General features: G+C 39.1%; 1 protein-coding gene and 2 pseudogenes across 3 annotated transcripts; 1 reads left to right on the plus strand and 2 right to left on the minus strand.

Annotated features, from left to right (window-relative positions):
* Positions 1–12,822: 12,822 nt before the first annotated feature.
* Positions 12,823–31,268, minus strand: LOC149847297 (photosystem II 22 kDa protein 1, chloroplastic-like; annotated as a pseudogene).
* Positions 31,269–41,598: 10,330 nt separating this feature from the next.
* On the plus strand, positions 41,599–44,633 carry LOC149847298 (G-type lectin S-receptor-like serine/threonine-protein kinase At1g34300 pseudogene; annotated as a pseudogene). The gene has a single exon (XR_016430370.1). The product of XR_016430370.1 is annotated as a G-type lectin S-receptor-like serine/threonine-protein kinase At1g34300 pseudogene (transcript).
* A 9,814-nt stretch (positions 44,634–54,447) lies between these two features.
* LOC149847299 (subtilisin-like protease SBT3.6) lies at positions 54,448–68,467 on the minus strand. 2 transcript variants are annotated; one of them, XM_089996916.1, is made up of 4 exons: positions 68,203–68,467; positions 67,913–68,010; positions 56,116–56,421; positions 54,448–54,672 (listed from the first exon to the last, which is right to left on the minus strand). In XM_089996916.1, exons 1-3 carry the CDS (start codon positions 68,409–68,411, stop codon positions 56,348–56,350), a joined length of 381 nt encoding a protein of 126 aa, XP_089853042.1. In that variant the 5' UTR covers positions 68,412–68,467; the 3' UTR covers positions 54,448–54,672; positions 56,116–56,347. The 2 variants fall into 2 exon arrangements, with proteins under 2 accessions (XP_089853042.1, XP_089853044.1); XM_089996918.1 differs by lacking the exon at positions 56,116–56,421 and having other exon boundaries at positions 68,203–68,449.
* Positions 68,468–72,089: the final 3,622 nt, after the last annotated feature.

A 72,089-nucleotide genomic window follows, 5' to 3' on the forward strand; every position in this document is an offset into this window, starting at 1 on the left:
TTTCAAAATAAGAACTCATGAGAAAGTGAATCTAAATCTCACTTTTGAGTTCTTTTGAGGTTGTGTGCCAAAAAAAGTTTTATGTTTGATTGCTTTTGTAGTACTATTCAAATAAAATTCACTTAATAAAATGTATTAAGAAGTAAATCTCATGTGATCGAACCAAACATACCCTAAGTATGCGGGTACACCAGATCGCTCATCATTTTCCGTTGAGCCCTACAACTAGGGGTGTCAATAGGTTGGGTTTACCCAAACCTGACTTGAACCAAACCCTATAGGATTCGGGTATGGTGATAAATAAGAAGACCTGATTAAGATAAAGGTCTGGACCCGAATGTCCGATTAATACATGGACATGGGTATAGTTTGTGAAATTTTATACAAACCTGGACTCAACCCGAGTTTCGATTAAGACTTGTAAATTTTCAATGTAAAAATGATAAAAAATATGGTTTTGCATCGAGCTCATTGGCATAAAACAGCTTTGCATCACGAAAAAGAATGTGCATCCATAGGTTTTGAACTCATGATATCTTGTTAACTTTGTCATGGTTGGCCAACTCGCCTAGTCGGACCACTTGACTCGGCTCAAGTTGGCACTCAACGGTTTGGGATTAACTTGTTTTTTACTTAAACATGGCCCCAACTCGTTGTAAACGGGTCAATAAAATGTGAATCGGCCGAGTTAGTACAGACCGGCCGAGTCGGTCACCTGTATTTAAAAGGGAAACTGTAAAAGAGGTGACTGTTGAGCTTCCTCATGCCTCTCTTTCTCTCCTCTTTGTTTCCTAAAAGAGGTGACCGTACTTTTAAAAAAATATTATTTTGGATATGATTAATATAGGTATTAACTATCAAATATGCTTCTTATATTTATTTTTCTTTTTTATTATAACTATTCATCATGTTAAATACATTTCTCATTCTTTTTTTTATATTTTTTTGCTTTTGTGGATATTTTAAATAACCATCAAAATTTACATAATATTTTATTTTTAAAATATAATTTTTTTTTTTACCCAACTATCCAAGTTGACTCACAGAGTCAAACCCTAAACTGCTTTTGTCGGAGTCACCTATATATGGGGCCAACTTTGAACTTGGTAAAGTTCATGAGCTGTCCATACTAGATGAGGGAACCCTGGTGGGCCAATGTGGTAAGCGTGGTTTTGTGTCAAGCTGAAGGCCCAGGATCCAATCCTTCTATCACATGGGGTGGCTGTTGTTTTGGTAGGGGTCCGCCTAACCCCGAGCTAGATTTTCAGTGATCGGTCAAATCACTTTTAGGAAAGAGATTTGGCATCCTCACCGTACTTACAGTCGTTGTCCTGTCGGCGTAAAACTCTGAGGGCTTACCCCTCGACCCCATGGAGTCGCCAAGATTCGGCTTATGCACAAGGGGTGACACCCATGGGATTTGAACCTAGACTGTCAGTCAAACCGTCTAAGCCCCCCATCCCACTATGCCAAACCCCTTGAGTATTACCTCACCATTCTCCTCAAAGACTTGGGCACCATTTTGTCTGGCAGAAACATTTTTTAGGGTAAAATGGTTTATTGTAACCTTGACAGACGAAAATTCGACATTTTTTAACCAACCATGAAAATATTTAGGCACAATTGTACTAAAATCTAAGTGTGTTTTTATTATTGGTGAAAATTTAGGTGCATTTTTTTTTATAATTTTTCTAAAAGTTAATTAACCAAAACTGCTAAAGTCTATCCAACTGAAATCCTAGATTATCCAAAAACTTGGGTTAACCCTTATGTCATTATAATGCCCCTTACTAGCTCCATACTTTTATCAGAACTAAGTTTATAAACAAGAACTCCCTAACTTTAATCTTAAGAATTTTATGGCATAATTAAAAAACACTTGGTTAGGTGATAAGTCTTTGTTGACGCTCCTCAAACAAGGGTAGCACAGAAATAGCCAATGACATTGAAGATGAGTTGTGATAGAAAATGATGCAACAAAGTGTGCAATTTTTGGGGTATATTGTTGACAACTAAGGGTGGACAACAGACCAGGTACCCGGCCCGAAATAGGCTGGGTTTGGGCTGCCATGTGCAGCCCAAGCCTGATAAGCATTAGGCTCAACCAAACCCAACTAGTAAATGAGCAAGCCTGGGTAGGACCAGAACATGACTGCAATGGAGCCTGGCCCATTAACTGATCGGGCTTACAGGGCCTGTCCCAATCTTATAGCAACTTGGATATGGATCTTAACTGGGTCTGAACTAATCGGTGGATCCCTCTAACAGGATCTGGGTCCGGATCTCTACCTGGATTTGGATTCAATCCAAGAGAGATAGAGAGCTAGAAACTAGAGAGAAGCTTGTGAGAGAGGGAACTTGAGAGAGAGGACAGGAGAGAGCTTGAGAGCTGAGTGAATAGAAAAGGGAGAAGGCTGGGGTTTATATAGGCCCAAGCCCCTCCCATTAAGGCCAATAAAGGGCATTCAAAAGGGCCCAACGGTTAGCCTTAATGGGCCTAGGCTAGCCAAACAACTCGGTCAGGGCTCAAACCTGACAAGATTTGGGACAAGCTTTCAGTCACCCGACAAGTGACATAGTCCAAAGCGCAAGAGAAGAACACCATCTTCTTGAAAGAGTTAGTATTGAATCTACAGGACTGTTTAAAGATTTTGTCTTGATTTCATGAGACACCCCTTCAATCCACAAGGGAGAGAAGAAAATCCATTAAATCCATAACGTTTCTTTGTATCCAGAATGAAAGAAGAAAAGAGAAACAGCAAATAACTCAAAGGAACTCTCTATTTATTGAATGAATCATGATTACAATAGCAAACAAAACCCTATAAACCCCCAAAGGCCTAAGTTGGTAAGGATTCTAAGAGACTTATCTTAAGATAGTTCTAGAAATTCAAATCCTTCCTACCCTCAAATTTACCTAACCTAACTTTTCTAATGAAATACAAGTCTATGAGTTTATGACTTGGACTTTGACACACACTCAACAGTGTTTTATACAGTCAATTGCATTTACAATTGACTTAGCAAACATAGTTTTTCTTTTTCTCACATCTAACACCAAAGATGTGATCTATATGTTTTTATTAGTATGAGCCAGCTTTTGTTAGGAATAATCAACATTGTATACATATCTTTCTGGCAATTAAAAGATCAACGGGTATGAATGCATCAAAATTTCTTGACTTAAAAAATTAATTTTTTTCGTCAAAAATACAAAATCCAAGAGTTGATTCCAGCTAAATCGAGCATGCTGAACTCATCTATAAAGTTAGATTAAGACAAAACAACTTGCATCATGAGATTCCAACTTGATTACAGGAACAATCGATTGTAGCAATATCCACACTTAACTTTGTCTTGACCCTCTAGAAAATTTTAGGTTAAGTCTTATACATTAGTAAGTTTGGGTCCCAACCCATTACCTAACAACCAAAAGCAAATTTTTTGATGAACATTTTACAATTTTATGGCCATCCTCTAACCACTTTTTGATTGAGGGTGAAGAATTTAATGTCAATCTGTTTTCTTTTATATGCAAGTCAAAAGAATGGGCCTTGTGAATTTTTATCCCAAGAACGCTTCATCAAAGATAATGCAAGTATACCAAACCAGATTTCACATGTATATATATATATATATATATCACTAGAATATGAGAACAAATTGTGAACATCTATTTTTTTTTGTTCTTTTCTCTTGACACTAACCCTACTGATGTGATCTAGTTGGATTTATAAAAACCCGCTCTTGAATCATCAGATTTTGATGCATAAACATGACTTTTTTTAAGGTTTTAAAATCAATGGCTCATAATCTTCATAAATATTTAAGCATTCAAAAATAACATTTTTTCATCAAAAACACATGATCCAATGGTTGATTGCTAGCAAATTCACCATGCCAAGCACATCCACATAGTTGGATTTGCCAAAAAAGTGTTGAAAATTAGGGGTGGCAATCGGGTCGGGTTGGTGGGTCAGCATACCTCAACCTGAACCCGACCTGTTTATTAAACGGGTAACCTGACACGACCCGCCAACTCATTTAATAAATGGGTTGGGTCGGGTAAGCGGGTTGACCCGCCCGCCTAACCCATTTATTAAACGGGTCAGCCAGGTTGGCGGGTTGGCATACCCCTAACACAAACCTACCTATTTAATAAACGGGTTAGGCGGGTCGACCCGTTTATTAAACGGGTTAGTTTAAGCCCAACCCGAACCCGCCTAAGAGGCGGGTTGGTGGGTCCTACCAGGTTTTGCCACCCCTATTGAAAACGCCCATATTTGTAGTTTTCATATTCTAGTTCTCATATTCTAGTTACTCTCTCTCTCTTTATATATATATATATATATATATATATATATATATATATATATATATATATAAAGAGAGAGAGAGAGAGAGAGAGATGCGCAACCCTTGGGTGCGCAGATACCAGCGGGACTTCACTGGCCATCCATCACAGCCTTGATGAATGGCCAACACAAAAAGCACGAAAAACAAGTTTTTTCATTTTTTTGGCTTTAGCCGTGGTTTCTGAACATCGTTAAAGGTGCCATCGAAAACTACGACCTTTAGCGATAGTAAAAAATCTATCATTAAAGGCCTAGTTTTTCACTGTGGCCTTTAGTGATATATTTCTGCTAAAGCCAAAAAAAGGCAGAAAAACTCCCTTTTAGCGAGTTTTTTCGCATTTTTTTGTGGGACGGCCAATATGGTTGCGCAGGTAGCTGCACACCTACCACACACTATATATACAGAGAGAGTGTTGTGTAGCAGTGCAATCATAGTGCACAATGAAAATGGGATGTTGTTGAGCGTCCACTGCGCATGTGATGGATGCTCAATGTTTTTCCTGCAAAAAATGCTGAAAAGCGTCAAAATCATGCACTTTGGGCCTTTAGTGGCAGTTCTGCATGGATCACCACTAAAACCCTTTTTGTTTAATGTCGGACGTGTTCCTAAGGGGCTTAGGCGCGGTCCAGAACTGCTACTAAAGCCAAAAATTGCACAAAAAACACTAAAAATAGCATTTTTGTGCCATTTTGAGTGTTGATTCCATTCGTAGCTTCACACCTAAGGATTGTGTAGCTACGAATTTCTCTCTCTCTCTCTCTCTCTCTCTCTCTATATATATATATATATTACACGGAACCAGATATGCTCCCTCACTTTTTTCTCCTTTTTATAAATTTCATCATGAAACCTCAATAAGTAACCTTTTTGTTACGCATCCTTATCCATCCCACAACTATTTTTTTTGTTGATCATTGCCTTGAGTTTATTTTTCCTGCAAGTTTTAAAAGATTCTTTTAAAGGTGCACGGCGGATTTTGATGGTAGATCATGTGCAGCGTGATTGCATGCTTTTTAGTCACTTGATCACCCTACATCTCCTGTTGGGCTCCACAACTGATAGACTGTATCTCAAAGATAGAGGGTGATTAGGTGCAGCATCACACTTTGCAGTCACATTTAATTAGGGTGTCAACCAGTCAGGTTTGGTTCAGACCTCGGTTAAATCAGACCCCGACCTGATTGAGATATCGGTATCTGGTCCAATTAGACTCATCATAAGAGAAACCATGCCCAAATCTTATGAAGATCACATAAACCAGAACTAAACCATACCCAGTAAAATAATTTTTTATCCTTTTCAGATTGAAAAGTTGCAAATCTTAGTTGGAACTCATGTCCGGCCAGTGTTTGGTATGAAATTTCACAAACCATACGTGGCTCCATATATTAATCGGACTCTGATCTTATAGGGTTTGGTATAGGTTGGGTCTGGGTTAAATCCGACCCATTGACACCCCTAATCACATGGCACCTGATAATCCGTCGTAAATTTCAATGGGTTGGGAAGACAAATGTGAGATAGTTTAAGTGAACCAATCCAGATGGACTAGAATTCGTGCAACTAGGAATCCCCATATCATAGCTTACAAAGGTTTCTTTCCTATGCAAAGAGTGACTCAATATTTAGGGCATGTTTGAAAGTGATAAAGATGTAGAAAAAGTGATACAAGGTCAACCTTCCAAACAAGAGAGATTTTTTCTCTAAGAAAGTGTTTTTTAAAAGTAGAGAAATGTTTCTTACTAAGAGAAAATTGTGATTTACACTCCCCACAACCCATCTCACCATCACCACCACCACCACCACCATCCATTACCCACCTCCCAGAAAACAGTGCTGGCGAAGCTCCACCACCACCATCCATCTCACCACCACCACCTACGTGCTCAACAAGCTCTACCACCACCCCTTCCTCTCGCTTTTTTTTTTAAGATTTTTTATTTTATTTTTTTAATGCTTCTCAAACAAGTGAAATTTTTTACTTTACAAAAATTATCATATCAAAATTTCTCATAGGCAACATTTTCTTTTCATATAAAAGTTTTTCTTGCTTCCAAAAGTGCCCTAAAGGTCTTTTTTTTTTTATCTTTTGCTATGCCGAGGAAAACCTTTCCATCACCCACTGCATGCATGTTGGCAGGCCTACGATTGTTAAAACCTTTGAGGTTTTCTGTGTTCGGAGAGAGTAAACCAGTTTTAATTTTGCAGCAAGCGACAACCCCTCGTATGTTTTGAATGATGGTTGTCCCACCTAACCAAGAAGCACAAATCATTTACAAAACAATGACTTTGAGCGATTGTTTCCATATTGATATAGTCCTCTCTAGTTTCTTGTTACAAGTTCTAGTGAAACAAGAGTGTATTAGGTCAAAAGCAGCTCTGACGGTAATTTGGTAGAGTCGCTTTTGATACCATTCGAAGGCATTTGAATCTCGTCTACGCGCCCATGTAAACGTGGGATGCACGAACACAATTGTGGTGGACGGACAAGCACAAACATAAAAGAAACAAAAAATAATAATTGTGCTTGGACAGGGCAGGACATAGCGTTCTATCATATCCACAAACGAGATCAGACAGGACAGGTTCTTTCGTTCTCCATTGTCTGTGATTTAAACGCCCCCTTCATTCACAAGATGAACAGCCTCGCAAACACAATGTTTTGAAATTATTTGTATACCCTTCATCTAGAGCATCAATGGCTCTGAAAAAAGTTGTGGACCCCGTTTTGGAAGGAAGGGGTCGGCATCCCCTTCCCTCTCATGAAAATTTTGTATAGCTATAAGAGAGTTAAATTTAGCTTTGAACATTATAAAGCAGCTTTTTTTGTTAAGAATCTTGCTAGATTAACAAGGGGGGAATTAACAAGATGATGAAGATAAGGGAAGTCGTCAACCATTGTTTGTTAAGTTTCCTAAATCTCTCTTCCTGTTGGGAGAAGATTGAGTTTCCTCTTTCTTCTCCTAAAAATCATCTTTCGGTTAATTAGCTTTGCTATAAAAATCAGAATGTACCTCATATGATTTTATTGGAAGAAAAATAAAGAGAGTTGTAGTGGTTGAATATCGTGGACATAGGTCTTAAAGACCGAATCACGTAAATTGATGTGTATATAAATCATGATATTTACAAATTGGCGTGTCAGTAAATTGTGATGTATGTAACTTATAGTGCCTATAAATCACTGTGCTTGTAAATTGTGGTACCCGCAAATTGCTGTATACCTATAAATCGTCATGGTATCAGAGCTGGAGTTGTGATCCTATTGTTCGCTTCATGCTAATCGCCACAGTGCGTTGTCTGCTTCGTCATGGCCTACACATCATAAAAGATTGTCATTCAGGAGCAGGTATCTTCTTCTCTCAAGATCACCTCTATCTTACTCAATGGTTCCAACTATATTTCTTGGGCCAAATCGGTGACTCTATTCTTGAACGGTAAATTCAAGTTAAGCTTCATCAATGAAAAAACTCTCAAACCAGATAAAGATGAAACACAAATCGATGAATGGCAATCAATCAATGACTTGGTTATGTATTGGCTTCTTAATTCTATGGAGCCTAAAATTGTTGAGAGTTTTTTGTTCCTCTATACCGCTGAAGAAATTTGGACTACGGCTAAGGAGTTGTACAGTGAGCAAAATAACATAGCTCGCATGTATCAACTCACCCAGACCCTACACGAACACAAGAAAAATAACTCATTTGTGAGTGAGTATCTTGAAAAACTCAGGAGTATGTGGGATGAATTGGACTCTATGGCCGTCTCTTCTTTAAATGTTTGTACTATTCAAAACTTAAAGAACAAGGAAAAAATTCTCAGTTTTTAGCCGGGCTTGGATCATACTATGAAACTATTCGAAGTTAAATTCTCTTAGGGTAGAAATTGTCATCTCTTAGTAATGTTTGCTCTATCATCTTGAGAGAAGAAAGTCATAGAAAAGTAATAATGAATAATACCAAGTCATTCACCAAAGAATCGGGTGAGAGAGTTGCCTATAATATGTACTTCACACCTCAAAATACAAAAAATGAAGATCAATCAAATAAACACAAAAGAAAACGTCTTGTTTGCTATCATTGCAAAAAAAAAAAGGTATCATAGAGATAAGTACTGGTTTCTTCATGATAAACCTAACAACTATAGGAATGAAAGGAAAGATACTACTAGAACTAAAACGGCCTATCTTGCTAACAATGATAATTTGTTCTCTCTAGACTCTTTAAGAGATTTTTTTATCAACATCAAGGGAAGCAAGAAGGATGTCCCTACTGTTGCTGCATCGACTATCACGTCTATTGAGACAAGTATGTGTTCTTCCTCCTCAAAACAAAAACCGAATATTTGGGTTATAGACTGAGGGGCTTCAAATCATATGGTTCAATCTGCAACAAATATCGAAAATATGCGGCCAGTCTATGAGAAAGGTTTTGTAACCATAGCCAATGAATCCTCCATCCAAGTCGGGGGAAGAGGAGAAACATATTTGTTTGACAACAAGATTTTAGTCCTTCACATGCCAGAGATTTCTTCAAATTTATTATCTATCTCTAAACTGACACAGGAACTAAATTGCAATGTTGTATTTTCTCCATTCAATGTTATTTTTCAGGATCGCCTGACGCACAAGAAGATTGGTGAGGGGCGTCTTGAGCAAGGCCTCTATGTGATAAATAAAGAAGACTCGACTATGATCTCCAGTCGAAGCATAAATAATGGTCAGAGATGGCATCTCAGGTCGGGACATCCTTCCTACCAGTTTCTTTCAGCCTTGGTTCCTGATGTTGCTTTTGACACTCATATATGTAATGTTTGTCGATATCCAAAGATGACTCGACCTCCATTCTCAATATCTGACAATGTTGCTAGTAAATTGTTTGATCTTGTTCATTCAAATGTCTGGAGTCCTGCACCCACGACATCACATACTGGTTTTAAGTATTATTTAACATTCATTGATGATCACTCAAAAATGACATGGATATACTTGCTCAAATCTAAGGATGAAGTTTTCAAAAGATTTAAGAATTTTCATAATATGGTTTACACACAGTTTGATACCCGGATTAAGGTTTTGAGAAATGACAATGAGACAGAATTAAAAAACAAGAGTTTTGAAGAATTTGAAGACCAAAATGGCTTGGATCATCAGTTTACCTGTGTCAAAACTCCACAACAAAATGGAGTCGCTGAGCGAAAAAATAGGCATCTTCTCGAGGTAACTAGATCCTTACTTTTCCAAACTCATATGCCAAAAATATTTTGGAGTGACGCTATCATGACAACATGATATATTATAAATTGCCTTTCGTCGATAAATCTTCAAGGAAGATTCCCATGGGAACTGCTGAAAGGAAAAAAAAACTAAGTGTTGAGCATTTGCGAGTTTTTGGTTGCATCGTGTATATGTTAATCCCTAAAGGTGACCAAGACAAACTCAATCACCGAGCTCAAAAATGTTTATTCTTGGGATATTCTATGACGAAAAAGGGATATAGGTGTTATAATCAGGAAGAAAAACACTTGTGCATCTCGCGTGATGTCAACTTTGATGAAGATACACCTTTCTTTAAATATGTCCCTAACGAAGAATGTTGTGAGGGAGAGGTGGTTCTCCCCAGTATTGACACCTATGATGATATGTTGATAACCAAAGTTACTAGATCCATTAGTGAGCCCCAAAGAACGGATGATCTGCCCCCAAATAATATGGGTTAGACTTCCAATGAACAGGTGGTCCACCATCCAGATGTAAAAAGATCTCAGCGAGTCTAGACCTTTTGATCACTTGAAAGATTTTATTACCTATACAGCCACTAAACATCCTATTAAAAAACAAATTAGCTATGGGCATTTGCCAAAGGCTTTCGTGGCATTTCTCAGCTCTATTGATGCCAGTCATGAACCGACATCATACGAAGAAGCAAAAAAATGAGCCGGTTTGGGTTAAGGTGATGAAAGAGGAACTTGACACGCTGCATAAAGATAAAACATGGGAGATTGTTTCCCTTCCGAAAAAGAAAAAGATTATAAGGTGTCGATGGATTTTCAAAAATAAATTTAAAAGTGATGGATCTATCAAAAGACACAAGGCAAGACTTGTTGCAAAAGGATACACTCAAACCCAAGGGATCGATTACAAAGAAATGTTTAACCCAGTTGTAAAAATGAATAGTGTACATATTATTTTATCCATTGCTTGCAATTTAAATTGATCGTTGTATCAACTTGATGTGAAGAACGCCTTCTTGCAAGGCGACCTTCAAGAAGTCTATATGAGCTTGTCGCCAGGTCATCCTCAAGAAAAAGATCCTTCTTTCGCCTGCAAGCTTCGCAAATCCATATATGGATTGAAGCAATCTCCAAGAGCTTGGCATCTTAAATTGAGCAATGCCATTGAAAAGTATGAGTTTGTTAAAAAATCTGCAAACAACTCTATATTTTTCAAAAGAGAAAATGACTCGATGGTTATCATGTTGATCTATATTGATGATATCATCATCACCGGAAATAATGTTCAAAAATTACTGCTGCCAAAGAACTTCTTCAAAAACTATTTGAAATTAAAGATTTGGGTAGGCTGAAATATTTTTTGGCCATAGAGGTGGCTCATTCAAAAAAGGAGATATTTCTGTCTCAAAGAAAATATACTCTCGATTTACTTAAGGAAACAAAAAAAACTTAAGTAAACTTGTTAATACTCTTATAGAAACCGGATGTAATTCAATGAAAGATCAAGATGAACTAGTTACAAACATCACTCAGTATCAGCAAATTGTTGAAAAGTTGATATATCTGACTGTTACTCATTCAGACATCACATATGTCGTTAGTCAGGTGAGTCAACATATGCGAGCTCCTTGCTAAAGTCATATGAAGGTTGTTGATCAAATCCTCAAGTATTTGAAAAAGGTGTCTGAACAAGGATTATGGTATAAAAATAATGACAATATAGACATAAAAGGCTTCTTAGATGCTGATTGGGCAGGTAGCTTGAATCGTAGATCTACTACAGGCTATTGTGTATATGTCAGAGATAATTTAGTATCATGGAAGAGCAAGGAACAAAGTGTGGTTTCTAGATCCAGTGCTGAGGCAGAATACAGGGCTATGGCCACCACTACCAGTGAACTCATTTGGGTCAAGAATCTTCTATTTGAGCTTGAGTTCAATACAAGCTCACCTATACCAGTGTATTGTGATAACCAAGTGACTATTAACATTACAACCAATCTTGTCTTTCATGAAAGAACTAAGCATATCGAAATTGACTGTCACTTTGTCAGGGAAAAAGTTCAATGTGAAGAGATTTGTATACCTTACACAAAGAGTATTGATCAAGCTGTAGATGGGCTAACAAAAGGAGTCACACAGGCTCAACTCAAGGACATATTAAACAAGTGGGGATGTCATGATATTTGCACCTCACTTAAGGGGGAGTGATGAAGATAAGAAAAGTTGGCAACCATTGTTTGTTAAGTTTCCTAAATCTCTCTTCCTGTTGAGATAAGATTGAGTTTCCTCTTTCTTCTCTTAAAAATTCTCTTTCGGTTAATTAGCTTTGCTATAAAAATCGGGATGTGATCATATGACTTTATTGGAAGAAAATAAAGAGAGTTGTAGTGGTTGCCTATCGTGGACGTAGGTCTTAAAGACCGAACCATGTAAATCGATGTGTCTCCAAATCGTGATAGTTACAAATCGTGATGCCTGTAACTCGTAGTGCCAATAAATCGTGATGCCTGTAACTCATAGTGCCTGTAAATCGCTGTGTCGGTAAATTGCGGTACTTGCAAATCGCTGTGTACCTATAAATCATCACAAGATATGGAAAGATCATCCCCCTAACAGGCACCCACTTATGAATGGGTGACTGTAAATCTTTAACTTAATTCAATGAACTGCTAGGGTATGCCTAACCCCAGCTTGACTAAAAAAAATCAAATCGGCCTTATGCTATCCAATCAAATTTTAAAATATGGATGCAATGAGAAAACAATCAAATAGTCAATAAATATTATAATTTATTAGAAAAACCAAAAAGAAAAAAAAACTGATTTAGCTGATTGAAAAAATCCTATTCTGGCCAATTTGATTCGATTCTGACCATTGATTTTTAAGACTGCATCAGTTTTATTGCTATGGTTGCTCTCTTTTGGGTAAAGATTGACAGCTTCATTAATATCTACTTTGAGTGAAGATCATGAAAGTGTTAGCTAGTTTTTCAGTTTCAGTTGTTTAATTAGAGCATCAGGATTTCACTTTTTAGTTCCTACTATGGATCAACCTATGACCATTACAGGTTAAATGTGGATCAACACCCTCTCTCTGTCTCTCATGTGACTTTTGGACAAAGTAGCAAGAGTTTCTATTGGAGAAATTCATACATTATGGGCAACAACTGCTTCCTGCAATTCCAGCCCTCCAAAAATTGTAACAAACATCAAGTATAACAGTTCAGACAATTCATTCATGAACAACATTACATGTTTTCAGTCTCTCTTCATCAGTAACAAAGCTACCAGTCCCAGGATTCAATGTTGTAAAGAAGAAAACTACATTGAAGAGGACTAGCGGCTCGATCTCGTTGATCGGCACACCAGTCTCAATGTTCAACTGAGCTAGGCCCCCCTTTCCTGTTATGATCTCCCCAATGATGGAGAAATCAATCCCAAGTTGAGCCAACCTTCCAACAAAGAGCTCATTTGCCTTGGTGAACCCAAACAGGGGTCCTTTAGAAGAGCAAACAAAACTAGTCAACCCTCAATTATAAGCACATTGATGAAATCAGCAAGCACCATATGAGCTAGGATCCTATGATCTCTTAACTCATTTCCTATGTGGTAAATGGTAAGGGGCCTAAGGGCCAATCACAAGGCCGGATTCACATGTCTTATAGCAACAAAATGTGGGGGCCACTCAAAATACTGTCGTGTGATTGGCCCAGAACACACAGGAGATGAGTTAAGAGATCATTGGATCCTGTGTAGGCAGGATATGTTCATTAACTAAAAGCACCATTTTTTCAATAAGCAAAATAAGAGGATTGTAAATACCTCCCTCTTTAAGGCCCAGAGCTCCTCTGAAGCCTTTGCCTGGGGCGATGATCGCCTTCTCGAGGCCGGTAGGAGGGTCGTCGACGACGAAGCGGCCTCTATCACCCAATGCACCGATCGCGCCCAAGAGAGTGAAAAGGATGAAGAAGAGGAGAAGGGGCTGTGCTTCATATATGGGAATTCCAGTTTCCAAGTTTAATTAAGATAGTATTCCTTTGCCTGTTATTCCTTCTCCTAGTAGAGATGCCTGCAATTATTTCATTTAGTGTCATAACTAGCCATTAAGCATACAATGAAACTAATTACCTAAGAAGCCAAACATGCCCCTGTTTTATGCATCATTTGGTTGATTTCTTTAAAATCTGTCAACCACTGATGAGAAACGATCTCTGGTAGGCAGGGAGTACTCTTACAGTTTTACACAGCAAACATCTAAACCAGGCCACAGTTAGGGATGGCATTGGACTGGGGTGGGGGACAAGGTCTTCACCCCCCGCTCCGTCTCAAAATTCTGCCCTCCATCCCCACCTCCTTTTCCGCACAGGTTTTGATTTTAACCCCCATCCTCGGTCAAAACGGGGCCAGGCGAAGCAGGGCCCCATTTCCCCTCGATCCACAACCATCCTTAAAGAAGGATCGAAGATAGGGTGGGGAGGAGCAAGGCAGAGATTGGAGATGGGGATGGGGCGGGGCGGGAAAAAACATAATTTCATCCTTACAGGGGTTTTGATTTTAACCTCCATCCACGCCTCCATCCCTGTTTCATATCCTCCATCCTCGGTCCAAACGGGGTGGGGCCCCGTTTTTCCTTGGTCCATTGCCATCCCTAGCCATAGTCAATGTGGCACCTCTTGGCCCATAACGGGACATCCACGTTTAAACCAAAGTGGTGGTTTCTCTCCATTATCCCAAAAAGAAAAACTCTCTATATCTCTCTCTTTCTCTCTAAAATTATGTAAAATTTGATTTCCTGATTCGACAAAAGAACCAGGAAATTGAGCTTTTGCACAATATGACACGCTGTGACAAACAAGAATTTCCACTCAACTTGCCAACTTTACTCCACTAATAGATAATTCTATGTTTCTTTTTATAGTCGAAGGGAACCCCCCAATCATTGACCGTATATTGATTGGCCTCTAGTTGGTAAAACCGTTGAGGACCCTCCCATTGAAGAGTACACTCAGCTTTGACCTTGCGACAAGAGATGCGACCTGCGGGTTTCGAACTTAGTGACATTCACAAGTTGGCCCTACCAGATGAGTGAAACCCTTGTCTACCAATTTTATTATGTACAGAAACAACAAAATAAAGAACCTAATATGTCCAACTTACTAGCCTTTTATGAATTTTAGACTTCTATTCATGATAGAAGCAGAAATACCAAAAATTTTGTAACCTTTGGATTTCTGGAAACATTTCAAGTTTTACACAGAACTTTGGACCTTGGAATTCACGTGTTCTAACTACTAGAGAGATCCTAGAGATCCTTTTCTAGTGTCACCTAGATGCTCTTTGAACTCTCTTTCGACGGATCCGCGAGGTTGGTAGGAGCTGTCAGTGCTTATCTCTTTGTGGTGGGACGTTGCAGGTTCAAAACCCAATGGTATGTTAAATAATAACTGGTGGGGGTCTGCCTAACCCCAACTTGACATTTAAAAAAAAAAAGGCTCTCTTTCGGCACAAAAGTACTGGTATCTTGGCTAAAATGTAAGTCTCAGATCACAATCTTAGATCCCCTATTTTAAGGGGATCTGAGATTTCAGCATTTGCTTGATTTTGTGTGCTCTACACTAGATTCAATACAGATTTAGAGATCCAAAGCATTCTCCCCAACTGTATAAGGGGCAATTTGAATTGAGCCAGGATCAGGTGCCATCACATGATACACTTTGAGTGGGCCTCTGCACCGCACCTGGCTGCCCTCCATCTGCTTTTGGGCCTCACAGACTGTCGGCCAAAGATGGAGGGCAGGCAGGTGCAGAGCACAGTGACAAACATTCTTTTCTGCAAAATCTAGTTTTTAAAAAAACTCGCAAGAAATTAAAAAAGTATAAAATCTTGGCAATAAAAAATAAATTAAAAAATATAAAAATTATTTTTATAAAAAAAATCATAAAAATTATTTAAAATAAAAATACATGTTTTTTTATGATAAATAACTGTTTAAAATGTAAATATCGTGTTTAAATCACAGTATTTATGTTTTTTCATAAATCTCATGATATTTTGAAAATCTTGCGAGAAATTGTCGTTTTAAACTTTCAGGCAATTTCTCGCAATACTATTGCGAGATTTATGAAAATCTCGAGATATTTGTCACTATGGTGCAGAGCCACACTGATGGCACCAGATTCTTGCTCGTTTGAATTCCTCTAATCACTGACCTGAGGATCTGAGGTAGCTTAGGAGACAATGATGTGGTGAAGACCCCAAGCCAAGATCGGAGTTGATTCAAACGTCATATCTTATGTCAAAGATCTAACAAGGGAGAGATCCCGAGGATCTCTGGTCCAATGTGGCCGTGACGACCATATTGTATATAACCAATCATCAGCTATATTCAATCCTCAAAGCAGGTTATATGTTCCCCCCCCGAACAGGGCCGGTACTGAGATCTCATGTTCGGGGGTTCCAAATAGAGCCACATATAAGATCCAGACCGGCATGTATCCCGATGTATGTCCGCATCATATTGCATCGTAATTTGGTGCCGCAGCAAAGACTTAAGTACCCTTTACCGCCATTCGCTTCCTCTTCCTCGAACGGACATAAATGCCCTCCTTCTAGAAAACTCAATCGTCGATTCGTGAAAAGGACAAAACTGCCCTCCATCGTTATCGCGCCAAAACGTTCCGACGAGTTTGCGTATGTAGCAAGCGTTATGTTGTAGGATTCAAATAGTTCAAAACAATCCATTCTCGCTCTAAGCACTCTACCGGAGATTCTTTGCTTTCATCTGGAGGTCGTCGGAGCATCCTTTCCCTTTGTTCCAGAGCATTGGTTTCTGTCTTACGCGCAGTCGCAACATAATAACCACCTTCTGTTGCGTATTAGTTGTTACCACTGCTTACTCTATAGTTGGAATATCCAAATTCCCATCGTTTCGGTGAGTTTCGTGTAAGGTTTCTTTCTTTAATCTGAAGATTGCTTCTTATACAAGGATTTGTTTCTTATAAACCCAAATATTCCGACGATTTCTTATCATGATGATCGTGTAATGTGTTGTGCAGGTTAGCAATGTTTGCGCCTCATCAGATTAGAGATACCCCGTCGTTCTATGGGTTGTCTATTAGAGAAGTGATCCGCCAGTCCCATCTATCTAAGGTTTTTGAAAGATACCAAAATATACTTAAGATTGAGAACGATGAAGACAGGGAAAAAGCCTTGGAATCATATTATGCGGAAGATTATCCATCAGATATCGAGACTGCGGACCAAAGGAAGAACTCTGAATTATGAAAGATGCAGAACAAGGATGACGAATTGAAGGCAAAGGCAAGAAATATTGATGAGAATATAGATAGAAGGCGGAGGATTAACACACAGGTGATGGAAAAGCGGAAGAAGAATGTGGAGGAGTTTGAAAGGTATGTTAGCTATTTAGTGGAGGACACTGCGCCGCAATGTAAGAGGAGAGACTTGGAGCGTAGTGCAATGCGAAACAAGGCAAGGCTACTGAAGGAGGCGGAGGAGAGGCGAAGGCAAATGAATAAAGAGGAGGAAGAAAAGGAAAGGAGAATGAGGGAGGAGTTTGAGGAAGCTAAAGAAATGCAAAGGCAGGAGAAGTAGAATGAGGAAAAGAAGGAAAGGCAACGGAAGGAGAAGGAGGAGGAGGAAGAAAAGGAAAGACAAAGGAAGAAGCAGGTGGAAGAATTGCAGGAAAGAATAAAACAAGTACTGGAAGAGAAATAAAGGCGGCGGAAGGAGAAGGAGGAAGAAGAAAAGGAAAGGGAAAGGAAGAAGCAAAAGGAAGAAGTGCAGAAAAGGGAAAGGAAGAAGCAGGAGGAAGAGGCGAAAAGGGAGAGAAAAATGAAGCAGAAGGATGAGGAGAAAAAGCAGAGAGAAAGGAAGGAGGAGGAGGCGAAAAAAGAGAGAGAAAGGATACAGAAGGAGAAAAGGGAGAGGGAAAGGAAGCAGAAGGAGAAGGAGAAAAGGGAGAGAGAAAGGAAGCAGAAGAAGAAGGAGAATAATAGGGAGAGAGAAAGGAAGCAGAGGAAGGAGGAGGAGAAAAGGGAGAGAGAAAGGAAGGAGAAGGAGGAGAATAGGGAGAGAGAAAGGAAGCAGAAGAAGAAGGAAGAGAAAGGAAAGAGGAGGATGAAAAAAGGAAGGATAGAGAAAGGATGGAGAAGGAGGGCGAGAAAAGGAAGGTTAGAGAAAGGCATGCGATGGTGGAGCCGGTAAAGATGGAGATTGAAAGGCAATTGGAGGTAGTGGACCTACCAGAAAGTCCCAGGTTGGATGGAGAACAGGAGAAAATAGCGACCAAGGTAAATATATTTGTTCTGTCTGTGAAGATTTAATAACATGTTTAGCGATTTTAGTATAGCGATTACTGTGTTAGGTATTAATATGTATAGCGATTAATGTGATAGTCTGTCTGCAACCAATATTATTTATAGCGGTTAGTAGAATAGTATTTATAAGTACAAATGGAACTAATTTACAATTGGTACGAATAATAAGTTATTTTGTTACAGGGAGTTCACAGAAGAAGTAGAGCACCAGGTGAAAAGCTCAGAGGTCGGTGTCAATGGCCTGTAGTTCTGTCGTGGTATGGTCAGCTGAGTGCATATCAGAAGGACCGATTACGAAATATGCACTTCAGTGACCTTTTGGACCAGCAATATTTTGAAACTTGCTGGAATACCATGACCCACCTGGTAAATAAATGGAATGATAAGACGAACACATTCCAATTTGATTCTTTTGAGATCACCATGACTCTAGAAGATGTGGCGATGATCACTGGCCTTAAGTGCGATGGCAGTGCTGTCCTGTTACGACATTCAAACTATAACGTAAGGGAGAAATGCACGACCCTGTTAGAAATGTCGATGGACGAATGAAGTCAATGTATTTCTGGTGGAATGAATTCCACATCAATGAAAATCTCATTTTTTCGTAATAAATGGGAAGGTCACTCCGCTACTTGTGCATCTGAAATAGCTGACCAAGAGTTGCGCGGCTTCCTTCTATATTTTTTTGGTCTTACATTATTTTCCGATTGTTCTGGTTCGAAAATAAGTTTCATGTGGCTGCAGTACCTGGCAGACTTAGACGAAGTCGACGACTATGCATAGGGTGCCGCTATGCTCGCACACTTGTACAGTCAACTCCGCCGTGCGAGTAATGGTACGAAAACTGTTGGTGGATTTTGGCCATTTGTTCAGGTATTTGTTGATTACATACTTAGTAATTGTAGACAAATCTCATTGCAGGTTGTGGTGTTACTAATAATATTGTTTTTGTTAGGCATGGGCGTTGGAACATATTATCCCATTGCGTCCACGTTGTGGCCCTCCGATTTGTGGGTTTCCAAAGATCGATCGTTGGGCTAGAATAAACGTCGTAGTTTATAATGCTAAGTCCATTTTAGATGGGCTGCAACTAAACAAGGTAAACGTTTTAAAATTGTTTACAATCGTATCAGCATTTACCATTGAGTATTATAAATCGTTGTAATGTTCAGCATTCTTAAGTATCCATCGCTACAGGATTGTCTTCCGTAGTACATATCGTTGTTGCCATATCATGCGTAAATAAATTTTAATATATTTGTCATTCGTTATTAAAAAGAATTACCAATGTACAGGTTTTATGGAGACCTTATGGAGATGGGGAGGACGATGATGAAGACGTTGTTGCGGAGGCTGCTAGATTGTCTGATCGCGATTTGTGGCTATTCTGCAATTTTGAAGCCGAGTTGCAGAAAGGTAGTCGAGTTCTCCTACAATCTAGCTTGGGGCAGTCTATCCCAAATAAGCCTTTGGAAGTGAGAAGGAAGATGAATAGTGGTGGAGGCAGGAACGTGAATTGGCGCGATCGCTACAGGGACGAATTATTAAATTGGAACTCAGGTGGTTTTCCTGCTGTATCGTATGATCATGAAGGACGACAATTTGATCCCTTCTATTTCGAAAGGTATTGGGAACCAATGCGGCGAAATCGGAAGATTAAAAAAATTGTGAACCCATGCCTCCCAACTGCCCCTTCTCATGTTGCAACCCAGTCTCTACAACCAAAACGTTGTCTCTCTCTGGTTACTACGACTAGTCCCTGAGTAACAAAGCGCGAGGAAGAGCGAACAATTGCTCTAAAAGAGAACATTGTCTCTGCCGCAAGGTTCGAAGTTATGGAGAGGGAGAATAAGAAATTAAGGGCAGAAGTAAGCACTATGGGGATTCAATTGAACTCAGTGGTAGAGATGATGACCAGTTTTCTTAATAAAGGTCTCACAACGAAGATGCCATGCAGGATAGACAGTCCACAAATAAAAAGTGAGAGACAAGTTTATGATATTTCATCTGATTCGTCAAGTGCCTCGGAATAAATCCTAGATTTTCATTTTTATCACGCTAGGTTTTTGTTGTAATTGTATAATGAGTTGTAGTAACGTGACATTCTTTTATTGTTTAATTCTTTATTATTACATCTTTTCGTCTGTGGATCTCGGTAATAAATAAACTTTAATAAAAAATAAATGTTTGTTCAGAAATCGTGGCATTGCCTAACTTCTCTGGCATCGCTAAGATATAGCATTTCTGTTTAGCAATCGCTGTATTTGTCTCCGCCTCAAAAGAATATCGCAAAAAGGATTGACGATGTAAACCGTGAACAATAATTTAACGAGTTCTGACGGCGTAAATGATAACAATCAATAGCGATAAGAAAAGAATTTGTTGTTAAAAAACACTTGAGGAAAGTATGTTGCATGAATATATCGATGTATCCATATACGATAATCAATAGAATAATCGTGAAAGATTATTCATACCTGGAAAACGGGTTTGTTCGGGTCGTGTCAATCTCCCACTGAAAGATTGTTATAATGCGACCGACAAACGACGAGTTTTTAATTATTTAAAAGTGAATAATTTAATTTGCGGGGTGTTTTCGAAAAAGTTCGGCATGTGAGACGACGTATTTTTAATTATTTAAAACGCAAAGGGCGGCTTGTGGAAAGACGTATTTTTAAATACTTCGAACGTAATCATTTAATTTGGCGGCGGTTATTGAAAAAGGGTGGCATGCGAAAAGACGTATTTTTATTTATTTAAAACACAATCATTTAATTAGCGGGTTGTTTTCGAAAAAGGGCGGCACGTTAAAGGACTTTACCTTTGTATTTGACTGAGGACGGCGTTTCCGTATCTGCGTTGTAAAGGTGTCATCGATATCTCCGTCCAGGCATGGCGCCGAAGAAGGGGACAATTGGAGCAGTACGACCAACTATGGTGTCCAAGAAGAGGACTACAGGAGCAATACGACCCGGCACGGCGCCAAAGACGATGAGAGCACTACGACCGGGCACGGGGGCAACAAAGAGGACGATTGGAGCAAAACGACCAGGCACGGCGGCAACGGAGAAGACGATGAGAGCAAAACGACCAGGCACGGCGGCAACGGAGAGGACGATGGAAGCAAAACGACCAGGCACGACTCCAAAGGAGTGGACTACGGGAGAAAAACGACCAGGCACGGAGCAAACAGAGAGGACGATGGGAGCGAAACGACCAGGCATGGCACCAACGGAGAGGACGATGGGAGCAAAACGGCCAGGCACGACGCCTAAGAAGAAAACAACCACATCCACAATACCAGCATTAGCGCTTAAGACATATATTTTTTGAAACGCCTGAGCGGTTTAGTCAACATTTGCCTTTTCATGTCGTATTTGGACTAGTGTTGTTTACTGTAGACAATCATTTCAATGTCGAATCCTGAATACCACGCTCCAGGTGCACTCAGTTCAACATCCACAGGCAAGGGTGGGCGGCAACGCCCTGACGAGTTCGTAGATGACATCGAGCAGATGCAACATGAATTTGCAGTTGGGAACACTATCAGTAATTTTGTAAGTATTTAACCACTATCAATTTCTAGGTCGTTCTGGTTTGTATGTTTTGAAGTTCGTAAATTTGTGCAACCAGACAATGTGTGATTTTGTCAATTACATCCAGAGCAACCCAAAGAGCAATACAGTACGCATCATCAACCCTTATTTCATGGTATGTCTGGTCCGCTGTTGTTTTGTTTGCTTTTATGACGTACTCATGTTTCTTGGTGGTTAAATCTTACTATTTCGTGCAACAGATGTACGTCCTTGTTGGATTCACAGATGCACTACCTTGTTGGAACAGCGATGATGAGTGCCTAGACATTTCGAAATTTGGAAAGGTAAGTGAACAAACCTCTTCTCCAAGGTTTAGTCGTAACATTCCCATCACGATATGTCTCTGGAATGAAAAATTATTTTATCAATTCGCAGATTTTACTTCCTACACTCTAGCAAAATCCCGACCATTGGGTCTTATACGAGATAAATTTTCTGGAAAAACAACTATGGTGCTACAACTCATTGGACTGCCACAGTGGCGTAGAACGCGACGCTATGCATTTGGTAAGCTTGTGCCCATAGGTGAATCGTAGCTATTCGAGGTGAACCAGACTGTAATATATTATCCCTTTATCACATGCGGGATTCCTTAACGGGCTTGGTGTCGACATTGCCGAGTGGATGTTGCTCTGTGCTGACGATGCTCCTTTACAAAGTAATGGGGTCGATTATGGCATATTCGTAATAAAGCATATTGAAGCAATATACAATGGAGAAGAACCTTGTTTCCACGCTGTATGAGCTTTGTATCTGATGTTATTGTTTATTTCTGTCATATATTGGTTTCACATTACATGTTTTGTTGCAGGATCATATGCCGGAAATACGCTACGAAATATGCGAACAATTGATTGAGTTTAAAAAGAACGACAGACAAAATATGTAAAGTGAAACCTATCGATTGCTCTGAATGTATAACCTAACGAGCTCCGCCATCACCGTTCTCGCCCTCCTCCTCGACAGCAACCCAGTCGGTGCAGTCGCGCTGAGGATGGCCAGCAGGAGCTCCACCATTGTTGTATACGCATAACCAATGCTGTTAAAAGTTGTTCTTCAGTAATGAAAAATACTGTACGGCGAAAGATCTTTCTAAAAATCGCATTCCGTGAACTTATCAATAAGAAAGGTTTGTTCTAAAAAATCGTTGTATTGCTGAACCTACGATAATGTACACCGATGTACACCTAAGGCAATTTCTTGGGACGCGTGTGGACGTACTTGTGGATTTATTTGAGATCGAAAAATTTGGTCCAATCACATTGATTACTATTGAGAATAGCCCTCTGGCATGACATTGTTCAATTTTTGTCATTAATGCAGAGTGCATTTTTATTGAAGATTTGTTTTTGGTTTAATGAAACAGACGTATATACTTGAAAATTGACGGAGGGTGATAGGATGTTTCATTAATATTTGAATGACACAACACACAGTTCCACTTTGCTTCACGAATAAGGAACCGACAAATCGATAATTCCTGCATATAGGCGGCTTCGACGCAGTTGTCGTATCCATTTATACTTTTTTCATATGTCTGCAAGATCATAATTGAATGAAACGTCATTTAAAATTCAAGAAATTTTCAAATTCTTTCACAAGTTTTCATGGTGGTAGCAGTGTAGTTGACAGTAGACCACTAAGCGTATCGTTTTGTACTATTCGTAAAATACGAAAGCTACATTAATGACTCTTATTCACCACTTTTTTCATATGCCAGCAATAAAGCGATGTTTAAGCATACAACATTTCATAGCGATGTTGAATATTATCATTTCGAACATTAGAAGTCTTTGTTCATTAAAATACATCGCAGTTTCACTCAGCGACTGTCAATCACGCGGGTTGAGCGCACATCTTTTATCAATTACAAGCCTTTTAGATGCTCGCGAGGCCTCCGTCAGTTTCTCCTCCGCAATTAGAAAGAACATCAATTTTTTGCAGAGTTCTTCGCGGAATCCGGGTATATCAACCTGCAAAAACAGATTGTAAAGTAAAAGCAATAGACATGCACTTAATCCCCAATAACAGAGGCGAAGAAATGGCATACAGCGTCGAAACAGGGTTCTGCACCATTGTATATTGCTTTAATGTACTTCATTACAAATACCCCGCAATCAATGCCATTATCTTGTAAAGGAGCATGGTATGCCGTGCGATAGATCCACTCACTAGCATCGACTCCCAAAATGGCTTTGAGGAAACCGATCTGAGAATAATGAGACCGACAGTAAATTCATGACCCCAGTACACGACTTGTTCCTCACATAGATATTGAAACTTACGAGATGGGAAATGTCTAGCCGTAAACCACAGTCAACTTCCAACGAATTGTAACACCATAGTTGTTTTTCGTGTAAATCCATCACGTATAAGACCCAATGCTTTTCAGATTGCCAGAGTGTAGGAATCAATATCTGCAAATAGATCGAAAAAATGTTGTTAGCACTGTTATGCTGTAATATTGCACTCTAGGTTTGTTTGCTTACCTTTTCACTTGACAAAAGGTCTCTGCAGTGATTACCGTTAACCCAATAAGGTATGCCGTCTTGAAATCCACTGGAGTATGGCAAACAACGTACGATAGTCTGCAAACCAAAACATTGCTAACACCAACGATAACATACGAATCAATTAGACTAAATCAATAACGAAAAGCAACATAAAATAAAACCGATATACCATGAAATACGGGCTGACGACGCTTACAGTCTGGCTTGGTGCGTTGCTTTTAATATAACTGACGAAATCGGATATAGTCTGTTTGCAGCAAATATGTTGTTGTTAACGCACGTACACATGGCTTACGTATATAGACAACTGCTACTAGTTTCATACTAACAAAATTACTGATCATGTTATATTGTGCAAATTCACTGTGCATTCGGTTGATGTCCTCCAGGAGTGATTGACTAAGTTTTCGCCCAACTTCATCGGTGGATGTTCGACTGAAATGAATGCGGACATTGCAACGAACGATATTGAAATTACATTATACAGTACACAAAAAACAAATCGCAAAAAATGGCATAAAAGAGACGAATTTCGCTGAACATGTAGACGATGTGTAGACAATATACCCATGATTCGCCATTGTTGGTCGTGTAGTTGTCTTCGTCTGCGTCACCGACCATAATTTTGTATGTTGGAGGACGGATCTCCAGGTTTATGAAGGAACCGTCAGTTTGATTGTTGCTGGTTCACGAAGTAGAAGACAAACACAGCTTCCAGTACTTGTGCGACTATTTATGACCTAATAGATGTACTGCTCAACCAACATGATCAATGAATATTGTACGACAAATCAAACATTTATTGTTATCTGTTGTAACTGCATAATTCGACTACATATTCGCTGCATAGCGAGTTGTGGTTATCGCGGGAAAGCGATTTGTGCAGCAATACTTGGCCTTTGTAAAGGGTGTTAGTCAACGCCGATTTGCGATGTTAAACGATACTAGTATAATGTGATAATGAACGTTTGTTGATAATAACCCCACGGATCTAAAAAAAACCCCACGGGTTGAACTACACAGCGATTGTGAGAAATTGTGGAGTACCACTCACACTTGCACTTCCACTGTTAAAGCGAACAAAGTTTCCCCTGTACCAGATGAAGAGGTTGACTTACCTCTTAAGAAATGAAGTGAGGAAGAGAAAAGACACATTAAGTAGCCTTTTATTTATAATATATGGATACAACTTTTCACAGGGTAACAATAATGATTTCAAAAGGCAATTGGAGGTGTCACAGGAATCTCATGTGGGCTATTAATTTAGTTGTCATGCCTCTTTGCATGCCCCGATCTCCACAATGCCGGATTTGTTTTTGAGTTTATAGTCATTTGTCACTGACGACTTGCGGTCTGTGGTTCGATTTGCTGAAATCGATAGATAGCGATTTTTTGCTTCTGCAGGAAGTCGATTGATGACATCATTGTATGGCGATTTGTGGTTATCGTTGAATAGCGATCTGTGGCATCGCAACATAGTGATTTGAGGGTATTGTTCGACTGTCGATCTAAGCGGAATGACAAAGGTTGTTCAAGTAACCTTTTTTGGGGCATTGAGCAAGGTTGCGCTTCATTTTATGATCTAAGTAGGCTTTCAACCGCGCAGGTGATAGCATACTTAGATCAAAAAATGAAGCGCAACCTTGCTCATTGCCCGAAAAAAGCTTACTTGAACAACCTTTGTCAACCCGCTTTGATTGACATTCGAACAATACACTCAAATCACTACGCTGTGATGCCACATATCGCTAATCAACGATAACCACAAATCGCCATACAGTGATGTCATCAATCGACTTCCTGCAGAAGCAAAAAATCGCTATCTATCGATTTAAGCAAATCCAACCACGGACCGCAAGTCGTCAGTGACAAATGACTATAAACTCAAAAACAAATTCGGCATTGTGGAGATCGGGGCATGCAAAGAGGCATGACAACTAAATTAATAGCCCACACAAGATTCCTGTGTCTCATACCTATCTGTCGAATGCATCAGAGCCTGTCATGAAAGAGAAAATATTAGACACTGAATTAAGTTTCACAAGAAATGCATACCTCCTCGCAACATTAATTACATACCAAAAGACTTGTAAAACTGTAGCGATCGTTGCCGGAAATCTGGTCGGGAGGAATGTAGGTCTGAACGTTTGGTGGTACTTCTGCATGGTATTGCTGCATGATGGACATTACGCGAGTTAGCTATTTGACAAGCTTCACGCAATGGGAAGCAATATAATGTTTTACATACCTGTTAATTCGAAGGGCTTTGTTGTTTTTTATTATAGGTAGGTTGTTTCTTAGTCTTGTTCTTGCCAACCAATTCTACTGCACCCTTTGCCCTTCGACGACTGCGATCAGAGGCATGTTTTTTTTTTATACCCTTCGCTTCATGAATATGTCCATCATAATCAACAACGTTCACTACTGACTTGTTGAAGATAATGTTTACGCTTCGGCGTAACTTCTCGGGAGTGTCAAGCGAAACATGATTTTTACCTACGCTTTTCGATCCCATTATCTTCGGCTGGTATTCATTCGCTGCAACGGACTTAATGTGAATTAACTCCATGTTTTCTCACACATGCATAGCCTTCTTCACTTCTCGATGCCAAATCAGCAACATGCATGAATGACCTACACAGTTGTTGGTAATGGGAGGCTATGTGGCACTTCTCATCAACACCAGATTTACTCACATTGTCCATAACGAGCATTTCAATCTTCGCGTGTCTCGTCCATCTTCGCATTACGTAAGACTCAGGTATTTCTTGTATATTCTCTTGATTGAGTGCCTTTAATGCATGACAACATAGAATGCCTTTGAATTCATACATTTTGCACGAACATTCTACCCTTCTGTTGTCAACATTGTACGTGACATGTGCTTCTTGCCTTTCCTGATGCTTTTTGCCCTGACAAAAAATATGGTATTTGTGCATATTCTCGGTTTGCACGAGTCTTTCTATTTTGCAATTCATGACATGCAACACCTCTTTCTTGATCCATTCAAATACAGTTAGTGTATACAGAGCTGCAGGTCGCATCAATATTTTCATGCCAAAAGTTTGAGGTCATGTATTGAAGCATTTCACGTCTTGTTCAAGCTCATTCTGTCTTAGACCATCTACAAATAATTCATATTGTTCCATGAAGTGAAACATTGTTAAACATGAATACAGGGTTTTCTTCAGGGTGGCATGCATAGATTCGGCTCTTTGTGTGCTTATCATACCTGCAAAAAAGTATTGTCTTCCATATGTCAATGCCCACTTCTCTTTTTCTGCATATAAATTTTGTAACCACAGACAGTCAGTAAGGTCGTATGTCTTAATCATTTTGTCCCAATCTGACTTAAAAGTGACCTCGTCTACGCTATGAAGTACACAGCTTGTAAACTTTTTGTCAAACCCTGTATTCTGATTAAATATGTGTCCTATGTTCTTTGCTGCATTTTGAAAGATATGCCACAAACATAGGCGATGGCGTGCATCTGGCCACACATGAAGCACTGCAGCCACAATTGCGTGATCACCATCTGTAAGTACAGTTTCAGGATGATTCTCGTTCATTGCCTGTGTAAATACTCTAAACAACCACTCAAAGCTTTTCTTGGTCTGGTCATACACAAAAGCACCGCCTAATATACAACTCTGTGCGTGATGGTTCACTCCCACAAACTGCGCAAATGGCCATTGTTCAGTATTAATCTTTACTGTAGTATCAAACACAAGCACATCATTGAAGCATTCATAATCTACTCTAGACTTTGAATATGCCCAAAACATATTCACAGCATATTCATCTTCGTCCACTTGCATTGCACTAAAGAAACCATGTTCATTGCTTGATTTATTCTGTAAGTAACGAACCAAACAACATATTTCTCCGTTCTTCATGTTATCTGTCCTCTTCCTTCTCAAGTGGTTTCTTAGATCCAAAGGTGTGAATGACATATTTTTGCGACCACCATCTATGCGGGTAAACAAATTGTATGTCTTCCTTGGTGCAATGCCGGCGCTATCGGCTATTTCAGCCATTGCAGCATGCGCTACAGTTACTTTACGATGTGACCTTAGCATAGCAGTCATAAATGATGCAGATAAATCATGATTATGATCACTGATTAAAGTACGCACGACAAATTTCTCATTCGGATGTCTTCTCAAAACCAATCTTGCCTGACATCCACATCTTGATTCTGGCATGCTCCTTGTTGGATTTCTCATTGATTTCTTCCAACCTTGCTTGGAACAGACATATGTCTTTCTAACCAAGACACCCTGTGCATTTTTTGACCAAGAAAACCTTCTCACACTGAAGCCAACTTTTAAGGCATAATCATTGTAAAATTTATATGCATCTTCCTCGTTATTAAACTGCATTTCTTCTACAGGAACATAGTCACGTGTAATTCCATGTACATTCCCAGTTCCTACGATTTTATTAAGTGTACTGACATCAAAATCTACCTCATTATTGAATTGCATTTCTTCTCCTGGAACATTCAAGTCAAGTGTACTTCTGTGTACATTCCCGGGGCTTACACTTTTATTATGTGCACTGTCATGGTAGTCTACCTCATCATTGAATTACATTTCTTCCACTGGAACATTCAAGTCAAGAGTGGGTCTAATGCCTGCACCCTTCTTTTCATGTGCATCGTTAGTGCAGATGTTCAATTCTTTAGTTGCGTCATAAGTATAGATATTCAATTCTCCAGATCTTTCGATTGATTCAGCTACATCGTCTTTATTACAACCTGATGATAAGCTCAACAATGTTTTAAGCAATATATCAATTTGTGTTTGCAGCAAAATAGCAAACAAATCGATATTAATTAACAAAACATGAGTTTGTTACTAATACAGTGGTTTGAGATACAATGCATACGATGAATGAATGTAGGATACCTGATGGGGTAGAGGCCCTTCCTAGCATATGCAAACAAGCATTCTTGTCAATAGGTCCCAGCGTCTTACAAATATCGATAAGTTTCCAACCTTCGTAAGAACAATATCTACCTGCAATGACCAAACAATGCTTAATGGCACACAAGACGACATGCCTTCTTCATCGATAGCATGATGAGATGAAAAGCTACTCACGTTGCCTTAATGGCACTGGTTGGAATGTTTGTGCATCATTGCTTTCTTTGATAATGCCTAACAACAACGACAAATAAAAGAAGACAGTGGAATGTTTTGTAAGCAATATATCAATTTGCATTAGCAAGCGGCATAGGTTTACTACGATTTAATCAGGATGCATATAACAACGGATACCACTAGGGTTAAGCAAGTCAAAGCAATGATTTAATGTATGAAAGTATCAAAGCAAGTGTGGTTTGATGTTTGCTTATACTGAGAATCGACTTGTCGCTTACCATGCCAATAAAATACACATGTCGTACATGTGTGTTGACGATAACGCTCTCATAATATCCACGAGGCTCTAAAGCGAGTTCAATAGAAGTCGCTGAGAGAGCAGCGATATGCATGCGAAAATCGCACCGCCATGCGTGTAACGATATGTTTCTGCATCCACACGTTTTCAAAGTCTGTGTACAAATATCTTACAAATACATATTACATGAAATATAATATGTTACAAAATGATATGTATGTATAGCGATTTGGAAGATATTGAAAATCAATACGGCAGTTCAGCATAATAACTTACAACTCGACGATACAAAACCATACTATCTAAAAGGTCGATAAATATATCGCACAATAAATTACAAATCGATAAGGAAGAACTTGAGCATAATAGCAAACAAATCGATATTAACTAACAAAAATGTATCTCACAAAAATGGGAGTCTGTTACTAATACAGCGATTTGAGATACAATGCATACGATGAATGAATGTAGGATACCTGATGGGGTAGAGGCTCTTCCTAGCATCTGCAAACAAGCATTCTTGTCAATAGGTCCCAGCGTCTTACAAATATCGATAAGTTTCCAACCTTCGTAAGAACAAGATCTACCTGCAATAACCAAACAATGCCTTAATGGCACACAAGACGACATGCCTTATTCATCGATAGCATGATGAGATGAAAAGCTACTCACGCTGCCTTAATGGCACTGAAAGGAATGTTTGTGAATCATTGCTTTCTACCATGATGCCTAACGACAACAAAAATGAAGAGAAGACACTGGAATGTTTTGTAACGCAAGACAGGCACAAGAAGGCGACAGTGTGTTGTACAACAGGATAAAAAACAAAGCAGAAAGCTCGATTGGAGACGAAGGCAAAGTTTTGGTTGATAATGGGAGCAACTGTTACAACAGATGGCGCAGGAGTTTAATGAATAGGGAACGTCTCCACTTTAAATGGTTAACATCAAACTTTCTGGATGGAGGACTTTTTTGTCCTTTTATCGACCCGTCATTTCACAACTTTTGAACGGAGGATATTTTTGTCATTTCCTCGAACCGTCATTTCAGGGCAAGAAAAGCAAGTAAGGGTGATTAAGTCTTTGCAACAACACCAGAGTCCGATGCAAAGTTATGTCAACATACACGAGAATACGAGCTCCATGTGCATAAATACGTGGCGCTCATTCGATCCCCCGAACACAGACGTGGGATTCAGTGAATCATCGGGGGCGAACATACACCACCCTCTCTTCAATCCTCGCTGAACATCTCACTTGGGAACCATGAAGTATGTGAGAGTGGGGGGGGAGGGCTATCTGCAACTCCGTCAAGTGAGATGTGTGGTGGTGATGGAATATAATATTGTATATAACTATTCTCGAGTAGCGTAACTCACGGCGAATCCAATCATGGCAACACGACCAACGAAGAGTTCGTTCTGCTTCGTGAATCCTATCCCGCTTGAGGTCCCAAAGATGCCGTCCTCGATCCTGAGCTTCACCTTCTCCACCTGATTTCGATACCAAAACAAAAAATGTAACATAATTTGCTTTGAGTATTGTCTCCCCAATAATGCACAACATACAAAACCACCATGGCAATGCAAATAAACCAGACCTTCACAGGGGCAGCTTTAGCCTTATACTTGAATAAGGCAATGGTTTGGGCCGGGGAGCATCTGGTGGAGCTTAGTGTGGATGAGAGACTAGGAAGGACAAGCTTGGAAAATGTCGGCAGACGCAGACGGATTTGGCAGAATTGGAGTAATTAGACTAGCTCCTGTTTCAAGTCGAGAACTTGGCCGGCAGCCCTGCTTGACACTAGCATGGATTGAGCAGCCATGGAGTCGTCTTAGGTTGTTGTCTTACCCTTGCTAATTAAACACTTTCCTTTAAGTGACGTCATTTTATTGTAGTAGGGAAGCATGTAGATGTAGAGTGAGGTCTTAGTGAGAAGATAGGGTGTATCATAGTGATGGGTTCTATTGTGACCACGTACGTCGTCTCCCTCTTCTTTTGAGGTGATAAAGTGAGTCCCCCGTTCCTTTCACTACATGGGAAATTTTCTCATCTTTACTCTTTGGTGGGTTGGCACATTGAACATTTCATATGAAGACATTGCTCATGAACCACTAGTCCTTTAACTTCACTTTCGACCACCTGATCTACTTTTAATCAAATGGGAAGCAATGCCCAATGTAAAAGAGATCGGTAGATATTTGTTATCACCTAAAATTGATGATATGTAATAGTAACCACACACGTGTCAAGAAAGTAGATTCACCTCCTTGTGCATGCCGAAGCCGAGCAGGTTGTATGTTACCCCTGAACACGGGGCCGTGTGTTCAGGGGTCCGAATGAGTGCCACGTGGCACTCATTCGGCTGGTTGTGTACGGAGGAAGGAATATTGCAAAACCCAATATATTCCTCCGTACATAACCAGCCGAATGAGTGCCACGTGGCACTCATTCGGACCCCTGAACATGCGGCCCCGTGTTCCAGGGAGAACATACACCACCCTCTCATGCCGAAGCGTGACCACTTCCTCCGGGCAAGGGGTAAGTCCACCGAGTTTTACGCTGCCCGGACAGTGATTGTATGTATGACAGACAGAGCCAGCGCAGCTAGGTCTTTGATCTTGAAGTCGTTTCTTCGTGTAAATATCAAAAAAAAAAAAATCTGCTTGCGATGTGTCCTTATAGTGGGGACCTGTCGGTAAACATGCCAAGGGCGAGGATCAGGTGCAATGTAATTGCATACTTTTAGTGTGCTGCTGAACTTAATCACCCTCTATCTTTGAGATACAGCCTGTCAGTTGTGGGGGCACAAGTAATGATAGAGGGTAATCAGGTAGCACCTTATCCTCCCTCAAACACATTCTTGCGGTACATGTTCAATATATATCATCAAGTTTTGGTGATATGAAATATAACTAGGTTTTCTTTGTCTTGGTCTTTTGCATATATTGATTTTACCATTTAGTGCAGATCCAATGAGAAGTAGATCTGTGGATCTGCAAAGGGGTACGCTGTTCCGTCTCCCAACCTTATGCTTAGGGTGGGGAAATGAGACAAGCTGCTTGTAGTTTGGCTTCTATGCATCTCATAAAGAATTCATTTGAACACATAAAGAAAGCTTAAGTCACAGGTAGGGATGCACAACGAGCTTTGCTTGGGCTCGATCCGTTTAAGCTCAGCTTGAACTCGTTAGAAAAAATAAATAAATAATGACTCGAACTTGAACAAGGGGTACATGTAAATGAGCCGAACCTACAGACAGTCCAACTCAAATAAGCTCGGTAAGCCCAATTAAGCTTGGTTCACATAATTATATATAAAAAAGTTAGATTTATATATGTATGTATTTTGTTTATTATGTTTACACAAAGAAGGATCTTACCTTAATGGGTAAGTCATTGGTAGGCATGGGTTTAAACCCCACCGTTTGTCTCTTTTTCAACTCAAACTGATCCCAAGCCATGGTTGTTCAAGCTCGGCTTAACTTGAACAACCAATTTTCTTTACGAGCCAAGCCAGGACAAGCTTGGCTCGAGCCCGGCTCGTGTGCATCCCCCTAGCCACAAGTATTTGACTCGATCGGCTCTATAGGCTTGTAGATATATTTTATATCATGTAATATTATAATGTAAATAAATGGTGAAAGTGTTTGGCTTCCAAACAATAGGTTTAGATTTCAAATGCTAATGCTTCCAACTTTGAAACAATGCAGTTTCTAACGGGTTAGCTTGAGCTTGGTCAATTTTTTTCCATGAGAAACAGAGAAACCATCCTCGAAGTAAGACACCTTTTTTCTTAAAAGGAATTATATTTCATAGAAATGAGAAGAGCAGTGAGGTGATGAGATATCACAACCAGTACTCTACAAGCCAATCATAACAAGTAATAACAGTAACAGAAAACAGAAAATCCTGCCATCAGAATTCCTGAGTATGCAATAGACTCCTACACGGCTGCCCTTCTTTTTCCGATCCATCAGGCTTTGTTCGGGCCATTTATGGGATGCCCTGGTGCTGATTTCTCATCAAAGCTAGTACAGCAGATTATCCAAGCTGTTTCTAGAGCCCACATACATCCAATGGGCCATTTAGCAAGAATTTTTGCAAGTTATGGATTCCAAGCCCACATATATACATCCAATGGTTGAGACACAACCCACCTTAGCTTTTCACTTTGCCTTCAGACTTCTAACTCCATATGAATCTTTATAAAATGCTATTTAACCATATTTTTTTCCATTTTAAAATTTTGCAAGAAATGTAACACCACACATGAAATGTTAAACTTCACCATATTATATCTCTCTGCACTCGACAGCAAGCGGGCTGCACATGCTTGGTTGGTTAGATAATAATCGGTTCATGAGTTTCCCAAACCACAATAATTTGCAGACGATCAGATGAGATTACAGTTTACAAACAAATGTAACGCAATGCTTGGTTGCAGGGTGCTGTTAAAATCAGTTTCTAAAGCGAATTGGTTTTCAAAAAGATTAGATAATTGGCCGATTCAGACTCAAATCGAGTTAGGCCTGAGTCGGTTATTGTTTTAAATCAAAAGTAATGAAAATTTGTAAAAGTTACAGAAAGAAATTTAAATAAAGTCCAACTGATAATTCGGTCGATTTGTTAATTTGGTCTGATTCAGCCCTGAAGTGGATCGATTTTGGATGATTCAATTCGAATCTGCCTAATCCGATTCAATTTGATAATTCGGATAACATTGGGCCCCACAGAACATGCCAGGAACCAGTTGAAAGTCTTGGTGGTGGTGGTGGTGGTGGTGGTGGTTGGGGGGTGGGGGGTGGGGGGGGGGGGGGGGGGGAGGGATAACTAGGGCAGCTAGCTTGAGCTCGAGCTAAAATTTTTTATTTTAAAAATATTTTTAAACTTTTTTTAAAAAATTGTGTAAAATGTTTTTTTTAAAGAAAGGAAGACGATGGTATTTGAACAAAATACATACATATATAAATCTTTTTTTGTTAAGATTATGAACAAAATACATACATATATAAATCTAATTTTTTATAACTATGTGAGCCGAGCTTAATTGGACTTACCCAGCTTATTCGAGTTGGACTGCCTTTTCAAGCTCATTTAGTTTACGTGTATCGAGCCTGGACCTTTTTTCAAGCTCGGCTCATTAACTTTTTTGAACGAGTTCGAACCAAGCTTGAACAGGTCAAACCCGAGCTAGGCCCCAGCTAGCTTGGCTAGCTAGTTGTGCATCCCTAGGGATAAGGACTGATTGGATGTGTGTTGTGCAGACAGGAAGGTCATCACATTTTTTTTGTGAAATGTGATTGCACCTGATAGGCTCTAAGTCACAGTGGCTGTTCCAAAGTGAGATGTCTATGCAGTAATTGGGAAGTTGGGCAAGTGGTTTTAGAGGGGCAGATCAGGTGAAACGTGATTGCACACTTTTGGTATGCCTCTCCACTAGATCACCCATCATCTGCTGTTGGGATCCACAGCCAAAACTAACAGGCTGTTTCCCCAAGATCTGGTTCAGCAGCACACTAAAAGTGTGCAATCACATTGCCCCTGATCCTCCCTCTTGGTTTGGATACATTAGCTTTTCCTAATGTGCTACTCCATCAAATCACTTTCTTGAGAATTGGATCACATACCTTGTAGGTGTGCAGCTCAGTCACCATGCTAGTTTCACACATTTTGCAAACAAAAAGAGAATCTTGATAATTTCTTGTAACTGATCAGGAATATGCCAACAAAGTTGCAGATTAAAGGATACAAGAAACCATGGATAACAAGGGTATGTTTGCAGTTTCCTTTGATTCTTGGATTTTCTCAAGATCCTGTGATTGTAAATCACAATTACAACGATTTTTCAAGGTTAGTGAAACATGAAAAAAGTATAAGTTGTGATCATGATTGTGAACTGTGATTGTTTTTTCCTTGAATCTGTTAAAAGTTAGTTACTAGATTGGCCTTAGAGACCAATAATCACAGTTTTTACTATCTCAGTTGTGATTGTTCATCCCCATCTTTTGACCAAAGTAAATATGCCCTAGGTGCTCAATCTTTTTCATGTGGTTTTCATATGAAAGTGCTAAGCCGGCAGGTGCTCCCCACCATGGACCAAACTCACCCAAGCATACAGATGGAAAAGTGTCACGCTGCCATGTCTAGGTCCTAATGTTTTCAATGATTCTCATGAAAATTGACTTTTTTCCTTGGAAAAGGTGTTTCATGGGAAAAGGACAAGTAATTGTTGACTTTTAGCTAGTAGTGTAGGATGGCTTGATTATAAATAAGAGTTTATACATAGGTTGCCAAAATGAATGTGTGTGCTTATGAAATTCCTCTTTGTGAATCAATAAAGATAAGTTTTTTCTTTTTCTCTCTTCTTTTTTCTTGTCTCCATATGGGTTGCATAATTACATGAGAGGTTTGAAGGCTTGGGTTCATCTCAACAAGGTCCTACTCAGTAAGGGGGTACACCCAGTTTTGACCATGAAGCAAGGGATGCCTCCCATGCATTTCACACTCATGACGTCCCAACTTTGTGACATTCACAAGTTGCCTCTTAACCAAATGTGCCTTTGTGGGCTTTTTCTTATCCCCAACCAGACCTTCGACTACTCTTACTTCCTCTTTGAGTGGGCCTTCGCCATCGCAGTCGCCGGCATAACCAGCGGCTCCATTGCTTTTGTGTTAAAATGGATATTCAGAGAGCGGAACCAAAGGCAAGGAAGGCAAAATGAATGAAGGTTTTCCATATTTCCATTCAATTGAAGATATGCTTATATACACTACTACTGTTACATAAAACCCAAACATGGTGATTTGTTATTTGGGTGGGTTTAGGTATATCCTAAAGGGCTAGGGTACCTGACCTGTTGACAGCCCTACATGGAGCTACATGTCCAAAATAAGTAGTGTTATTTCTTCTTTAGAAGCACACATGGAGCTGCCAACAAAGGTTTAGGGGATTGAAAGCCTTTTCTCTTCAACTTTGAATTGGTTTTCAATTTATCAAGGAGAGGGAGTCATCCAACAAGGGATCATCTCCTTGGAGGGAGGCCACCAACCCATACTCCCCTCTTAATCAACCATTGAGCTGTGGCAAGAGGCAAGGATCTGTAACAAAAATTTCATTAAAAAAAATCCATTATATGCATAATGCTAATTTAAAGTGTTGATCCTTTCATTCAACTTGCAAAATTTTAGCTCTTCCATAAGACATAGCCATTCATTTTAGTATCCTTTGGTTTGGATTCCTATTCAAAACATTATCTCAACAAGATTGCTATGACCAAACCTCTTGCACCACACAACGCTTGTACCTAACAGTCATGTAGAGTACTGAAAACTTCTCTTTAATGCTTTCCATCCATTAGCCAATGACACTGACCATTTTTCACCACAACCTTTACCTTGCGAGATGAATCAAGAGACTGCCATTTTTTTTTTACGTAGGTAATTTGGCATCCTCACCGTCTACAATATGCACAAAGACCATGAGGTCCATGTGAGATGAATCAATGGACAGTGAAGATGTCAAATCAATTCTTTAAAGTGATTTGACAGATCACCTGATCACCTGATCTGCTATCTTGACAAGGCCTGGCCAACCATGAAGCCCATACTTGGACTCGGTTGTGTCCTCCGTGGGCTAATGTCTTTGATTCTAATGCACCCATGGAGCTGGATCCAAGACAGTCAGATAAAAATAAGGGCAATAAGATGGTGGAAGGGTAATAAAGTTATTTGATTCATTTTGATCCAAGGCATTAGATTTTATTTTTATTATTTATTATGTTTGAAAGACATTAGATCTATCTAAAATCCGTTTGGGTCAGGGTTTCTATTTTTCCTTTTATAAATATACTTTGTAGATTATTGGGTTGGTTTGGACCACTGAATTTTCCTATATATATAAAATAGAGACTAATGGGTCCATGCTAAATGAGTTTTTCATGTTTTTTTCATTCTATTTTTAAATTTTGACTATGGATTAGCTCATGAAGTGTTTGATGCCAACACATGAGTGGATTTTTATAATGCTAGAAAAAATTAGCAGTCCAAAATCCACTACAAGAAAAATGTTAATTAGCGATGAAAATTTACGATGAATTTTTTCCATCACAAATTTGCGACAGATTAGCTAGAAAAAACTTTCATCCTGAATCTGTCGCTAAGTAACGACGGATTAACGATGCAAAAATGTTATCTTTAATTTGTCGCTACTTACCGACTCCAATTTTTCATCGCTACTTGTCAATAGGAGAAAAACAAATTAGCGACGGATTTAGCGAGAGAATTTTTCTCTCGCTAATCCGTCGTTAATTAGCAAGGAAAAAATTATCTCGCTAAATCCGTCGCTAATTTTTTATTTAAATCGCCCATCAAGAGCGCGAAATTTTCCCTCTCTCCCCGTTCGAAATTTAAACCGACCGAGCGATTTAAACCGACTTCCGAAGGAATGATATCGAAGGACGGCAACGAGGCAGAGCAGACTGTTGCTGGAGGACGGTGATGCCGAAGAGCACGTCGGTTCACGGAGGACGACGACACCGGAGAGTGTGCCGGTTCACAGAGGACAGCGACGAGGCAGAGCGTTCAGTTGCTGGAGGACGGCGATGCCGAAGAGCACGCCGGTTCACAAAGGACGGTGACGAGACAGAGCGTCTGATTGCTGGAGAATGGCGACGTCGGAGATACGACGACGAGGCAGAGCGTCCGGTTGCTGGAGGACGGCGATGCCGGAGAGCGCACCGATTCACGGAGGACGACGATGCCGAAGAGCGCACCGACAGCGACGCCGAAGAGCGCACTGATTCACGGAGGACAACATTGCAGATATCGAAGGACGGGCAATCCCTTTGCAATGCCTGTCGGATGCGGTACAAGTTCAGTTTATTGTTGCCGGAATACCACCCAACAGTGAGCAAATTTTTTTTTTTTTTTAAATTTAGCGACGGATAATGTTCATCGCTAATCTATTGACGCTAATTAGCGAGCCCAAATTTGCAATGAACGATATCCATCGCTAATCCACGATTTTCTTATAGTGATCTTTGTAAATTTTTGTGGCTCCAAATATTATTTTTTTTTATCAAAACCACATGATCCAGGTGTGGATTCCTCGTAAATTGTTCATGCCCAACACATTTATGGCGTTGAAATTGCAAAGAAAAACACCAAAAGAGTAAAAACAAACTCATTTAGCATGTTCATTTTAGTATATTTCATTTACCATGGACCCATTTTGTATATGAGTAATGGATCAGTGCTAAATGAAATATAGAGTAGAGCAGCTATCCTGCACTTGATGGACGGTCAACACACAAAAAAAAAATCAGCCAAAATGGCTCAACAAGCACCCAAAGGGGTTTTAGCGATACACTAGGAGCGTCGCTAATGCTCCAAGGGACACATGTGGTATTAAAAAATTTTAATGTCACACCTGGAGCACCGCTAAAGGTCCCAACCAAAAATGGACCTTTAACAGCCACTAAAGCCCTTTTGGCACTATTGAATCCATTTTTTAAGGGGTTTCTTACGCTGACCATCCATCAAGCACGTGATGGACGGTCAACATGATGCTCAAGCACTTACACTCTCTCTCTCTCTCTCTCTATATATATATATTAGATTTAATAAAAAATAAGAATAGCATTTGCTACCTCTGTGGGCAAGGAACCCGTGTTGAAACTCATAGGGTTGGTTGTTTTTAACCAAATCTGCCCTTATAGATGTGTTAAACATGATAAAAAAAAGTAAGAATTAATTCTTTAATCATAGTTTTCACATAAAAATAAATTTTTTAAGGCTTGAAAATTGGGTGCATTGTAGGCCTTTGAATTTTCATCCCTCAAAAAATATAACATACACGTGATAAAAACATAATCCAAAGGTCATTTTTTTACTAAACTTAATGTATAAATCACATTTGAAGGGTCACATGTGCAAAGAAAATAAAAATATTACATTTTTTCACTAGGAAATTCTTTGCCCACGATTAGCCCTGCAAGACATGTTTTGAATAATTGGGTTATGATGCATAAGTAGGTTTTTTAAGAGCTTAACAAATCAATGATTTATAATGCACCAAAAATTTTATGTTGAAAGATCATGTGTTTATGTAAAAATATAAATAAATAAACCACAGTTGTTAATAAATAAATAATTTTAAAAATGAACAAATAAAACTCTCTCTATCTCTCTCTCCGAGCACCCACTCATCTTGCTAAAAATCTAGAAGGGCCCACAACTTCACATGTTCCTAAAACAAATGTCAGGCCTAAGAATGTGGAAAAGAGTCAAACTAGTCCGGCCCACCGTTTGTCTCTTTCTTTTTCAGAAGTAGCTAATGGCCATCACTGTTACATTTTTTTTTAAACTCAAGCTGGCGTTTGGCAGACCCCACCAGTTATTATTCAAGATACCACTGGGGTTTGAACCTGCAATGTCCCACTACAAGGAGAGGTGCACTGACAGCTCCTACCAACCACAAGGAGCCCCTGTTGGTGGTCATCACTGTTACATGTTCATACTAAAGTCCTCTTTTTATATTTTTTTTTGTAAGCGAGCTGGGGTTAAGCAAGCCTCACCTCAACCACAACCATACCATAGGGTTTTGAACCTGCAACCTTCCAATACAGGTGACAGGTATGTTCATACATAATTCGATAGACTGAAATGAGGGAAAATAACAAGTGAGACACTAGACAATATATATATATATATATATATATATATATATATATATATATATATATATATATATATATATATATTTCAATTATAAATTAGATCTGAATCGTTAGATGTGTTTAGCAAGCTCGATTTAGTAGGAATCAACTTTTGGATCATATTTTTTGGACGAAAAAGCATGATTTTTCTAAGCCTTAAAATTTTGGTACCTTCATAACTATTGATTTTGAATCACCAGAAAAACCTGCACACAAGTTAGATTCTGGCGATCCAAAAGCCCGTTCCCACTAAACAAAACCTATAGGTCACATCTACAGTGTTAGATGTGAGAAAAAAAAAACTTAAAACTACTATTTTTGAAAGAGTTTAACGAGACCTAACTAAAAAAAAAAACCTAAAAAATGCATTTCACATGAAAAGCAGGTGGCTAAATAATCAATGAACGAAATTAGCTAAATCCCCAACGCCTGCTAGCATGTGGGGTCTTGGATATGGTAAATTCCCAACTCTCAACTCTCAAAACCAAGGGAATTTGGTAACGGCAACATGAGGTACAAACACTTGTATTTATTTTTATTTTATTTTTTGGTTTTTTTAATGAAACTAACCTTGAAGATAAGATCACGTTTAGTTCCCGTTATTTTTGAAATTGGATCAAAACAAGTTGCCAAATGTTACCTCCAAAACTTACTAAGACTTCAACTTAATAGATGTTGTGGTTGGCAACTTCACCGTTGGACCAAGCTTTGATACGTGGTGTTTCCTACGCCAAACGTGACCTTGGTCTCTTTCCACCATTTCATGTCTTACAAAAGTCTATGCAAATGCTGATTGTTCCACCTATTGAGTTTGGTGCAACTCACCAACCTTGGTCATGTTTTGTTAAATTAAGTCACAAATAACGTTAATATATTATACAAAAAAATAGATATTTCAAAACATCGCTTACCATATTCTTATCACAATATTAACCCGATAAAAACACTTTTATAACAAGTTTTCATACTATTAAAAGTTTATATGTTCTTTAAATATTTGGTGAATGTAAGAAACTAGTGAGTAGAAATCACCTTTTTTATAATAGGACCTAATGAATGTGTGATGTACCATGCTTGTTTAGTAGGAAATGAGCTTTTAATCATGTGATTGCTATATGTAAGCAGGTTTTTCAAGGGTTTTAAAGGATCTTTTTTAGGTCAACAAAAAAAAAAGGAATAAGATCCGACCCTTAATAAACAAACTATACCAAATAAACCTATTTAGTGAGATTGAGATCACACAGCTTGCACATATGATTTCCATATCAATATAGTTTCAGTAATACATTAGTATCAAATATAAACTTTTTATATATGTTAATATTAAATAGTTGGTTTTGTAAATTATAAGAGATTTTTAAATTTTTTTAAGCACTTTTGAAAGGTAAAGCAGATTGCAGAAAAAACGGCCTCAAAACGCAGGCGTGATTGACGGGCAATGATTTCTCATCTTCCCTGCAAGACCCTCAATCCAAACAACGACCATTGCCAAGTCCCATTTCCTCCTCCTCCTGCTTCTGCTTCTGCCTTGCCATCATTTATGGCCACCCATCTCTTCTTTCCTCCTTCCTCCGACCATTGCCAACTCCCATTTCCTCCTCCTCATCTTCCTGCTTCTGCTTCTTCCTTGACATCATTTATGGCCATCCATCTCTTCTTTCCTCCTTCCTCCCTTATTCTTCTGCTGCTGCTGCTTGCAGCTCCCTCGCTGGTTACTGGTGCGGACGTATCCCCGGGCTCCGTTCTCCGCGCGTCGGAACCTTCTCAGTCATGGACATCCCCAAGCAAGACCTTTTCCTTCGGCTTCACCAAATCCCAGCAGAACCCATCTCTGTTCCTCGCCGGAGTAACCTATTCATCCTCCTCCATCCTCGTCTGGACAGCCGATGGTGCCGTCGACGGCGCCGCCACCCTGAATTTCTCCTCCGATGGCAACCTCCGCCTGCTCAACGGCTCTGGCGCCGTCGTCTGGGAGTCCAGAACCGCGAACAGCGGCGTCTCCGTCGCCTCCCTCGACGATTCCGGCAACTTCGCCCTGAAAAACCGGGGCTCCACCGTTTGGGATACCTTCAGCCGTCCCGCCGACGTTCTGGTCCAGAACCAGAACTTCACCGTCGGGAAGACCCTCCGCTCGGGTCTCTACTCTTTCTCGATGTCCAATTCCACCGGGAAGCTGTCGCTCAGGTGGAACGACACCATCGAGTACTGGAGCGTTCAAAACGACACCTTCGCCAGAAAACTCACCGCTCCCGTTCTGATGCTGGGCAGCGAAGGAGTTGTGACGCTGCAAGACCCTTCCTTTCCGGCGCCCTCGAGGTGGATCTACAGCAGCGACTATTCGTCCTCCGCCTCGTTCCGGTTCCTGAGATTGGATTCCGACGGCAATCTCAGGGCTTATAGCGTCGTTGCTGCCGGCGGCGGTGCAGGCCAGCAGTGGTCCGCCGTGGAGGACCAGTGCCGCGTTTATGGATGGTGCGGCGATATGGGGATGTGTAGTTACAACGATACTCAACCCTTCTGCACCTGCCCTTCTCTGGATTTCGTTCCCGTCGATCCCAACGATCCGAGGCAGGGATGCCGGAGGAAGCAGCGGCTCGCTGATTGCTCCGGCAATATGTCCATGCTTGAGCTGAAGAACACGGTAATTCTCGCGTACCCGCCGGAGACGCAGAACTCCAACATGAATTTCTTCATCCCCTTCTCCCCCTGCAAAACCAATTGCCTCAGCACGGGCTCGTGCTTCGGCTCGACGTCTTTCAGCGACGGATCGGGGCTGTGCTTCTTCAAGATCTCTGGCTTCCTCAGCATCCACCAGGCTTCCACTGTGACTAGCACTTCGTTCTTCAAGGTATGCGGCTCGGGCGTCCCGAATCCGAGCAGGAATTCTGATCTTGGTCTTGGCCAAGACGGGAATCGCCGACCTCGGTCGAAGAGGCTCAGCGTTGGTGCCATAGTGATCGTGATCGCGGCGACGCTCTTGTCTTTGATCGTTCTCGAGATGGTTATTTGGTGGTGTATCTGCAAGAGCAACGGCAAATTCGGAGGTCTGTCTGCTCAATTTGCTCTTCTTGAATTTGCTTCAGGTGCGCCGGTTCAATTCTCATATAAGGATCTCCATCAAGCAACCAAGGGATTCAGAGAGAAGCTCGGCGCGGGCGGATTCGGGCAAGTGTACAGAGGAACGCTTGCGAACAGGACTGTAGTTGCTGTTAAGCAATTGGAGGGGATAGAACAGGGGGAGAAGCAATTCAGGATGGAGGTGGCAGCCATCAGTAGCACCCACCATTTGAATCTGGTGAGGCTGATCGGCTTCTGCTCGGAAGGCCGGCACCGGCTTTTGGTCTACGAGTTCATGCGAAACGGTTCGCTTGATAGCTTCCTCTTCTTGGAGAATGCTGCAAGGCTGGACTGGGATGCCCGCTTCAATATAGCATTGGGTACTGCAAAGGGGATCACGTATTTGCACGAGGAGTGCAGAGATTGCATAGTTCACTGTGACATCAAACCTGAAAACATACTTTTGGATGAGAATTACAATGCCAAGGTCTCTGATTTTGGCCTTGCCAAGCTGATCAATCACAAGGATCAGCGGTATCGAACCTTAACGAGTGTCCGGGGCACCAGGGGCTATTTGGCGCCGGAATGGCTTGCCAATCTTCCGATCACGTCGAAATCTGATGTTTATAGTTACGGGATGGTATTGTTAGAGATCATCAGTGGGCGTAGGAACTTCGATGTGAGCGAGGAAACCGGTAGGAAAAAATTCTCATCTTGGGCTTTCGAAGAATTTGAGAAGGGAAACATTGAGAGAATTGTGGACAGCAGAATCGCGAAGCAAGTGGATGTGGAAGAGTTGTTGAGGGCAGTTCAGGTGAGCTTCTGGTGTATACAGGAGCAGCCATCCCAACGGCCAAATATGGGAAAAGTAGTTCAGATGCTCGAAGGTATACTTGTTATTGAGAGACCTCCTGCTCCAAAAGCCATGGATGGGACTCCCAGCTGCAGCAGCAATAGCGCTAGTGCTGTTAGTGCTCTGTCGACAATGGCAGTTTCAGCACCACCACTCTCGTCGTCTTCTTCATTCAAAGCATATGGTTCATCAGTTTCTGGGATGAATGCAGACCGAAACTTTTCATCATCATCATCTGTATTGAACTAACAGTCCTCTGTTTGGTATGCTGCTTGTTGTATCTGCTCTGTGGAGTCAAATGGGTTAATACTCTCCATGGTTAAGAGTTTCTCCTTGAAGCCCGTAAGGAAGTGGCATTAGGCAGCTTTGATTGTTTCCTTATAAAAGTGTGTGTATGTGTAGAAAATAGCACCTTCCATTTTGATTGGGAGGAACATGCTATTTAGGTTTCTTCTGTTAATTCTCAGGTTCCTTTTAACAAATTCAACTATCGGAATCTGCAATATGAGGTATGGGATCTTGTACATTTAGTTTTACATACATGGAATTTTACTTCTTGGTTAGACAAATTTAGTGATATTGATGTTTCCTCTCAACACAGTAATGCTAGTATGTATCATGTGTATGTATATGACATGCATATCCTGCTTATAAACGTGAAAAATATCACTTTGGTCCTCATCAAACTTCTTTCATTTTCTGTGGAAAAACTTTTCTACCTGAAGTAGCAAGTGGAGAGGCATGGATCACTCATTGATTAGAACACCTGAAACATATTTTTTATGCTTCTGACTTCATAACTGAGCTCTTATGCACTCAGTTAAGTCAGCGTTTTACCATTATCTTTTTAATGATCATTTACCTGCAGTTGTTCTTGGATAGCCGAACATTCATGTCAATAGACATGAAGTCCTGGCTGGCTACTAAGGGTAGACAGATGCCTGATAATATCAGGGGATAAAAGATTATGCAAGTTCAGGAAGGCTAGTGACTAGCTTAGCAGGGTCTTTGAAGCTGCACTCACTGAACCTAGTGACTATGTTCAGAAGTCTATAAATTTAAACCGTCAATTTTTTAATATGAAAACTACCTGAGTGTTGGAATTAGATGATCCAAAAGTCGATTCCTATAAAATCAAGCATGCAGATCACATATGTATGGTCAGATTTAAGGAAAACATGGACACACCCTTCAAAAGTCCAGTAGGCTGGCGTTTGGCCAGAAAAGTGGTATGTAGCTTCCACTCTCTCTCTCTCTCTCTCTCTCTCTCTCTCTCTCTCTCTCTATATATATATATATATATATATATATATATATATATATATATATATATATATATATATATATATATATAAACTAGTTGTGTTTAACATTCAACCTTATGAAAATGACTAAAATACTCTTGAAAGAAAAGTATTTTTTAGAATGCATGCTTACTTTTGAACTTGAAAAAAATTGAAAAGTCAAACACAAAGTAACTTTATGAAGCTATCAAAGTTACCTTTTTTACCTAAAAAAGTAACCTTGCATTTTATAAAATGTCATTATTTAAAGAGTGTTTTAGTTATTTTCATAAGGTTGAATCTATATAATATTAAACACAACTAGTTTAATGTTAGATTAACCCATATATATATATATATAGAGAGAGAGAGAGAGAGAGAACCCACCCAATAAAAAACATGTACTGGATTTTGGTATTTTTTCGAAATTCTGACCTTACATATGTGATCTATGCGTTTGTTTTTACAGCAATTGGTTCTTGGAGCATTTGATTTCAATGTTTGGATATTTTTTATAAGGTTAGGTTTCAAAAATCAATGACCTACAATTTCATAAATTTTCAAGGCTCCAAATACCATTTTTCCATCCAAAATGAATGATCCAAGTATCTATTTCTAGTAGATCAATCATGCTGAACACGTGTAAAGTCAGAATTTCGAAAAAACACCAAAAATCTGATAAATATTTTTTTTGGGTAGCACATTTTGAGCCTACCGCCAGCGAATAGGTATTTTCAGGTTGTTTTTTGCAAATCTGACCCTTTAGTTGTGTTTGGCATGGTTGATTTGCTCGAAAATGACACTTGGATCATGTTTTTTTTTATAAAATATGTATTTTTTAAGCAATGAATATTTTTGAAAATTGTAGACTATCAATTTTTAAATCTTATAAAAACCTAGCTGCATGTCAGAATCGAACAATCCAATAGCTGATTCTTTTAAAATCAAGCTTGTAAATCGCATCTTCATGGTCAGCTTTTAGAAAAAATAGAAAAAACCATTCCAAAGCCTGGTAGGCTGGAAAAGTGGTAGGCAACTACCACCTAATATATATATATATATATATATATATATATATATATATATATATATATATATATATATATATATATATATATAGTACTATTATGGAGCTATTGAGCTAGAAATCATAGTTGCAAACTGTATCGACTCAATTTGAGCACATAGATGTATTCAGCATGGTTTGTTTGCAAGTATCAAACCTGGGATTGTGGTTTTTCAATGTAAAAATATAAGTTTTTTGTCATAAAATGTTGGCACATTGTGGGCTATTGACTTTTGAATTCTTTAAAAAACCTACTTACATGCCACAATCACATAGAACTCATTTTCTACGAAACAAACCTTGTAGATCACATCCATAAGGTTGGATCTAAAAAAAATATATATAAATATATGTGTATGTTTATTTATTTATTCATTTGGCTACACTTGTGGATTCCAAACCCATAAGTGAAAAACTCTTGTTTGTTTTTTACTTTTTTTCTCACATCTGACCCTCCAGATGTGTTCCACATGCTGATCTGATTTTCAGGAAGTTGGAAAAAATGGCCTGCAATAGTGTCAATTTTTCACCCTGCAAAAATCGTATTTTTACATAGAAAAAATATGATTGAAAGGTCGATTCCTACTATTTTTACCATGCCGACACATCCTTGAAGTCAGATTTTGTTAACATGACCTGCCCCTATGAGTTTCAGCTAAGGGGTTTTGGAACCCACGAGTATAGCCAATATTTTCTATTACACCCCACACGCCCATGCTTTTAAGTTTTAAAAGTTCCCATGTTGTACACTATGTACCTGCACCTGTACCTATGAGATATAGATTGCAAGGCTATTTACTATATTACAAGTTTTCTCCTGCATATCATTAACTTCTTTTACATCTTAACCTAAAACATTTATGTAGTTGCAGGACCACCAAGTGGCGTGTCACTTGGCATTTTATTGGTGCAACTTTCAGATATTTGATCAGTCAGTTACCTTGGGGAGAAGTGCTCTGTCCTCTTGCCTGAACATGTTTTATACCCTTATTAATGTCTGAGATGTGCACTTGTTGAAAAGCTGACTGCTTCCTGCATTGCCACTGTCAGCCTATAGGTTCCTTCCTGCATTGTTGGCCTCTTATGGTAATTGAGTGAAAGCAGCCATGTAAATTATGCGCATTATAAATTCTTTGAAAATGGCATAATTTTTGTCTTTAAGACGATGGCATTTTCAAATTATGAGCATTAAAAATTCTTTGAAAATGGCATAATTTTTGTCTTTAAGAGGATGGGAATTTTGGGATTGGTTTGTCTTTAAGAGGATGTGCATTTGATAGACTTGGTTTAGTTTAACTAATGTAGCCATAATAGCAGAGCATTTTGGTTATTTTGATTTAAAGAAAATGCTGCTGATTGGTACATGACTGTTTAAAGCCGAGTTACCAAAAGCTTCTTAGATAGGTGGGAAGCTAAGCTATGTCACATAGGTGTGGGTGCGGGTACGGGTGCGGATGCTGAGATGCAGCACTTTAAAAAAACTTGCGTGCGGGGAGTGTGTGTGTGTATATATATATATATATATATATATATATATATATATATATATATATATATATATATATATATATATATTTTAACAGTTTTAAGTTAACACTACGTGTATTTGTGTGCATTTATGTATTTATATATATAATATAGATAAAAATAGACTTGATTAGGTTTAACTGAATCTACTTTTGGATAGAAATGGACCTCAGTGTGGTTGACTTCACCTAACACAAAGGAAGTTGTGTCCAAGTGTCCGCCTAGGTGCAGGTGCGACGCGGGTGTGGTGCCCTGTTAGAAGAGTCCGTGTGACAGGTGGGAAGCCCTCTTTCCGGAAATTCTCTTTGGAAGCGTTATACTTTTCGCTATGTCACATGGGTGCGGGTGCGGGGATGCGGCACTTTCAAAAAACCCGGGTGCAGGGGTGCGGCAATCTATATATATATATACATATATATATATATATATACATATATATATATATATATATATATATATATATATATATATATATATATATATATATAGTGCAAAAGTTGGACATAAATGACCCTGAGTCGTTGACTGCACCCAGGGTCAGGTTGACCGCATCGGGTGCGGGTGCGGCACCTAGTTGGAGAATCCCTGAGACATATATTAAAAAAAAATTTCTTGGCAATTTTTTTTTTAAGTTTGAAAAATTGGACCAAAATGACCCTAGGTGCATTGGCTGCACCCAAGGTCGGGTTGACCACACCCGGTGCTGCACCCGCGTCGCGTCACGTTGACGTGGGTGTGGCACCCTGCTAGCCGAATCCCTGTGACATACTCTTCGCTTCCGAAACTTGATGGGAATCTCAACTCCTATGCCTTCCACACACTTCATCTATTTTTCTTATATATTTCCTTACTCTATTTTTTATATTTTTTGTGTTTCCTCTCATGCATTTCAATCACTTTCATGTGCTTTCTCTAAATTGACAGTCATCATTTTTAGATTTTGTTAAAAATTTAATTCTTACACTAAAAAATCATGATCGCATTCAATTCTTATATTGTTTTTTATACCTTGCTTCTGGCTTCTTATACATTTTAAATGCATCGTTTCTCGCTCCGCTTTTTAGTTTGGTAACTTTAGTTTAAAGTTGCTTTATGTTATTTTGTGGTCAGAAGGAAAATCATTGAGGATTCTGTATTTTAGATTGGGAATTTCCATAAAAGAGCAGCAGGCTTCAAATTGTTGTCAATATATGGGTTCAACTTTTTCTTTTTGCTTTTTCTGTTTTCTAATGGTTTGGTATTCCCAAGTTTTTTTCTCTTTTATGTGCAGCCTCTGTTATCTGTTCATCTTGGTTCATTAAAAATTCTTACAAGCTTCCAGTACACAGCTTAGTTTTTGTAAAGATGAAAAATGCGAGCCAATGGGTGTGAATTTTCTATCCTTGTGGCTATGGTAGTGGGGTTGGAAGCTGTACAATATCAAGAGTTTATGTTTATTTGGTGGCTCTTGATTATGATAATAATAAAGTTGGAAACTCGATATAAATGATTGCTGGAGGGCTGAGCTTACATTGTGGCTGTACTTTTTGTTGGCTTGGTCTTTGTGATATTGGATGTCAAAGACATGGTTGTAGGTTAAGTTGGCAGAAAGTTGGAGGATTCCAAGGGTGTGGTTTGATTTCTCTTGGGGAGGGTATTGCTTGAGGCTACCTGTTTTCGGTTGTTGGTTATTGTTTACTTACAAACGGACCGGGTTTGGTCTTGTTTTGAGCTATGATGTAATAGGGCCTATGACTCACTTGGGCCTTGTAATGGGGATTTTTAGCATAATGTAGGAGTATTACCTAAATCTCACCATCTAAACTTCATCTCAATCCCACCTAATATCATATTTGGCAAAAGATCCATTGGAAGAGGGAGTAGTAGATTTGAAGTGTAGCAAAAGAAAGTGAGCTTATCATCTCGATTGTTTGGCTGAAGAACTTTCTCAAAACATGCATGAACTTGGCAAGAGTCCTTCACAAGAATAGGGATGGCAGTGGACTTGGGGGACACGGCCCCGTCCTGCCTCGCCCAGTTTGGACTGGGGATGGAGGACATGAAACGGGAATAGAGGTGGGGATGGAGGTTAAAATCAAAACCTGTGTGGGGATGGAGGGCAGAATTTTGAGATGGGGGCGGGGGTGGAGACCTTGTCCCCCGCCCCCGTTCACTACCATCCTTACACAAGATATGAAAATAGTGCAACTAGGGGTGTCAATGGGTCGGGTTTGGTTCGGATCCAAGTGGAACCAGACTTGGACCAGATTTTTGGGTATGGTATCGGGTCTGGACTTGGGTCTAATTGGGTCCACTATAAAAAAAAACATACTTGGATCCGATAAGAACTACATGAACAAAACCCAGACCATACCCTATAAAACCATTTTTTTTTAATCATTTTTACATTGAAAATTTGTAGGTCTTAATCAGAACTCGGGTTGGGTCCGGTCTGGTATAAAATTTCATAAACTATACCTGGGTCCATGTATTAATCGAACCATTGGGTCTGAACCCAGGTCTTAATCGGGTCTTCCATTCACATCTGTCTATCTGGCCTTGTACTCTATGATGCTGTCTTCTTGTTTTCCAGGCATTATGGTTAGGGCCCGTTTGGTTCATATAGTTTTCATGGGAAAATGATGAGCTGGTGTACATTTTCTTTCCTATGGGTGAAACAAATATCCAAGTATCGTTGTAGAAAAGTGTTATACCAGTGGTACAAGTTAGCCCCAGTTTTTCCTTGCCCTCTTTTTACATGAAGGGTATGGTTGGTTGCATCTCATGTGATTTGGGATTACATGAAATGGAATCAAATTTCAAATCACATATTCCACCATATGATTTGGAATCATGAGTCACTTCAAACGTGATTTAAAATCACATTCTGTTTCTTATTTGCATGAGATTCTAAATTACGTTTGGTTATTTTTCTCTCATTTGCATGAGATTTCAAATCACATGTTTGGTTAGCTGTGAAAATGAGATTCATTCCCTTATTTGCATGAGATTCCAAATCACATTTGAATGTGAACAAACATATCCCAAAAGTCTTTCACGTCCAGAACTTTCACTAGAAAGCCATGTATACTCCCACAACTCTTTACAGAGGCATTGATTATATGATAAATAGAAAGATAATTAGCTGGGTGTATTATTTTTTCATTTAATTTATTTTTTATGGTACTATAGAAATTAATTTATAAACTTCATCCGAAAATAACTTATAAATGGGTTTGGGCTTGGTTGGACCCACTCGCTGAACATTGACCCATTAGGCCAATGGATCGGGTCATGGGATGCTCTTCAATCCCAAGTCCATTAAGAACTGAGCCAAAACCTGATCTATTAATAAATTGGCAGTGCCATCTCCAGGCCAGGCCGTACTTAAAACCAGATGGGTCAGCTCCAAGTGGGCCGGAAAGGCCCGATGCCCACCCCTAACTCTAGTAGGATCAAGCCTATGACAAACATGGAGCAGTACTTTTTCTCCAACTAATGGGTGAGGCCAATTAAGGTTTCATTCTAGCGGATTCCTAAACCCAAAAAACAAAACAAAACAAAACAAAAAAAAAAGCAAAAAAAAAAAACACCCCATATATTTTGGGATAGCAAAGGATTATCGCTAAGGGTGCAAACAGGTGGGATTCAGGCCAGATCTTGCGAAATCCAAATCTAAAATGTAAAGAGCATATCTAAACTGAATCTAGATCAAAATTAGATCTGGGAAGCAAGTTTGAATCCAAATTCGAAATACATTTAGTAATATTGGATAAAAAAATAGAACAAAAACAAGCTATTTACGTGTAAAAATTGCAATTTGGATCAGGTTCTGATTCGAATCAACAGCAGATCTGACTTAAAATGATGATCCAAAAGTGACCCAGATCCAAAAGTAATCCATTTGAATAGATCCAAATCCAATCCAAATATACATTAGGATTTACTTGAAGGATCCATATCTGGAAATATCATATCAGACTGATCGAATATCCAATCCATTTGGAGCCAAGTTATTGCCTGGTGCAACGGCAAGTGCTCATGCTGACAGTATAGAGATGCAGGTTAAAGTCCTGAAGGAGGCCTTGTAAAAATACAAAAGATTAAGGCTCACTCCATTATGCCCCTCCCAACGATTGGAGGGTCTGATTCTTTGGAGTGGTCAGATAACCAAGGATATAAATGGTTCGGATTTGGGAAGACGTGGCCAATACAAGATCTGACTAATTGGAAATTGGCTATACAGATTCAGATGGAAAATATCTTATACCAAATCTGGTTTTTTTTAATGTAACTGGATTTGGGCATTCAGCAGATTCATTAACAAAAATTTTAAACCATATTTTTTTAATGTAACTGGATTTGGGCATTCATCAGATTCATTAACAAAAATTTAAAACCATACAGGAATCCGATTATAATCAAATATGGCTTTGACTTGCCAAATCCAACTAAACAGATTCAGATTAGATCAGATATCGGGTAAAATCTGATCAGTTTACATACCTAAGGGCGTGTTTGATAACCTCTACTGGGGTGAAAACTAGTGTCCCCTTGGATAAATAGTGCAAGCCCTTACTAATCCAACAAACAAATAGGGCTCATCAACTGAATGAGAAGGGTTTACCGAAAGGGGATTCTACGTTCACTTTGACATCTCTGTGAGCAACAACAACTACAACTACGCCTTCATCCCAAAAATATTGGGGTCGGCAATATGAACCAACAAAGAAAAACATTATGGGTCTTCCACATGAATCCTTCGCCTCCATTCATTTCTATCCAATGCCATGTCCTCGGTGAGGTTCAAAGCATTCATATCCTTTCTTATCACCTCCATCCATGTCTTCCTAGGCCTACCCCGACCTCTTTTAACTAATATATTTTCCCATTTTTCCATCCTTCTAACTAGAGCATCATTAGGCCTTCGTCGAATATGTTCAAACCACCGTAAACGATTCTCTCTCATCTTATTTTCAATGGGTGCAACGCCTACCTTCTTACGTATCTCCTCGTTCCGAATCTTATCTTTTATTGTATTTCCACACATCCATTTCAGCATACGCATCTCAGCTACACTCATTTTTTGAATATGATGTCTCTTGGCAGCCCAACATTCCGTACTATATAGTAAAGCGGGCCTAATAGTCGTCCTATAAAACTTTCCCTTCAACCGCAATGGCATTCTACGATCGCACAACACTCCAGTTGCACTTTTTCATTTCATCCACCCAGCCTTTATCCTATGATTTACATCTCCATCAATTTCTCCATACTTTTGAATGATAGATCCCAAATATTTGAAACAACCATCCACCGGTATTTCTTGCTCATCAAGCTTTACTACACTCCCATCACTACTTCGTTGCTTACTAAACTGACATTTCATGTATTCTGTCTTACTCTTACTCAACTTAAAACCTCTTGCTTCCAATGTCTGTCTCCATAATTCTAACTTAGCATTAACCCCATCTCTAGACTCATCAATCAAAACAATATCATCAGCAAACAACATACACCACAGCACATTTTCTTGAATTGATCTCGTAAGTTCATCCATCACTATAGCAAATAGGAAAGGGCTTAAAGCAGATCCTTGATGTAACCCAACCGTTATAGGAAAATTGGTTGTCACCCCTCCACAAGTGCAAACATTGGTTACTACTCCATCATACATATCTTTAATTATACTAATGTACTTGAGAGAAACACATTTCTTCATCATTGTCCACCAGAGAACGTCCCTAGGTACTCTATCGTAAGCCTTCTCCAAATCAATAAAAATCATATGCAAATCTTTGTTCCTCTCTCTATTTCTCTCAATAAGTTGTCTAAGAAGATGTATAGCTTCCATAGTTGATCTTCCAGGCATAAAACCAAATTGATTCTCCGATATCATGACAATCTTCCTCAACCTAGACTCAATCACCCTCTCCCAAAGTTTCATAGTATGACTCATGAGTTTTATACCACGATAATTTATACAATCTTGTATATCACCCTTATTCTTATACAGAGGCACCAAAGTACTCTTCCTCCACTCATTAAGCATCTTATTTGTCCGCCAAATCTTGTTAAAAAAAATTGTTAATCATTCTAAACCTTTCTCTCCCAAGCATTTCCAAGCCTCGATAGGTATACCATCTGGGCCAACTGCCCTTCTTGATTTCATTTTCTTCAAAGCCTCTGCAATTTCTTTCTTTTGAATCTTGCGCATGAAGTCATGATTCATCTCATGAAAAGGAATTGAAAAGGCATTTACTGTAAAATTGCAAATGGACCCAAAGCAGAAACGTGGATCCAACCTGTATTTTTAGATCCAGATAATACATACCAAAATCTGGGTTAGTTCCAAAAGAAATATGGGTTTTCATATTTTTATTTGCTGATCCAAAATAAATAAATGGCATGAAATGATGTCATAAAAGAGATATTTTCCGTTTATGCACGCAAGCGATCCCAAAAGGGTCATCGAATACCATAGCCAATCCATGAAAAACTTTCAACTCTTGCACATCACCATTGCATAAAAAGAAATATATCTCGTATAACCAACACCAAAGAGCTTTTATATAAATGAAGAAAAGACCCTTTATTTATGATCAGAAATACTGGATCATCTTCACTGTTATGAAGATTTACACAAACCAAATGATGGTTACCGATAGTCACTTCAATGCTATACACCAGTTACTGAATGCAGCTTATATGTCATGCTTTGTTCCACATGAAGAACCCCTGGTATATCTGTCAAAAGATGATGCATATCAGAGCTATAAATCAACTTTGCAACAGCAGCAATCAAAATATGACCTCTACAATATAATGCACAATGCAGAAGATCTCAGTATATGAACAATATCTGAGAAATTTGCAGGTCCAGCACAGCGAGCGTATAAAGTTTGTTATATTTGTAGTAAATAAAGGAATGAACATTGAAATGGAGCAACATATTGGAAACAAGTAGGCAGTTTCTAAACTGTGATACGCCGATAAAGCCGATCATAATGATCACAGCCAAGAAGCAGAATATATGCCACACTAATAAAATACAGAATGGAAACCAAGCAAACAAAGGTGCACTTCTCATTTGGCTAAGGGAGAAACTAGCCCAGGAATTCGGGGGAATGACAATGCATAGTGAACTCTGCGTAAATAGCCGTAATTGGCATTCATGCACTAGCAGCTTAGAACCCCAATGAGCCGAGCCAGCTTGCAAGCTCAGTAAAAGGATTCCAGAGTTTACCAGGTTGAGTTAAAACAGATATATATCAGCCGGTGGGAATGGTGATAGGGAGACATCTAATCCGCAAACACTAACAGAAAATGTGCAAAGTCAAAATGCATCAGCCTTCAAGAGGGAAAGTAACATAATGAATTATTCTGTAACACTGCCTGCATGAGAACAGCCAATTCAGTTAGGGCTTAGAAGGTAAAACCATCATTCATGAGAAGAACAATAAGGAGATCGTTAGCTCATGACAAAGGGTTGGACATTGTACAGAAGCCTTTTCATGCCCCAACACCATCTCCATCAATAGTCTGCACTTGATGCCCTTTTCAGTATATTCTGGAATTTCATGTCACGAACTTCATGTTAACCAAACATAAAGCCTTGGGCTTAATAAGTTCCCTGTGTTTATGCATCTTGCACTATCATAAATTGACACAGCTTCATATCTCTTACGATCTCATAAAAGTTAGTATTGTCAAAGAGCTGAATAAGCACTTAAAGGAGGAGCTCATGCCAATGGGGTATGGGCCCAAACTCTCAATAGGTTCAAGCTCTTAGGAAATTCCTACAAGATCCTTTCTAGGTTCTCTGAAAAGATATGAAAGTAAGCAATCTACACTATGCAACTTCCAATAAGGGAAGTACCTTGGACAAGGTCAGATTAACCAATGAGGAATCCATTCAAGTACCAAAAAATACTTATTTTCATTAGGCCAAAGGTGCCTATTCATATAGTTCAAGAATAGAAAGATCAATATAACTTGCGCAAATTTCTTATTCTATTTAAATCATATCAAGCAAAGGGATAATGTGTCAAACATGTTAACAATAGAACTAGTGAAAACATCTCAAAAAGCCAAAATAAAACAAGGCATCATATCAACATCGGAGTTCCTTTATCTCATACAGCATGTATTCATCCACCCACTAATTATTATCAAGAGGGCATGTCTCACCTGCATGTGCTAGAACTACATTTATCCTTACCCACCCTCTAGGAAGCAAAAGGTATAAACTGCAAGCATAAGCAAGGTTGTTTTATCCATCACACTTCTTGTTGAGAATCTTTGTAGTGATAATATTCACATTACAATGATGAACACTGATTTATTTATATATATAAACTAGCTTATAAGATGGCAATTCAGCATCTTCATCATTGAGACTGTACTCCATATGATTCTCTCATTAGATCACACTGTCAGTTCCTGTATCCAGCTCATACTTGGTGTCTGGAACTATCTGAAGAACCCCTGGTTGTTCTACAAAGAGATTAACAAAACATTTATCACTCATAACTTTGCAGCTTCAAAACAACAGTTTGCGCACAAGTAAAATCAGCTAAATGAATAGGGGAAAATGCTGAAAAGAAGCAGTGTATTCTTGAAGCAAAGAACTTATGAGGTGGTCAAATGACTTGGTAAAACCTATTGACGCCACATATTTGAAATTTTGAATATTTATGTCAAATCAGGCATTGAACACCAGACCAAGATTGGAGATTCTAAACTATGCAATTCATGTCAAGAAGCATCAAGGAAACTAAATTTTATAGATTTCTCATTTTAATAGCACTACAAGAACATATCAAAAGTTTCAGTACAAAGACCAAAGTTGGTCTTTTCTTCATTGCTTTAAAAAAAAACACGAATGGAGGGGCTTTCTAGTATGGCAGCAACATCTTAGCTTAATGAGTATCCATAATATATAATAATTTTAAGATTGACACAATTACTTTTTGGGAATGTACAACACAGTTTCTGTTATTTCCAATGGAAAGGATGAGTTTTGGCAATAATTAGAGGGCTGAACAGGTACATGTCTCTCCACATCATTCATTATGACTTGCATCAGTGAATAGTTTAGGAGCTAAACCATATGAGAGTTCCAAGGGAAGGCCATCCTCTATTGATGCTACTGTTTAGCCTTGTTCAGAAAAACCATTAGACTAGCAGTTCCATTAAGTAAATCAAAGTCATGAACATCACCCCTTTGATTCACCTAAGCACAAATGACTTGCAAATACCTGATGTTTGCAAAACAAGCTTGGAAAACCTTGATTTATCCCAAGTCCTCAAGCAGGCAGCCCATTTGAAAATCGATAGGAAATATGGCCCTTATGCCATTCTCCTTTAATACCATCATAGAAGGTTGTTTGCAATTAACTTTGGTTGTATTCTATGAGGAATCTTCTTATCCACTAAATGCAGTGGCCTACAACAAACCACTGTCGGCTAAGATTGAGAACAGCAACAACAAAAATCTCCACTCATGGAAGGTTGGATATATTTCCTTGAAAGCGGATGACCTTCAGAAAACATGCATTAGACAATCAAACCGGCTACCTTTCATCTCTTTAATTATGCCTAAAAAGGTGATCAATAGGCTTAACAAAAAATTCAAGGCATTTTTTATATGAAAGGATACCAAGGCAAGAAAAGGAATTTACCAACTGATGCAAGTTTGGTCACCTTCCAACTTACAAGGAGTGAATAGGAAGAGTTCAATTGATGCATTGTGAATGCTTGCACTGAGATGGTGATTATGGCCAAGGCTTCAATGATTCAATCTACTCATACATGAAAGACAGTAAGGCAAATATGAGGTCCCTAATTACACCTTGGTATTGGGAACAATATATTGCTATGCTTGAGAACCCAACATTCAAAGGTAGAGAAGTTGGATATCATTCATGTTCATTGAATGATTGTTCTAAGCCTTCATGAAAGTTCAACATTACAACAACAACAACAACAACTACGCCTTCATCCCAAAACAATTGAGGTCGGAGATATGAACCAAAAAAGAAAATCATTCTGGGTCTTCCACATGAATCCTTCTCCTCCAATCATTTCTATCCAATGCCATGTCCTCGGTGAGGTTCAAAGCATTCATATCCTTTCCTATCACCTCCATCCATGTCTTCCTAGGCCTACCCCGACCTCTTTTAACTTATATATTTTCCCATTTCTCCATCCTTCTAACTGGAGCATCATTAGGCCTTCGCCGAATATGTCCAAACCACCGTAAACGATTCCCGCTCATCTTATTTTCAATGGGTGCAACACCTACTTTCTTACGTATCTCCTCGTTCCGAATCTTATCTTTTATTGTATTTCCACACATCCATCTCAGTATACGCATCTCAGCTACACTCATTTTTTGAATATGATGTCTCTTGGCAGCCCAACATTCCGTACCATATAGTAAAGCGGGCCTAATAGTCGTCCTATAAAACTTTCCCTTCAACCGCAATGGCATTCTACGATCGCACAACACTCCAGTTGCACTTTTCCATTTCATCCACCCAGCCTTTATCCTATGATTTACATCTCCATCAATTTCTCCATACTTTTGAATGATAGATCCCAAATATTTGAAACAACCATCCACCGGTATTTCTTGCTCATCAAGCTTTACTACACTCCCATCACTACTTCGTTGCTTACTAAACTGACATTCCATGTATTCTGTCTTACTCTTACTCAACTTAAAACCTCTTGCTTCCAATGTCTGTCTCCATAATTCTAACTTAGCATTAACCCCATCTCTAGACTCATCAATCAAAACAATATCATCAGCAAACAACATACACCACAGCACATTTTCTTGAATTGATCTCGTAAGTTCATCCATCACTATAGCAAATAGGAAAGGGCTTAAAGCAGATCCTTGATGTAACCCAACCGTTATAGGAAAATTGGTTGTCACCCCTCCACAAGTGCAAACATTGGTTACTACTCCATCATACATATCTTTAATTATACTAATGTACTTGAGAGAAACACATTTCTTCATCATTGTCCACCAGAGAACGTCCCTAGGTACTCTATCGTAAGCCTTCTCCAAATCAATAAAAACCATATGCAAATCTTTGTTCCTCTCTCTATTTCTCTCAATAAGTTGTCTAAGAAGATGTATAGCTTCCATAGTTGATCTTCCAGGCATAAAACCAAATTGAATCTCTGATATCATGACAACCTTCCTCAACCTAGACTCAATCACCCTCTCCCAAAGTTTCATAGTATGACTCATGAGTTTTATACCACGATAGTTTGTGCAATCTTGTATATCACCCTTATTCTTATATAGAGGCATCAAAGTATTCTTCCTCCACTCATTAGGCATCTTATTTGTCCGCCAAATCTTGTTAAAAAGATTTGTCAACCATTCTAAACCTTTCTCTCCCAAGCATTTCCAAGCCTCGATAGATATACCATCTGGGCCAACTGTCCTTCTTGATTTCATTTTCTTCAAAGCCTCTGCAATTTCTTTCTTTTGAATCTTGCGCATGAAGTCACGATTCATCTCATGAAAAGGAATGGAGAAGTCTCCAAGATCTTGAGCATGACTTTCATTAAATAGCTTATCAAAATAATCTTTCCATCTCTCCTTAATCTCCTCGTCTTTGACTAAAACCCTTTGCATTTCATCTTTGATACATCTAACCATACCCAGATCCCTCGATTTCCTATCTCTCATTTTTGCAATCCTATAAATATCCTTCTCGCCCTCTTTGGTATCCAACTTGTCATAAACCTCCTTATATACCTTATCCCTCGCGTTCCGAACTACTTTTTTAGCTTCCTTCTTTGCTATCATATACTTCTCCAAATTCTCATTATCACGACTCTTACTTAGATTTCTATAACACTCTCTTTTAACCTTAATAGCTAATTTGACATCCTCGTTCCACCACGATGTATCCTTACCTAGCGGTGCAACGCCTTTAGACTCACCCCATACCTCCTTAGTCACCTTTCTCATGCCACCCGCTATCTTATTCCACATTGATTCTGAATCCTCGTCGAGACACCAATCAACTTCCTTAACTACCTGCTCTACAAACATTCCTTGTTTAGCTCCTTTCAGTGCCCACCACTTAATTCTAGGATCTATCCTATGTCTATCCCTTTTGCGGCATTGTCTAATTCTAAGAACTAAAATTAAGACTCTATGTTGTGTAGCTACACTTTCTCCCGGTATAACCTTACAATCGATGCAACAACCCCTATCTCTCTTTCTAATCAACAAGAAAGATGTACGCTTCAACAAGACAAAAAGAGAAATAAGAAGCCTATTGTAACATGCAAAACAAGTATCTGAACAATGCATATAACTCCTTTTCCCAATCCATATATAGCCCCAACAAAGAGAACCTCCCAATAAGAAAAGAAAAAGGCCAAAAGGAAAAAACAAAGTCTAAAGAACTTGTAACATAGGTAAAGATCAATGGTAGTTGTTGAAATATAAAACTGGAAAATGATAAAATCCTTCAACATAGTCTATCAAGATTCAAGAATTAACACAAGTTCTTTATGACATGCCAATGCACAATGCTGATAAAACTCTTCAACATCGTCTATCAAGATTTCAGGCAACCACCAATGCACAATGTTGTCCTTATCGAGCTCCAAGTACAATCAGCCATTTGCTTGATTGTTGAGAGGCATAAGAACACACCCAGGCATGGTCAACCATACATAATTGAGAACGTCAAAAAATGTCTTCGAAGTGAATCGATGAAAAAAAGGTACTGTAAGCAGTTCCATGATAGACACTCTGGTGGGCGGCATTTACAATGATCCTAGCTAACAACTACATGGGCGAGAAAAAAGACACTTTACTTCTCCCACAACACAGGGATCATCTAACTGTGGAATTCATATAAAAGTATGCAAATAAAAACTTTAGAAAGCACTGGTTTTAGAAGCTTAATACACCTGAAAACTAGATTTTCATTTAGTTTTAGCATCAGTTTCCCATGATACATTACAATGCCATAAGGATACTCAAGCCACATAGGTTATGGCACAGGGATCACATACCACGCCCAGTTATAGGAAGTGTGTGAAGGTGATGTGTGCACTCTCAATCATAGGACTCCCATGGTTCGAATTCCAGGCCATAAGAAATCCCATCATTTTGAGTCTTCAACTGAAGCTTGGTAAAAGTCCTTGTCATTCTTACACCTCCTCCACCCTTTAATATTGAGTAGTGCTCCAAAGGGTAAAGAGTTGGTTATGGACCCCATGTTTTACCAAAAAAGGCCACTTCATGAAATCTGCAGATGCAGCTTTGTTCTCGTCGCGAAATTTTTCCCCCGTCTTCCCTTCCTTGCGGAAGAGAGAGAGGGGAAACGCTTTCGCGCTTCAAACTTGACCGGATTTTGGAAATTGTTTTGAAATACTCGCCTCCGTTTTTGAAAATTTGCGGGAAAATCCATGGGATGGGGCTCGACCTGTCGGTACGAGGTTCGACTGTTCCTGCCGCCTTTAACAGGGGTAATCGAACCAAGGACCAAAACTATGCTTGACTTAGCGAAATTATCAAAGTTATGTTCTATCCTAAATGTACAGAGAATTCAGGCATGTGCTATGAGATTTTGGAAAATGCAAGTTGGAAAACATGATGTATGCTTAGAAAACATTTGGAGTTGGAAAGAATCTCTCAGGAAGAGGGTGAAAATCAATTTCTCAGGAAACTCAGATGAAAAAGATTTGAAATCTCAGGAAAGTTCATAAAGACTTGGGAAAATTATGAATGGTTGAAAATCCTGGGAAAATGGAAGTGATTCTTGAGAAAAGATGAACTTTCTGAAAAGGGAAACACTTCTTAGGAAAACTTGGACTTTGAGAGTTTTCTTAGGAAAATGATGGAAGATTTATAGGAAAACTCATTGGAGAAGGAAATTCAAACTTGGGGAATCGAGATCCTGGGAATTTTACCTTTTGAAATACTTGGAAATCGATTTTGGATCTTGAAGAAAGATTGGAAAACTCTTTTGAATATCTTAAGAAAATATCATTTTCCTGGGAAAACTGTGGAAAAACTTGTCTTTGGAAAAACCGATTTTGAAAAATCCTTAGAATTTCTTGAGAAATCAATTTCTTGAGAATGAAGTTTTCTTGAGAAAATCTTGAGAAAATCAATGATTTCATGATGTAAATGTCATGAGTGAATGAATGCACTTTGAAAAGATTTTCTAGGAGATTTGTTGGAAAAATGTGCATTAAGTCAAGATAAATCCTTCACATATTCTGACTGTGGCCATGAATATGTTCAGAACTTAGTTGATTTGATGCACATGATTTTGAAAACTTTGGAAATATGATGTGCATTTTAAGATAGCCTAAGAGTGTAGGCTCCATGTGACTAGTAGAAAGATGATGGATCTGGGTCTCGTCCATATTCCGACTAGGGCCGTAAATATGGATCCCACCGAGTCCATCAACTCCCTAAGAGTTGGTGCACGTGCCATTCGTGAACATCCATAGTGCTTTTGAAATAAAATGCATGAATCATATAATCAGGATATTGCATAAATTTAAACTATATGATATGCATCCTAGTCTAAGCAGGAAATTAACTCTCTTATTCCAAAGTTCACATTATTACATCACTAAATAAAGGAAATAAAAGAAATTTGCAGACTTCAGCTCCTTCTTTGGAATGTCCCTGCCAAGCTTGAAATAAAGTTAGCTCAAATATGTGGGTTTTTCCAAGGTTTTCCAATAATATTATGAAATTATTGGATTTAATTGGATATAAACCCTATTTTCATGCTTCCTTGATATTTGAAATGGTGTAAATACAGGGAATTCAGTGGAAAACAGTTTGAAATTCGGAATTGGTGGTCAAAATGACCAAAATACCCCTAATTATAAAGTTATACCTTTAAAATCAAGGTTTTTTGAAGGAAAACTTGGTAAAATTGAGATTTTGAAGTTCAAATTGAATCAAATGATGATGAAATGCAGTAAGAGATATGATGACATGCTGCTAGACACATTAAGACTGTAAAATCAGAATTTGGTATTTTGCAATTTATCAAAAATAACGATTTTCGCTTGTTTTTCGCTTGGATCCGGGTCCTGCGGGACCCTGTTTTGGTATTATGGATGATCCAAACCTCAAATGGATTTCAAATTGCACCAAATTCGGTATGAAGCATCTAAACACTCTGATAAACAACCTAGAATGCTAAAAATCACGAAATGATATGATTTAAATGCTAAAATTCAAAGAAAGTCCTAAAATGGTGGATTTTGCCTATGGATCCGAACCAAATGCAATGCCTAATATGATAATGCAAGATTTACACCATGGAAACTTTTGATATTTTGTAGACTGCTAAAAGACCCGAAATGGAACATTTTTGGTTTTTATAGCCTCGGGATTTGAGCCATGATGAGTTCAATAACAGGGATTACGGCCATGGAAATTTATGAAATTAATCAGAGTTATGCACGACACCTACATGAACAACTTTAATGTTTATGACTTCGGCATTTGATCAACGGAATCACAGATAAAAATATAACTATTTCTGCCTAAACTAACAGGACAGACAAATGTAGCAAAACAGGGGGCTGACAATAAAAATCCGAAGCAGGGGTCAACACTGTTCTAAAAATTACAGGCTTTCAGATTCAAACAGAGGATATCTCGGACACCACTTTCACTTTTTACAGTTTCGGATTTGGAGCAACACACAAAGAGAAACCATAGCCCTAAGTCGATCCAAGATCTCAGAGGCCCAAATTAGGCTCTGACACGTGTCCCGAACTCTCGGATTTTTTGTCAGACATAAAAAAATCAGAAAAATCTGAAAAAAAATCATATTAAAAACTAGACATTCTCCCGAGTTCAGAACATTTTTCGGATCGAAAATCGGATCTCCCATGAGGGATATCTAGATTTTACAAGTCGGCAAATGAGTTTCAAAACGCATCCCGGGTAAAAACACCCGACTTGCCATTTTGGATGTTTACCGCAGTAAACAAATTCAAATGCCTCCGAATTTTTGGCAAAATTTCAGGGACACCTAAGGGCGCATTCCGTGATTTTTTTGGGATTTTTAATAAAAAACAAATGCATGAAATTACGTGTGGACTGACTGACAAAAACAGAGACCTACTGAAAATAAGCAGAATTGAAATAAAGGCTAAATTAATCCTAATTAATTCATGAAATATGCTAAATGAATGAAATAAAATGCAAATTAAATCTAGCTAACTACATGCATGTTAAAATCATCAAGGAAGCATAATGAAACATTTGATATATGTCGTTTTATGAGAATAGCTCAATCCATCCCTCGGATGAGCTCTTTCTTCAAACGACTCCCGATTCGAATTATAGAATCAAATCAATAGACAAGAAGTGCACCTTGTTTCGTTACGCAGCGTAGGAGCTCTTGAAAGAGGCAGCTATCACGAGCTTCCTTCGTCCTTCGCTCCAAGCTTCGGATGGTTCACAAAAATCGACCTCTGTTGGAATCGAATTCGCCACAGCACGAGCTCTACTCCACCTTATTCAATGAGCCAAAGGGGGCACGATTTCCAAAGTTCAAAATCGGATTTTAGGAAGGCTAGGTCGGATTTTCCAAGTTCACAAGAGCAAAAAAAAAAATGATCCCTCTCAGGCTGGGCGTGAACCCTTGTTTTTATAAATTTTCTGAAAAATTTTTGAAATTCAAACAGGCTCAATCTGAGCCCTCCATGTGGCGCCATCTCAGGGGGTGCCATCTGAGGGGTTTGAAATTCGAATTTGTCTTCTGCAGGGAGCCCTCAGGTGGCGCCACCTCAAAAGGCTCTTTTGATTTTTTGAGAAAAATAAAAAATGGAAATTTTGTGGGTGAGACACCTCAGCAGGGGGAATTTGGAATTTTTCAAAAGTTTGCTTGATTCTCTCTGCAGGGAACTCCCAGAAGGCGCCACCTCAGAGGGTGCTCTCTTGGAGTTTGAATTTCAAATTCGCTTTTTGTAGGGAGTCTTCAGGTGGCGCCACCTCATGGTGGGCTACCTTTATTAAAATAAAATAAAAAAATAAAAATGGAGCCAAGTGGAGTCCTGGAATGGTGCCACCTCAAAAGGTGTTTGACACATGTCAGAAGGACAGAGCAGTGGGCTCAGAAGGCGCCACCTCAGAGGAATTTGAATTTTGCTTTTTCTGGTGAAAGGAGATCTGGACATGTGGCAGTCCAGGATGGTTCCAAGTGTCAGCCTGCTGGAGGAGGTTCTTCAGATGGCGCCACCTCAGAGGAGAATTCGAATTTCAAATGGAGGTTGGCCCTGGAGGAATGGAGGATGGACATGTGGCGCCACCTCAGGGTGGCTCCTACAATGCCATGTGGCAAGAGGGAGGAAAAAGAGGGCAGTGACATGTGTCTCCTACTTTTCTGAAAAAAGTAGGGAGGAGACATGTGTCCTCTACTTTTTCTGAAGGAGTGAGAAGGAGACATGTGTCACCTACTTTTTCTGAAAGAAGCAGAAGATGACACGTGGCAGAGGGGTGAGAAGGAGGGAAGGGACATGTGGCGCCCTCATAGGCCATCTGGAAAAATCAGAGCTCCGGATTTTCGCCACCTAATGCCTTGTTTGAATTTTAAATGGTTTGCTTTTTCTGAAGAAGGCCAGGAGTGACATGTGTCTCCTACTTTTCTGAAAGAGGTAGGGAGAAGACATGTGTCCTCTACTTTTTCTGAAAGAAGCAGAGAATGACACGTGGCAGAGGGGAGAGAAGGTGGGCCAAGCCATGTGGCGCCATCTCAGACAGGATGAAAAAGGTAGGAGTTCTTGATTTTCGCCACCTATGGGGATTTTTGAATATTTGAATTCTAGCTTTTCTGAAGAAAGCAGAAAATGACACATGGCACTTGCCTTTTTCTGAGGAAATGAGGGCTTGCCATGTGTCCTCTGCAGGAGACACTCCAGATGGCGCCACCTCAGAGGAGACAAGCCTACCTTTTCTGTAGGAATTTAGGAGTGACACATGTCTCTTACTTTTTTGAGAAAAGTAGGGAGAGACATGTGTTAGGCTACTTTTCTAGAAGGAAGGAGGGGTTGACACGTGTCCCCTGCAGGAGACACACTTCAAGTGGCGCCACCTCAGAGGAGACAAGCTCCACTTTTTCTAGACAGGACAACCTATGACACTTGGCATCTCTTGGTAGTCTTGGAATGACACATGGCGCAGGATGGATAGGGTGACATATGGCAGATAATTGGGATGACATGTGGCGGCTTCTGAAGGTAGCCCCACACTGACACGTGGCATGGAAATGGGAGGAGAGAGAAAAGACAAGTGGCACCAATCCAGGGGACAAGGCTCCTATATTTTTGGGTTTTTCAAAATTCAAATTTTCAAAAGAAAAGCTTGTGTGACACCACCTCAGTGTGGGTCCCACATTGCTTCTTTATTGAAATAAGGATAAAACAACTTCTTTTTGGAATTTTCATAAAATCTGGACTAATGGGCAAAACAGGAATTTTGAAAAGAGTTGGCCCTTGTAGGGCGATTTTGTAAAAGAAAGATATTTGAAATTGTCAAAAAGAGCAAAATCTGAGGTGAAGTGACTGAAATCCATATTGAAAACTATCCAGATAGTTTTCCTGAGGAAATATTTTGAAATTCAGAGTCCTGGGGGTAAAATGGGAAAAATTGATAATTTTGAAGACCCAGGGTTTTGAAATCAATTTTGAAAAGAGTTAAAATTCTAATCTGGATTGAAGATTTTGAAATCGAGAGTTCTGGACCTCGAAATGACATGCTGTGCAGTGCAGTGATTTGAAATGCTTATGCAATGATATGCAATGACATGTCTTATGCAATATAATCTTGAACCAAGACTTGGAGATGTCTGTCTCCTGTCAGGAGTAAAATCTTGAACATCTGAGATAAAAATAGAGAAAATTTGAGAGTTTCAGATGAAATTTGGACTTTTGCAAGGTCCGGGCTCAGAAAATGACCATTTTGCCCTCCAGCGATTTCAGAGGCTGGATGTTGATGCTTGGTGGAAATGTTGGGGAGGTGAGTAAAAATTTGGGGTGTTTACAAGCTTCCATCCTAGCATTTATGCCTCCATGAAAGCTCTGTCCATCCGCCACTTCCCTTGATCATTCTCTTTGTTTCCTTTTTTTAAAGGACTTCCTTGTGATAAGTCTTTCGTCCTTGCTATTTAATATATTCTTCAGAAATTCCTAACCACTTCCTTTGAAAGGTCCAATCCCTCCTAAGATTTAGTTGGCAAAAAGGCTCTTCAAAAGGCCTAAAATTCTTTCCAAAACTTTGCATCAAACAAGCAATGAATAGCATTTAAGCAACTTAACAAGCCTTAAATATACCAATAACCAATTTGTAAGGAAATTGATAAACTTACCCATGGAAAGAGAAAATATGAGATATAGGATTGTGGCTTCCATTTTGTATAGCCTATTTTGGAATATTTATGGCATCCCTTCACTACCAGTCTGTCTATTCAGACTGAATTTTTTTTGCACTTGATCAATTTATTTTCTTCCATAGTGTACTTAATTCATTTTTCTTCCATAGATCATCAAGCATTTAATCAAAAACTTTGGTCTACATTGCATTTACCTTTACAGTGGAGCTGAAATTTCTCTTTCCCATTCAATTATCTCAACAAACACTTGAAATTTGTTTTTTCGTCATGGACACTCATACTCCCGAATGAAGCCTTAAGACTAAACCCACAATAGTTCAAAGGAACCCCACCTCAAAGCTAAAAAGGATTGGTGAATCGAATTTCACATACACCAAGCCCATGCCAACAACAAGAAGGCAGACGATAATCTTTCCCCAAATAAAGCCCAAGATTATTTCTCATTTTGTACCATAAGAAGCAAAATCCATCACACCAACAAGACAAAAATCAGAGAGAAAGCGAGCAACAATAATAAGGACGAAAGATAGAGAGAAGAGAAGGGAAACAAGAAACAAATAACTCACTTGAGAGCTTGGAGACTTGTTCAGGAGTGAGCTTCGCCGAGAACCCGCTAGCGGCGGTCTTGTAACTGTAGACAAGAGCCTTCTTCGCGGCCTCTTCGCTGCGTTCGTTCAAAGAGAAAGAGAGAAAAACAGATCAATAAAAACCAAAAAAGAGGAGAAACTCGAAATGGGTACTCATCAAAACGAGCAAGGGATCGATAAAGAGAAGGACAGATCAATAAAACCTCCAAAAAGGAGGAGAAACTCGAAATGGGCAGTCGTCAAAACGAGAAAGGGATCGATAACCCAACCTCCCCAGAACGGAAGCGAGAGTTTTGATGTGGTAACTCTCGACCTCTCCCTCTCCCTCTCCCTTGGGCGGCCTCTCGATGTAGACGATGTGAACCGCCGGCTTCCCTTCCGAGGGAGAGCAGTCGGCTTGCTGCTCGGACATGATGATGGTGAGGACGAGGAAGACGCTCAGGAGGGAAGAAGATCGAAGCAATGCAAAGTATCCCATTCTCTTCTTAATTTATTCTCTTTCTTCCTTCTTCTTTGTGTAGAAGATCTCTTTTGTCCGCGTCTATCCTTTTCACCGAAGAGGAAATTGCTTCAGCCTTAAGTATTGAGCTTCCGTTTTAATCGAGAGCGTTGGTTGCGTCAAGACCAGGATGGCGTGTTCATCTTTCACGCAAGAAAACAATTGGCTATTTTTGAATCGTGTCAAACAAAAGGGCCATCCAAGAACAACCGCAACCACTTTGGTTTGTAGATTGGAGTTGGCACTTGGCTGCCCATCTTTGTGGATTATCTTCCTTGACAAGTCGTGATTAATTCTTAAAATAATTAAATATTTTTTTTTTATAATTTGACTACAAATGGTTAAAAGAGGGTGTTATAGAAATTCAAGTAAAAGTCGTGATAATGAGAATTTGGAGAAGTATATAATAGCAAAGAATGAAGCTAAAAAAGTAGTTCGGAACGCGAGAGATAAGGTATATAAGGAGGTTTATGACAAGTTGGATACCAAAGAGGGTGAGAAGGATATTTATAGGATTGCAAAAATGAGAGATAAGAAATCGAGGGATCTGGGTATGGTTAGATGTATCAAAGATGAAACACAAAGGGTTTTAGTCAAAGATGAGGAGATTAAGGAGAGATGGAAAGATTATTTTGATAAGCTATTTAATGAAAGTCATGCTCAGGATCTTGGAGACTTTTCCATTCCTTTTCATGAGATGAATCGTGACTTCATGCGCAAGATTCAAAAGAAAGAAATTGAGAGGCTTTGAAGAAAATGAAATCAAGAAGGACAGTTGGCCCAGATGGTATACCTATCGAGGCTTGGAAATGCTTGGGAGAGAAAGGTTTAGAATGATTGACAAATCTTTTTAACAAGATTTGGCGGACAAATAAGATGCCTAATGAGTGGAGGAAGAGTACTTTGGTGCCTCTATATAAGAATAAGGGTGATATACAAGATTGCACAAACTATCGTGGTATAAAACTCATGAGTCATACTATGAAACTTTGGGAGAGGGTGATTGAGTCTAGGTTGAGAAAGGTTGTCATGATATCGGAGAATCAATTTGGTTTTATGCCTGGAAGATCTACTATGGAAGCTATACATCTTCTTAGACAACTTATTGAGAGAAATAGAGAGAGGAACAAAGATTTGCATATGGTTTTTATTGATTTGGAAAAGGCTTACGATAGAGTACCTAGGGACGTTCTTTGGTGGACAATGATGAAGAAAGGTGTTTCTCTCAAGTACATTAGTATAATTAAAGATATGTATGAAGGAGTAGTAACCAATGTTCGCACTTGTGGAGGGGTGACAACCAATTTTCCTATAACGGTTGGGTTACATCAAGGATCTGCTTTAAGCCCTTTCCTATTTGCTATAGTGATGGATGAGCTTACGAGATCAATTCAAGAAAATGTGTTGTGGTGTATGTTGTTTGCTGATGATATTTTTTGATTGATGAGTCTAGAGCTGGGGTTAATGCTAAGTTAGAATTATGGAGACAGACATTGGAAGCAAGAGGTTTTAAGTTGAGTAAGAGTAAGACAGAATACATGGAATGTCGATTTAGTAATCAATGAAATAGAGATGGGAATGTAGTGAAGCTTGGTGAGCAAGAAATACTGGTGGATGATTTTTTCAAATATTTGGGGTCTATCATTCAAAAGTATGGAGAAATTGATGGAGATGTAAATCATAGGATAAAGGTTGGGTGGATGAAATGGAAAAGTGCAACTGGAGTGTTGTGCGATCGTAGAATGCAATTGCGGTTGAAGGGAAAGTTTTATAGGACGACTATTAGGCCCGCTTTACTTTATGGTACGGAATGTTGGGCTGCCAAGAGACATCATATTCAAAAAATGAGTGTAGCTGAGATGCGTATGCTGAGATGGATGTGTGGAAATACAATAAAAGATAAGATTCGGAACAAGGAGATACGTAAGAAGGTAGGCGTTGCACCCATTGAAAATAAGATGAGAGAGAATCGTTTACGGTGGTTTGGACATATTCGACGAAGGCCTAATGATGCTCCAGTTAGAAGGATGGAGAAATGGGAAAATATATTAGTTAAAAGAGGTCGGGGTAGGCCTAGGAAGACATGGATGGAGGTGATAGGAAAGGATATGAATGCTTTGAACCTCACTGAGGACATGGCATTGGATAGAAATGAATGGAGGAGAAGGATTCATGTGGAAGACCCAGAATGATTTTCTTTTTTGATTCATATCTCCGACCTCAATTGTTTTGGGATGAAGGCGTAGTTGTTGTTGTTGTTGTTGTTGTTGACTACAAATTGATCATACCCTCCAACTGGGTTGGTAAATGAGCCGAGGACTGTTCAAACTAATAATGTTGTCAGTATCGGCTTGAATTGGTTGATTCGTATCGGACCGTCCTAAAATCAATACGGCTAATTTTTAAATAATTTTAAAATGATTTAAATTATATTTTAATATTTTTAGTATTATTTTAAGATTTTTGTGACAGGTCATTTGCTAGTCAAAATTTAGCCGATTCAATTCTATTCTGTTCAGAATCGGAATCGCCCTGATCCCTTGAATCGTTTTTTAAAATCGTTTCAGGGTCTATATCATTCAACATTGGTTAGATCATTCTTATGGCAAGCCAAGCTGAATTCGAGCTCATAACTAACTCAAGTTAAACGAGAGTTCGGTTGGCGAAAAAATACATCATTTCAGGTTGGAAAGAATTAGGATTAAAAAAAAAAAGATATGTATTGCTGCAGAGTTAAAAGTGACAAGATTTTATCAGTAAAACTATTTTCCACAAATCAAATAGTACAATCATTTTTTTGTTGATGGGGTTTAGGCAGACCTCCACCAGTTATACAACCATGTACCATTGGGATTTGAACTCACTGCTCCTACTAGACAACCGGAGTCACGTTCATCAAATAGTTCAATCATATGTTTTTACATATGAGGTAAAATATATCTAAAATCTATAATTTAATATTTAGCTTGCTGAGTCTATTTTTTGAGTTTGAACGAGCTCTTTATGAGTTGATCCACATTTTCCAGCCCAAATTGCAATATATGATGCCACTTCTAGCCATTCTGCTAATGCATATGGACGGTTATGCTTAAATGTGTGAATGTGGACTAATTCTAGTCATTGGTTTAAAGTAGGGGTGTCAACAGGTCGGGTTTGATTCAGACCGAGGTGAAACCAGACTTTGACCAGATTTTTAGGTATTGTATAGGTCTGGACTCGGATTTAATTAGGTCAACTATAAGAAAAATTATACTTAGACCGGATAAGAACTATATGAACCAAACCGAGACCATATCTAATAAAATCATATTTTTTTATCATTAAAAAATTATGCATCTTAATTCAAACTCGGGTCGGGTCTCTAGTATAAAATTTTACAAACTATACCGGGTCCATGTATTCATCAGACCTTTAGGTCCAGACCCGGGTCTTAATGGGGTCTTCTTATTTATCACCATACCCCGATCCTATAGGGTTTGGTTCAGGTTGGGTCAACGTAAATCAGGCCAGTTGATACCCCCAATTAGATGGAAGGCTATCATAGATATAGAATCGGTCTCACCATATGTACTATGATGGGATCCATGCTCCAAGAAGACTCTTGTTTTGTTATGAATAAATAAATCATAATTAATCAATCAAATCATCTTTTTAAAT

Source organism: Nuphar pumila, chromosome 2, assembly GCF_984573655.1.
Source record: "Nuphar pumila chromosome 2, dmNupPumi1.hap1.1, whole genome shotgun sequence".
Taxonomy (NCBI): Eukaryota; Viridiplantae; Streptophyta; class Magnoliopsida; order Nymphaeales; family Nymphaeaceae; genus Nuphar; species Nuphar pumila.

Coding starts and splice junctions, on each gene's coding strand:
- LOC149847299 (XM_089996916.1), bottom strand. CDS start 68,411: ATGGGATACTTTGCATTGCTTCGATCTTCTTCCCTCCTGAGCGTCTTC. Junction 68,011..68,202: donor CTCGCTTCCGTTCTGGGGAG/GTTGGGTTATCG, acceptor GAACGAACGCAG/CGAAGAGGCCGCGAAGAAGG. Junction 56,422..67,912: donor ACAAGTCTCCAAGCTCTCAA/GTGAGTTATTTG, acceptor ATCTCTTTGTAG/AACAACCAGGGGTTCTTCAG.